The sequence below is a fragment of the Pantherophis guttatus genome, chromosome 8 (genome assembly GCF_059756535.1).
Source record: "Pantherophis guttatus breed Tessera chromosome 8, ASM5975653v1, whole genome shotgun sequence".
In the NCBI taxonomy this organism is placed as follows: Eukaryota; Metazoa; Chordata; class Lepidosauria; order Squamata; family Colubridae; genus Pantherophis; species Pantherophis guttatus.
In genome coordinates this window covers 19,315,215-19,387,303 of record NC_142070.1, presented here as the reverse complement: position 1 = coordinate 19,387,303, position 72,089 = coordinate 19,315,215, and the positions used below count along the sequence as shown (strand labels likewise).

The window sequence follows — 72,089 nt, the reverse complement described above, 5'->3', positions numbered from 1 at the left end:
AGCTTAGCTAGGGGAAGGCTCACGTGCCCACAAATATGGCTCCTCGTGCCACCTGTGGCACGCGTGCCATAGGTTCGCCATCACGGCCCTAGATGATAGGCTCAAGATCCAGATGGATCTCGACAGACTTGAGCACTGGGCCCTATCTAACAAAATGAAATTCAATGTAGACAAAAGTAAAGTCTTACACTTAGTAAAAAAAAACCTCCAGAAGTACAATGTAGACGGGGTGAAACCAGGCTTAATAACAGTAACTGTGAGAGGGATCTTGGAGTTTTAGTGGACAAGCAGTTAAATATGAGCTAGTAATGTGCTGCGGCAGCCAAAAAAGCCAATGCAATCCTAAACTGCATTAACAGAGGGATACAATCAAGATCAAGTGAGGTACTAATACCACTCTATAAAGCCTTAGTAGGATCACACCTAGAATATTGCATCCAATTTTGGTCACCACACTATAAAAAAGATGTCGAGATTCTAGGAAAAGCAACTAAAATGATTAGGGGATTAGAGACTAAATCATATGAAGAATGGTTATAAGAATTGGGCTAGTCTTGTGAAGAGAAGCAGGGTTCCAATATTTGAGGGGCTGCCAGAGAGTGGAGGGGGTCAAGCTATTTTCCAAGGCACCTGAAGGCCAGACAAGGAATAATGGATGGAAACTGATCAAGGAAAGATTCAACCTAGAAATAAGGAGGAACTTTCTGACAGTGAGAACAGTCAACCAATGGAACAGCTTTGCCTTTGGAAGTTGTGGGAGCTTCACCACTCGAGGCTTTCAGGAAGAGATTGGACTGCCATTTGTCAGAAATGGTGTAGGATCTCCTGCTTGGGAGGGGAGGTTGGACTAGATGACCTACAAGGTCCCTTCCAACTCTGTTAATCTGTTAATATGACTTTGCAGGATTTATTTTATTTATTTATTAATTCAATTTGTATGCTGCCCCTCTCTGAAGACACAGGGTGGCTCACAATGCATTTAAAATCATTATAAAAAACATTTAAGAATTAAAAACATTAAAAACATTAAAACTCATTCACACCATTCATGGCCAGATCTCGCCGGATCGCAAGAGCAAGATCAACGGCCCCAGGCCTGCTGGAAAAGCCAGGTCTTCACCGCTTTTCGGAAGGCCAATAGGGTGGGGATGGTCCGGACCTCAGGAAGTTACTGGTTCTAGAGAGCTGGGGCAGCCCGCGAGGGAGGGCCTTCTCTGGGGCAGCCACAGAGAAGGCCCTCCCTCACGGGCCCGCCAGCTGGCATTGTTTAGCTGACAGGACCCGGAGGAGACCAACTCTGTGGGATCTTACCGGTCGTTGGGCGTTATGCAGTAGAAGGCGGTCTCGGTGATACCGGGATACTCTATGACATTGCAAGATACAAGATATATCCTTCACTGGGTCTTATCAGTTTGAAGGATCTTCACATGGCAGCTTTGCTATGAAAATAAGTCATTGATTAGTCAAAAACATTTTGTTTGTTTATTTACCATATCATATAGTTATCCATTTCCTTGAATGGAAACAGAGTAGAAAGTGGAAACAGAGTGTTAACCTTCCTTCCTGCTTCCAAAACAGAGGCAAAATGCATGGAAAATACATAAAAAGGGATAGCAAATCTGTTGATGGGAACATCAATTCTGCTCATTTTTTTTCTTTTTTTTTTAATTGTTGAGAGTAAGACTTACTGAAGAACGTAACAACTACATACCTTTTATGTAGAAGCTGAGATGATTTAAAAATGCTTACCTGATATTTCAGAATAGAATAGAATAGAATAGAATAGAATAGAATAGAATAGAATAGAACAGAACAGAACAGAACAGAACAGAACAGAACAGAACAGAACAGAACAGAATAGAATAGAATTCTTTATTGGCCAAGTGTGATTGGACACACAAGGAATTTGTCTTTGGTGCATATGCTTTCAGTGTACATAAAAGAAAAGATACATTCGTCAAGAATGTATTAGTAGCCATTATTTCTTAACACAGGAAAGCCTAAATATAAACATTTTTTCTTCTATAAGAAAATATAGAAAATAAAAAAGCAGTCCATCATTTTACAGAAGAAAATCTGGGAAGAGATGGCATCAAGTTTGAATTTTCAGAAAACATGAGTTTGGAAAATGGTCTTAATGGTCAGATACAATGAAATATTCATAATGACTGACATTTGTAAGTTATGATAAACATTTCATCCAAGCCATGTTGCATTCAATCCCCCAAATAAGTGCGGAAATTTTCTGCACTTATACACTGATGGCACACAGAAGGATGAGTTAATTATCTCAGAGAGCCTCTAACTCAGTTAATTATAGCTAAACAAAGCCTGTGAGAGAAGTAGAAAACTAATTTGACTGGGAGACTGAACTCATCCAGAGGCTAAAAATAGAGAGAGACCTGAATGATTTTATAAAGGAATAGAGGACAAAGACTCAAAATTCAGGGGGCCTAAGGGAAACTGAAAGACTGATAAAAAAATTGAATGGAAGATAAGTCTGAAAATTAGAAAAAAATAAAATCTGGATATCCTAGAACAGGGTTGGCAACCTTAAACACTCAAAAGAGTCACAAAGGTCCTAACAGGAAGCCCCCCCCCCGTTCAATTCTGGAGCCGACCGGAAGTCCGGTTCACCTACCATAGAGTCTCCTCCTAGCGCAGCATCCTTTTTCCTCTACCTGTCCTAACTGAAAGCCCTATCAATTGTGGAGCTGACTGGAAAACCCACCCCTTGAAATAAAGTCTCTTCCTGGTCCGCCATGCTTTTCCTCCCCATAACCGGAAGCTCCTCTCAAAATTGTGATGGCGACAGGGAGCCGCAGCAGAGGGATGAAAGAGCCACATGCGACTCCAGAGCCGCAGGTTGCTGACCCCTGTCCTAGATGTAGAATTAATTCAGAAAGGGGGCAAGATACTAAACAGCAAGACTTAAAGGGGAAAGGTTGAAGATTGGAAACAGTTTAATAATATATAAGTCAATACAAGATACATAGAGGTTAGATTTGGGAGAGAAAATGTAGAAGAAGAGCAGGCAGAACTGATGGCAGAGTTAAGTGCATCATTAGCTTATTGTTGTTACATTGCTACAAACTGTCCAAGCACAACCCCTCTTGAATTACGTTGACCCTTAGCTTTTACCAATTTAGTACTGAACTTTAGTTGATTAGATTATAGACTTTGAACAATAAATGTTTGAACTACAGCTTAATGCATGTACCTGATTCCAACCGTAACCTTGACAGAAAACCTGGTCAGTAAGACTTGGATTTTTGGGCTGTAATTCTGTTTCTAGGAAATCAACGTTTCTATTATATAAAAGGCAGAACTATATTACTTTCTGTACTGCTGTAGAAAATGTTTTCATTTTTTAAATAATTCTCATTTGATTTCATGGAAGAGAATGGGCCTTCAAAATCACTTTCAAAGAAGATGTAAATTTCAGTGATTTTTTTCCCCTCTGATTGGAGTCTGGTATTCTTGCACTGATTTAAATATGAAGTGCCCAGGAGAGTTGGGTGAGTTTTCTGCCTTTCATTAGACCTTAGACAACCATCTCTCACCATTCTGCAACCTTGTTGGCTTCCAATGCTTTAATTAAATCTATAAGGAAAGCATCATAAGGGAATTCCTCTCATTGGACTTTTCCGGCAAGGTTGGGCAATCAAGGATGCTTCAACCAATGGAAAAATGCATAGCTGAAAAAATACTATCAACATTGGTATCCTAGCAATAAAGGAACATCAGAAACATCATCAAGAAAACTCTGAAGTTCTCAATCAACCTGAGCACAGAAAAAGCACATTTCACACAGCATAAATTCACAGCCTTCTTTTCTACTGTGGAATGTGGGGGGGGGGGGAACTTGGAGAAAGCTTAGCAGAACACTTGCAAGTTTCATCTTCTGACCTATTTTATTATTCTTTATATCTATTTTTAAAATGTTTTTAATACTTACGACAGTCTTTTCCCTTGATGCAGTGCTTTCAGTTCTATATTCTTTACATAGTTATATTCCAGCAAAACAGCACTCCTGGCAACTGTACAAAAGCTAACTAATATTTTATGTTTGTTTATAGGTAAAAAAAAAAAAGGTGATAAAACAAAGAAACAAATATACTTATTTTTAAGGGAAAAAATGTGAGTTGAACCTCAATACATTTAAAACTAGGGAAGATAACTGAGACCAAAAAAACCCCCAGCTCGGTCCATGTCTAAATATACTGGGTTGCACATTTCAGCACTACCCAAACTTTTTTATTGGCTCTATTTTATTTATGGGTATGCATGAAAAAGAAAATTTATTTTGATTTGAATCTAAACAAATACACGATGAGTCAGAGTTTTTAGCCAAGCCATTCTGGACGGATTGTGATTCAGACAAACTGAAAGTCAAAATATTTGGATGGTTCTAGATTTTGAATGAGACAAAGGTTGGAGGAGGACTTATGGACAAGTAAGACAAGATTAATGTCCCTTATCCCTCCCTCTTCAACTTTTCCACCTGGCATTATTTATGGCATCAGCTGGCAGCTAAGGACAGATCCTTCTTTTAGCCATTGTCATTGAATTCCAGCAAGGAATATCCAACTAGTTTGCCTCTCTCTGCCCCATCAATCTTCTCAGTTTTTTTCATGCACTATCTTCCCTTGCCTGCTTCCAGATGCCATCTGAAATTTCCTTTCCTGCTTTTCCTGTCCCCTCCTGAAATAGTTCTGCTAAAACCATGTGTTTCAGTTCTGTATCCAGCCCACTTTTGTGTTTTTGTTTCAGCGTGGATAAGTAACACTCAAAAATAGTTGTTCCATTCACAGAAGAGATCACACATAGAATGTTTTGTACATTGACCATTTTATTCCACAGCAGTTATTGTCTGCTCTTCCTTTTCAGAACTTCCAAGAATTTAAAAAAACTGAGATTCTTTCAGTGGATATACCCCAGACAGATAAAGCAGGAGTGCTATTCAGCAGGTTCTGACAGGTTCTGGAGAACCAGTAGCAGAAATTTTGAGTAGTTTGGAGAACCAGCAAATACCAGCTCTGGCTGGCCCCAGAGTGGGGTGGGAATGGAGATTTCACAATATCCTTCCGCTAGGAGTGCGGAGGGAATGGGGATTTTGCAGTATCCTTCCCCTGGAGTGGGATGGAAATGGAGATTTGGCAGTATCCTTCCCCTGGAGTGGGGTGGAAATGGAGATTTTGCTGTATCCTTCCCCTGCCACGCCCACAAAGCCACACCACGCCCACAAAGGCACGCCCACACAACCGGTAAAAAAACCGGTTAAAAAAAATTGAATTCCACCACTGGGATAAAGTCTATTGAATTCTATTTCTAGTAACTATCACGTACAGTATTGGTTGAAAGACAATATGGTAACCTTTTTGTAACTCTCAGATGTAATCTAATGGAATGTGTTTGAGATTCCATGAAAAGTCAACAAGGAAGTACATGTGAGAAAGCCAGAAATTAGTTCTTCCCTGAACAAGAAAAAAAAAAAATACATTTTTCTTCATCGTTGTTGCTGACTTCCCCCATCCCCATTCAGATCTGTTCTTTTCATCTATCCTTTAAAATAGTAACTTATTTTCCAAAGCGCCAGAAGGCAGGACAAGAAACAATGGATGCAAACTAATCAAGGAGAAAAGCAACCTAGAATTAAGGAGAAACTTCCTAACAGTGAGGACAATTAACCAGTGGAACAGTTTGCCTTCAGAAGTTGTTGGTGCTTCATCATTGGAGGTCTTTAAAAAAAGACTGAATAGCCACTTGAAATGGTATAGAATCTCCTGCTTGAACAGGGGGGTGGACTAGAAGATCTCTTAGGTCCCTTCCAAATCTATTCTGATTGATTGTTTAATGTTAACATATTGAATATTGGGGTCATTTAGGGAGTGTTCTTTATTTAAAATAATATTTGAATAAAAATATTTATGTAACCATTAATTAGCAGCCACAGTTGAGGATGTTCTTATAGACTGGTCTTTTCTTTGGTTCTTTGTCATTTAAGAACCATTCTAGACATACTTTTGTTTGTAATTAGTTTTTGTTTGCTAATTAGCAACTGTAAAGCCTTTAGGTTAGGTTCCCCAAGAATGCTATTTTCCCCTAGAGGAAAACTACCATTAGAAGCTGTGTAGATATTTTTTTCTGAGACAAAAAAACAAACATAGAGGCTTAATTAATTGGAGGTAAGGGGTTAAATCTTGCCTATATTGAATGCTGAATAGGAACGAAGCAAATAATAGGATTTGTCTCATACTGAGAGAAGCATCCAAATATCTTCTACTTTTCTGCCCTTCAAAAATAGATTCAATTGCCTTAAATTAATATTTAACATAATTAGTGCTCAAAGATGAACCTTCTTAATGACAACTTAATGATTTGCTGCATTAAGTTCTCTGGCTCACACTTAGCTAAAACCGAAACAATGATGTTAGAAATTCTGCAAATTGATATTGTGGGCTTAATAAAAGTATTAGCTTACAGCTCTGTCTAATGAACAGAACTAAAATGTCCAGAAATCACAAGTATATTTATTACGCTTCATGTATATATTTATTTGTAAGATTTTCTTGCAAGACATATATGGTTAATCTTTAAATATTTTCTGAACTGCACACAATAAAACTAATGCCTGCAAATGTTTATTTTGTTGTTATTGTTATTATTATAGAGCTGTGGTGACACAGTGGTCAGAATGCAGTACTCTGGCTATCTCTGCTGATTCGATTCTCACTGGCTCAAGGTTGATTCAGCCTTCGATCCCTCTGATAAAATGACGATGCAGATTGTTGGGGGTAATATGTTGACTCTGTAAACCACAAACCACAAATTCAGGGGTGGGCTGCTGGGGGTTTGCAGGGATTCAGGAGAACCTCTAAGATTCTGTGCAGTTTGGAGAACCCCCAAATCCCACTCCTGGATGGCCCTGCCCACCCTGTCCTGCCCCTCCCAGGAGTCCCCACACGGCTTGTTTTGGATGCAGGTAAGTGCAGGGCAAGCATGGAGGCTAGGGGAGGACGAAAAATGGGCCTACCGGAAGTTTGGGAAGGCCAGAAATGGGGCCTCTGAAGCCTGGGGAGGCCATTTCCCCCCTCCCGGAGGCTCAAGGAAAGCCTCCAGAGCCCGAGGGGGGGCAAAAAGTCCCCCACCACCACCACCACGGTGCAGGAAGCTGACTAGTCCACACCCACCATGGCCATGCCCACCCAGCAACCAGGCAGAGAACCCTTTGCTAAAATTTTTGAATCCCACCCCTGCCTAAATTAAATAATATTTTTCTTCCAATGGGCATGATCTCACAAGATTTGGGCAAGCATGCTGCAATGCTGTAAAACTTGGGAGCAAGAAGACTGAAATGTTAAAAGATTTGAATGAGAAGACTGAAATGTTGTGAAATTTCAGATTTGGCTGTATCAGATCTCATCGTTGTCATTGGTTCTTTTCACATGAAGTGCATAGGACGGCAAGCTTTTTCCCATGAATCCTATTCATGACAGCATCTTTGGTATCTTCTCATTTGATGTCCATTGTCTCTAAGTCATCTTTTAACATCTGACACCAAGTTCTGTGTGGTCTGCCTCGCCTCCACTTTCCCTCTGGTGGCTCCCATCATACAGCGTTTTTCAGACATCAGTATTCTGACAAGGAAAGAATATGGCCATCTAGGTGCATTCAATGTTCTGTCACAATGGCCTGCAATTTCCTGCATTCACTACGTTGCAAAATGTTCTCTTGGTTACACAGTCGCACCAAGTGACACTCAAAAATCTTCATAGGCAATGTTGATGGAACACTGAGCTTTTGTGTTGTGTGTTGTTATTACCCATGTTTTACTGGTATAGATTGCTGTTGGTTCAACAATTGTCTTATAAAGCTGTAACTTGGCCTTCTTATCTATTGTTGGAGCTGACCAAATAGGTCGTAAGCGCTGTAATACTGCTGAGGCTTTACTAATTCTATGTTTGACATTTGCATCTATGCTGCCATCTTCTAATAAGGTGCTACCAAGGTATGCAAACTGTTGGACATGTTCTATTGGCTGTTGGCTGGTTCTAATTAATGTGTTAGGAGGGTGACTTCCAATCAAAACAACTTTGGTCTTATCTACATTAATGCATAGTCAAAACAACTAGACACAAAGATAGTTTCTTCTGCCATGCTATCACTTTGCTAAACATCTACCTCCCACAGCACTGTCTTATACCTAAAGATATTTACCCATGTAGTAGGCTGCATTGCTATTATTCTGGTCATCTCTATCTTTCTCATCTTCTTGTCTTTCTCACCTCTCATCTTTCTTACTACCTTCTCCTATTCTCCTATTGATATATTATGATTTATTAATTGTTGTTTGTATCTTATGATATATGATTGTATCTTATGAGTTATGAATATGATTTAACATTCTGTTGTTTGTATGTACACTGAGAGCTTATGCACCAGAGACAAATGAGTGCCCAATCATACTTGACCAATAAATATTTCATTTCATTTCACTTCATTTCTGTTCTGTTCTGTTCTGTTCTGTTCTGTTCTGTTCTGTTCTTGTCTTGTCTTGTCTAGTCTAGTCTAGTCTAGTCTAGTCTAGTCTAGTCTAGTCTAGTCTAGTCTAGTCCAGTCCAGTCCAGTCCAGTCCAGTCCAGTCCAGTCTTATTTTTCTAGCCTCAGTGTCCAAGTTGGTAGTTATGTTCTGCAAGGAGGCACTAGTTTCTGACAAAAATGTATCAAATTTGGGTTGCAAAAATTTGGAGTACTAATAGCACTTAGCAATAGCACTTAGACTTATATACCACTTCCCAGTGTTTTTTAGCCCTCTCTAAGTAGTTTACAGCGGTTTAATAAAAATATAGAAGATTTTTTTGTTGTCATTTAATGGTTACTCAGATATCTGAAAATAAATGTTGTTAAATATTGTTAACAAATGGTTAACAATACCCATTTAAGAACACTCCCTAGAATGGCCTTCACTGTTTTCTGCAGAAGTACAACTTTCAGTGAGGGAAAAAAACGAGCAGTGCTCTCCCCTTCTCCTGTTTTTTTTTTTTGGGGGGGGGTGGATCCTCCCCTGTCACCCTGTCTGGATTACTTAGATCTTATTTCACGCCAGCAGCCTTCTTTTCTACCTTCTGGGATTTCTAAAATTAGCTGTGGAGATGATGCATAATAGGCACACTTTTCAATTGACTTCTTTCTGCGTTTTAGTTTGCATTTGCTAAACTTAGATGTCACCAGTAGGTATTATTCTATACAGGTACAGCAACTACATCTTCTTGGGCTGGGAAGGAAAGCGTGGCTGCAGTTGCTTTTATTCTTCAAAGCATTCCAGAATAGATCTGTATAAAGAATTGTTCCCATGGAGAGGCATCAGCGACAGGATCCTTAACAAAAGGAAGTGAATGTCTGGCTACCCCAGTAAATAGTACCCTTATTTTCAGAGACAATGCATGAAAAACAAAGAGGAAAAAAACAGCCCCATAGGCCCAAGTAATCAATTGTATTCTGTCCACTTTTCTTCTGTTACAATACCCCTGGAAATTATTATTATAATCAAGTGCTGTTGCTATTGTTCCTAGCAGAGCTTTTTCCTTGTTTCCCTTCCTGCCCCATTCTATTCCTTCAAAAGGCAGCATCAGACAAAACTGCTGGCATCCGGACTACTATTTTGTATTCTCTGCGTGCCCTATGATGTATCCTCCAGCTAGGACATTATATATGGAGACAGGTGGCCGAGGAGAGAAGACTAAATATTTACTGCCACAAAAGAAGGACAAAATATCTGCAAAAGGTTTTTTTTTTTTAAAAAAAAAATAAAATAAAATAAAGAAACAACTCCACAAGTGTGTGAGGAATAATAAGTATTCGGGAAAACTTTACATTGAAGAAGGCGATGCAGTTAGCTTGTAGGAGCCGTGGTGGCGCAATGGTTAGAGTGCAGTATTGCAGGCTAACTCTGCCCACTGCCAGGAGTTCAATCCTGACTGGCTCAAGGTTGACTGAGCCTTCCATACTTCCGACATTGGTAAAATGAGGACCCAGATTGTTGGGGTCAATAGGCTGACTCTGTAAACTGCTTAGAGAGGGCTGTAAAGCACTATGAGGTGGCAGATAAGTGCTATTGCTATTGTAGCAAAAATCATAGAAATCTTCATTCCATATATTCAGGCGGAAGTTCTCAGGGAAGGTGGGGATGAAGAGGGCAAAGATTGTTTTTGTCTCAGCCATATTTTAAATATTCCTTTGGGGCCATTAATTTTTTCTTTTACAAAATATCAAACTAACACTATAATAAATATCAGGGTATTTTAGGGTATAAATCAGTGGTGAAATCCAAATTTTTTTTACTATTGGTTCTGTGGGCGTGGCTTGCTGGGCATGGCAGGGGAAGGATATTGCAAAATCTCCATTCCCACCCCATTTGGGGGCCAGCCAGAGGTGGTATTTGCCGGTTCTCCAAACTACTCAAAATTTCTGCTGCCGGTTCTCCGAACTGCTCAAAATTTCCCCTACTGGTTCTCCAGAACCTGTCAGAACCTACTGGATTTCATCCCTGGTATAAATACAGGGAATATTAAAAAGGACTCATGGCAGCCCCAGTCATGCAATGGGCACAAAAGAGGATGGGACTTCAATCATGTGGCAATGACCATCATTTTAATATTTTCGAAACCGACCCACATCACCACTCAAATGTTCCTCTTAAATATTTTATTTTTCCAAAATGTTAAGTGGAAGAGGAAGGGATTGATTGTGTTAGATTAACTAAATCATGATCATGTATATTAATATATTAATTATATATGCGTAAAAATGAAAAACATTCACAACACACATGCACCAAAACACATCATCTGATATGGTTTTATAATATGAAAATAACCTACATGAGTTTGAGAACCGAATAAGCTACAAATTAGAAGAAAGACTAGAAGTAGCAGGTTAGCAAGAAGGGGAGAAATCGATTGATCCTTTTCTGCTGATTTAAGATGAGATTACGTTTCTTCAAGAGTTGTTAAAAAAATAAGCAGGTTGCTTAAGTGGCACAAAGGAATAAATTCTTCCTAGATAATGTTACTTTCCATTAACACATTTATGTTAATTTTAAACTTCAATCCCTAGAAAATGCCTTTAATCATCCACTTACATCCCTGTGTAAGTAGTTGTAAAATAACTAGGCAACCCTGTGCTCAGTTGGGGTTATCATTTCAGAGATGTTTCCTTATCTAAACAAAGAAACAGAATGACCATAGGCAGCCAAAAAAGCAGTGGCAGCTTCTCCATTCAGTTTCCTACTGAAAAGTTTTTTGTTTTTTTTTTAATTTGATTTATATGCCGCCCTTCTCCGGAGACTCAGGGCGGCTTACAGTGCGTTAAGCAATAGCCTTCATACTTTTGTATATTTATACAAAGTCAGCTTATTGCCCCCACAAACTGGGTCCTCATTTAACCTACCTTAGAAAGGATGGAAGGCTGAGTCAACCTTGAGCCTTGGAGAGATTCGAACCAGCAGTAAATTGCAGGCAGCTGTGTTAATAACAGGGTGCTTTAAACCACTGTAGTACCAAGGCTCTTGGTTGGCAGGGAGCATCTGAAATCTCCCTTCCCTTCCTTCCCTTCCCTTCCCTTCCCTTCCCTTCCCTTCCCTTCCCTTCCCTTCCCTTCCTATCCCAGCAGGCAAATAGTTGGCTGATGCATGGAGGGTGAGGAAAAAAGAGATTATTAGAGTGGCTGAGAAACTGTCATGGAATGTTCAAAATCAGGATCACATGACCACAACATCAGCTTGACTGCAGCAGCAGCAGCCTAAGGCAATCACAATTGTCCCAACATATTATTCCCTCAAGAGTCATGGGTCTTAGATTTTGAACTCATGCTGTAACCCATTTGAAGTAACTTTGTTCAAAAAGAATTACCCTATGATGCACAGTTTCACCCAGTTAAAGGTTACAGAATGAAAGTTTTAGTAGTATGTAGATTTACATGGCCAGCTTTTTCCGTGACTGTACTGCCCCTCTTCAAATATAGTGCCATCTTAATGCACTTTGCCCTTGTTTTTCCTTTGAATTGCCACAATTTTAAAAGAGTTTCTGCATGTGCTGGAGATTTTGTGGTACAATTGTTGCCTAACTCACATTATTACTCACAAACTGCCATTCGGACCAAGTCAAAAACAATACCACAATTACCATGATTATTTGCTAGGGAAACAACAATATTCTTCTGTCAGCCAGAAACCTCTCTATTTATTTCTTTATTTCTTTAATCTGTTTCTGTGGTGTTTTCCTGGGTTGAAACATGCCGATGAAACACAATTAAAATAAAGGGGGGAATTCATTAAAAATGCAAGCAAATGAAATTACAATATATTTAAGCATTTTAATATGAAGCATATGTAAAAGAAGCGAAAGAAGGCGAAATCATATAAAATATTTAACAGTTCTTAAAATTAGGACAGCATTTGTTCCTTAGGATAACAAAAAAAAGATATGTACAATATGTATATAATACGTTGCATTTCCATAAAGCCTTCTTAACTATATTAACAAAAAGGTAAAATCAGTGGAAGACAATGTATTACAAAATATTTACTATACAGCTATCTCCATACAAGTGTTTTACTCATGAGGTATGAGACCTCCAATGTAGACTGCAGTTTAGAGTACTTGTTAGGGAAACATACATTTACTGTAACTTCATTTCATTTCCTCTTTGTAAGATTTTCCATTTCTCCTCTCCATCAATAATCAAGCAGCATTGTACTTTGGTAATATTTTTTCTTCCTAAACCATGTGATTCTGTTTTTTTCTGCCTCTCAGGGAGCTCCAGTATGTACTTAAGAATGAAACATTAGAACTTGCTGTTGACTATCCTAAGTAGTGACCATATCTCTGCAGTTTCTCCATGAAAGGTTTTCAGAAATGTGTTGTGGCCCGCCAGCAGCCTGCAGAGCTGGCAGCAGAGTTGGGCAGTGAGGAGGTTCGGGAGGAACATGGCCCAGTCCTGAAGTCTGGGGAAGGCTGGGACGAGGGCTCTACGTCGGAGGCAGAGAAAGGGCCATCTGGGAGGTACGTGCTGCCTCTGGAGCCTCCAGAGTCGGACCTCAGCGAGACAGAGGAACAGGGGGAGCTTGTTCCCAGTGCACGCATGCGCAGAGCTGCCAGAAGGCAAAAACAATTAAAACAAAAGGATGACTCAGGAGTAGGGCTTAGAGATGATTTGCCCCTCCCATAAGACTTAAAAGAGGAGCAAAGGCATGTGGGCCTTTGCAGGAAAGAAGGTTGCTAATTCTGTGCAGTTTAAAGTCTGAAGCTCTGTTTGATTCTGGACTCCGTGTGGCTTTGCCAATTAGGTCTTTGGCAGCATGTCAAGGGAGATAAAGGTGCGTGATTATCAGCCTTATCTCGAAGGACTCTTTACAACTATTTGGGACTCATCTGTGAATGAACAGAATTCACAGCTGTTAAAATAAAACAGATTTTTGGGACTACTCATGTGTTTTACTGACTCAGGAAGCCTAGGTCAGAACAAAATGATTCTGCCCAGATTGACCACCGAGTCCTCTAGGCAGGAAGTAGCCCCAAGAAAATAACAAACAAACAAACAAACAAACAAACAAACAAACAAACAAACAAACAAATAAATAAATTAGAACTGCTGTCTTTCAGTTTGTTTGAACCAGAGAGTTTCCAGAGCAAAGGAAATGTATATGGAGAAAACAGCACTGGCGAAAGTATACTCCAATAGTAAAAGTAGTTCAAAATATTACCAAGAAATATTCAAAGAAATTCTGAGATAGCTTGAAAATAGGGTAGGATATGAGAGACCTCCTTCACCATTGAATGACATTTTTGAGAACATGTAAGACAGATTTTTGCTTGCTTGGACTGTAGCTTGACATGTTATAAGGCCTTGAGTACCTTGGCAATGGTGTTATGATATCCACTGCCACAATCTATCAAGGCAGGCATGTCACTGCGTTATTTTATTTACCAGCTGAGCTCATTATTTCTGGACTGTCAGACTCTCCGTAGCTTTGCCAACTTCTTATCAGTAAGCTACGTGTTTCCGCATCCACCCACATTCCTTCACTTGCTTCTTCACACTCTTTCCTTTGTTCTCTTTCCAGAAAGGTCCGGCTAAGAGATAGCCGGCCCGAATTACCTTCAAAAATGTAACAATTAACTTTTCTTAGTTAGTGAGGTGTTTTATTTTCTTTATAACAAATAAATGAGTTTTATTAGAAACCTTCCTCGCGTTTCTTTTCGGAATATTGCAAACAAGGATAAGCCTCGATTCATCTCCTCCTTTAAACCAGGGTAATTAGTCCCAGAGCCAAACATGGGATTAATAAATGCCCTGACATTCTGGTAGCTCGGACGGTTTGATTTATGGTTTTTTTCCTTGTTTTGTTATTTCTGATAAGAGCGCATAGGCAATTAGTTTTTAGCTACTGAGGTACGCTAATTATATTGCTGAGATGCCGAAACAGAAGTAAAACAAATACAAAATGTATTTTGCTGAGAAGGTGGCAGAAAGGAGGTTTCCAGATTTCCAGCCCCTTACTACAACCACACGCCTGGAACAAAAAAAAGCCGTGGGAATAGAAATGGAGACAGATAAGACAGAAGCTGTTTTTGAAGATGATGATTTACGACTGAGGTCAGTAACATTTTCTTCTGATCTTCCAAGCTCTGAAAAAGTCTTCCCAGAACCTTCTGAATTTGTAACGCTCGATGCAAGGCCAAAGCACACTGCTGAGCAAAATTCCTCCCACGCAGAGAGAGAAACAATTCATTATTCTCCTCGAAGCTCTAAGCTCACCCTGGATGAGCTGACTATGAAAGCCTTTCGTGACCGTATAAAACTCTATGAACAGCAGCTATCCCAGGCAAAAATGGCTATATCTATGCTTGAGCAAGATATGGGAGATAACTTAAATTTTTCAAAAAGCGCCATATTGACTTCTTGCTCAGAGCCAAAGACACTCCCCCTGGTGGATCCTGTGTCAGGCCAATTAAGGCAAAGAGCACTGCATACGTCACATGAAAGTCTCCCTGATCAAGTTACACATGTCTTACATAACCACTCCTACTCTAAAGCATACAATGCCACGTATGCAAAGCTGCCCAAAGGTGCAGCACCATCTGCTGGCAAAAGTAATTTACTACAGGAAGCTGAAATGCCACAAGTGTTTCCACAGGCCCAAACTCAAACACCCCCTGGCGGTGTTGGTGTCCTTTTAGATGAAACACAGCAAAGGCAAATGACTGCATCTCCAGCAGGTCATGCCAATATTGCAGCTCAAGCACAAATGGCAACTGGAATACAGCAGATTCCAGTGCATCAGCCACAGCAGCTACAAATGCCTGCATATGTGCCCCAGCCACAAGTGCAAATAGGGCCACCTCCTGGCCCACCTCCAATGGCACAACCAAGACCATTTTTAGGTCCACAACAGGCACAGCAAATACCACAGGCATTTCTGCCAGCACAGCCAGTATACCAAGTGCAGGCTCCTCACCAGGCATTTTCTGTCTCTCCACTAACTGGTGAGTCAAAACTAAAAATGTCAGGACACAATTACAAAGCCTGGGTCAGTGAGATTACACTATTGCTTCTTAGAGAAGGCAGTCATTGTATGGTATTTAACCCACCTGCTCAACCATGGGACTTTGCAATAAGAGATTTAGAGATAAGGGCTCGCACAACATTATTGATGTCCATGGATACTGAACTGCAGGTCACTTTTCCACCAAATACAACAGCCCGTCAAATTTGGGCTGAATTGGAAAATTGCTACAGGCCTATCTCAATTGAATCTTCATGTTTACTCATGTCTGAACTCCACGGTTCGAGATTGAAACCTGGTGAACAAATTGGAGGACATTTGACCAAACTGAAAGGACTGAGAACAGAATTGAGAGAAAGAGGCCATAACATTGAAGATATTCAAATGATCAGCATCATTATTAACTCTTTGAATTATGAATGGAAAGATGCTGTTACAAAAATTAACCAAGTCCCAATTGCTCAACGCACAGTGAACAATGTCTGTAGACTTTTAATTGAAGAAGAGGCATTCATGCTAGCTACTCCACACTTGAGAGGACCACCCGCATCAAGAGCTCCAGCTAGGCGCCCCTTCCGAGGAAGGACCTACGCTCCAAGGACGCCAAGATGCTACACCTGCAATCGTGTGGGACATGCCACCCGGGATTGTCCCCAACGAGTTCCAGCTCCCGTCACATACCAGCCCAGAGGAACAGACTCCAGAGGCAGAGGCAGAGGCGGTAGACAAGGTCGTCGTGGTCCCCAGCGTGATCCACAAACTCCACTCGCCACACTGGCTTTAACCAATGATCCACAACCTCAACCAGAGTACGACAGACGACTCCTGTGGACTTTGGACAGTGGTGCAGCATTGCATGTTACCTACAGAAAGGAACTTTTCACAGAAATGCACGAGCCTGAACCTGAACTACGTGAACTTTATTCTTTTTCAAATCATCCTTGTCAGATCAAAGGAAAAGGAACTGTTTATGTTGAAGAGCTCGATGCATTCATTCCTGATGTTTATTACATACCAACAGCAACCAGTAATTTGCTTAGTCAGTGTCACTTGTCTAGAATGTTAAAGTTCCAGGTTCACCACCTTGAAAAAGCAAGTTACATAGTTAAAGATGGAGATATTGTTGCTGAAACCATATTAATTGGTGGTGTTTATTACTTAAAGCCAAAGCCTAAAACACAAACACAGGCAAGTATGCAAACTCCAAAAAGGCAGAGCACAGGCCCAGAGAGAGATGCTCCAGTGAGAGATCCTGTTGCTACCCCTAAGGCTCCTAAAGCCAACAAAAATAGAATTGGTAAACAGGTTGCTCAGAGCAAGCCTGAGGTTCCGCATAAAAATGTTAATGTTGAGAATTCACTAACAGATAAACCTTTGCATTCCAGGTGTATCCACAAATGGCATAGAAGATTGGGGCATGCCAGTTTCCGTGTTCTTAGGAAGATGCCAGAATTCACAAAAGGTTTGGATCTAAAGGGGTGTAAGGTGTTTTTGGATTGTGCTGTATGCAAGAAGGCCAAATCCAAAGCAGCAGCCATTCCCAAACACGCTACACGCCTGTCAACACGCATTTTTGATTTGGTTCCCATTGACATAGTTGGTCCTTTCCCGCCATCATTTGGTGGTAGAAAATATTTTCTAACAATTGTTGATAATTACTCTAGATACGGATATGTATATCCTATGAAAGAAAAATCAGAGACCTTTCAGATCTTTAAAGACTTTGCAACCCTTGTTTCTACCCAACACCAAGTTCGCATCGCCAGAATCCAGAGTGATCGTGGTGCCGAGTTCATGTCTCAGCATTTCCAGGACTGGATGCGTAAGAATGGAATTATTCATCAGACGTCGGCCCCTTACACACCGGCTCATAATGGAGTCGCAGAATGAAGACAAGGGGTACTGCAAACCATGATGCGTTGTCTCCTAGAAGACGCCAACCTTGGTAAGATATACTGGGGTGAAGCTATCAAGTATGCAAATTACATTGTCAACCGTACTTGGAACAGTGTAACAAATCAGACTCCTTTCTTCATGTTGTATGGCTACAAGCCTGATCTTAAAAACATCCATATTTTTGGTTCATATGCTATGGTGAACATTCCCTTAGCTCAAAGAAGAAAAGGAGGTCCAGCAACCTCGAACCGTGGAGTTCAGACATGAGTATCTGCGAAAGAAGATGTGCCTTATAAAGAAAAGAGAATCCCAATTCTCTTTTGAGGTGGCAGACTAAGGTGAGATGCCAGACTAAGACAAAATATCCATCTGGACCTCAACAACATGATAGTGTTAGCAATGGAGAATCACATTTCTATGACAACCGCACCACAGTATGCAAGAGGAAGTTCCATATTTTGCTGTGAAAACTAACAGATAGTTACAATACCACGAACTTCAATATAGTATTTTAAGAAGAGATCCTTAGGTTGAAAGGCATTCAAGCAGGATACCAGATAAGACATGAAAAGTCTTCACAGTAGAGTTGGCATACAATTGGAACAAAGCTTTCTGTTGCCTAATTGTGAATGTAGCCACACAGGAAGCTATAAAGAGCTTTCTATTGGAACATGGAATGTACAACTTATGAAATAAGGAAAACCAGAAGTGATTAAGTTTGAAATGGAACCTACCCAAGTTGATTTAATAGATGTTAGTGAACTCAAATGAATTGACATTTAGCCACTTTGAATCTGACAATCACATAATATACTCTGCTGTAAATGAAAGGCAAAGATAAAATCAAGAAGCATCCCAGACCCATAATGAAATACAGTGCGGTCAATGAACACTTAATTTCTATTTGGCTTTCATGAATGTCCATCAATATTGTTAAAGGATTTAACAAGCTGCTGTACTATCTCAGGGGCTTTCAGAAGCTGGAAGTTCAGCTGGTCCATTGTTTAAAAATGTTGTAACTCTAAATTTTGCCATTGGGTTACACCTGAGAGATGATATTCCTTAACACAGTGTATATTAAACATTCAAATTTTATATTGATCAAGAAGCAATTGGTCCAAATCGAACAAGAAGAAACAGAATGATGAAAATAAGTTGTATGGCAAGGGTGCCTACTTTTGCTATGCCTTTTCCATTTGTATTTTGAAAAAAGCTATCAAAGAAGCTTCATAACATGAAGCAAACATAAGCATGAAAATTGGCAGAAGTTTCATCAATAACCTGATCACCATTGATATCACATTGCTAGCTCAAAGTGTAGATGATCTGAAACATCCAATTATCAAGATCAAGGAACTTAGTCTCAACATGGGCCTGTACATTAACTTTGGTGATATAAAAAAAAATTCTTAACGACTGGTAGCATCAATGATTTCCCCCTTGGGAGAAGAAAAAATAGAAATAGTACACAACTTCAGTTTGCTTGGATCAATAATCAATAACGAAACTACAAGCAGCCAAGAAATCAAATGATGAATCGTCCTGTTGGAAAACAGGAATGAGAGACTCAGACCCAGCATTTTCAATACCATCATATGGATGTGAAAGTTGGACACTGAAGAAACAAGACAGGAAGAAAATAGATGTTTTTAAATTATGCCTCTGTGAAACATGCTGCAAGTCCGATGGACTGCCTGAAGAACAAATCGATCAGTATTGGAGGAAATCTAAGCTTTTCTTAGAAACTCCAAATGGTAATACTACAACTTTCATATTTTGAAACATCGCATGGAGGGGAAGTTTATTAGAGAAAGATAATGCTTGGCAAGGCTGAAGGAAAATGCAAAGCAGGAAAAGTGGCAATCTGATGGATTGACATAACCACAACAGATGTGGATGCCACTGTAGCTTATGATTACAACACTCATGATCTGCATTCACGTTTATGACCATTATCCCATTCCCACAGTCACATGATCACAATTCAGGCACTTGGCAAATTTATGAGTTTATGATTTTTTTTGTTTATGAGTTTATGAGTGATTGCAGCATCCTCCAGTCATCTGATTGTGATTTCTGACCTTTTTGGCCAATTTCTGGCAATAAATAAATAAATAAACCCACCCTTTGGGAAAACTGGATTTGTGACTTTATGACTGCATGACTTGCTTAGCAACCATATGATTTGCTTAACGACCACCATAAAAATCAGGTCTGACTTGACTTAAGACCACAACAACTTATGGTAGAAATTCTAGTCCAAACTATAGTTGTAAATCAACCACTACTTGTAACTGCCTGATCTACACATTTTGATCATAAGTTGACCATAAGTCAACATTACTTTAATAGCAACTAGCAACAATGTAGATTGTTTGACAACTATCAGCCTGCAGAATTTGGAAGGTCCTTTGCTGGTTAAGCAACTGTTATATTACAAACATCTCAGACCTAATGTAAACTATTGACTACATATAAGACATGTATAAATGCAGGCTTCAACAATAGCTTCAGCTTCTGTTATTCATTGGAAAGATTCTTTGGTGCCTTTCATACTGAGGCCATCTCCTTATTGTCATCACCATTACCTTAGAATCTTCTTCTTTCTTTGGGCTCTGGATAAATAGACCGAGGAATAATGTAAGGTACTGTATTTTTCTATGATGGGAGGAGCTGGCAAAGTCAGAAGCAAGGGATCTCCATCAAGCAATCTAAAAATTAATTATTCAAAAGTCAATTATCTCAGTGGATTAATACAGATTCTAATAATCTATATGGACTTCAGGATCTTTTTTTAAAAGGTGCTAGTACAGAATTTATTCCCCTATTTGAAAGCAATTTAGCTCCTAATTGCTATCCTATTTTGAAAAGGGACTTGAGTTATGATATATATTTCTATATATATATATCATATATTTTCATCTTCAATTGATTTTGTGTCATTCTGGGCCACGGTGTCATCCGTTATTCTTCTCCTAATCCTACCTGTTGTTTTGACATCTTAATTATTCTCCTTCTCCCCAACCAAAAATAAAAATGGTCAAAAGAAAAGATATTTGATGTATTTAAATGGTTAATTGTAACTTTCATTCAACATATGGATGACCTTGGGGACAAAGAAAAGAGATCTTTCTAAGAAACAATCAGACAAAGTGGGGAGCCCCTAATGGATTAATGGTCAAAGAAAGAAATTTAGGAAGGAGCCGCCTAATCGGTCAGGTAGTTGAAAGTGCAAGGTTTTGTTAACCTTTATCATAAAGTAGAATTAGTTCATTGGATGTGGTGGCTCAGTGGCTAAGAAGCTGAGCTTGTCAATTGGAAGATTGGCAATTCAGTGGTTCGAATCCCTAGTGCCGCATAACAGGGTAAGCTCCCATTATTTGTCCCAGCTTCTGCCAACCTAGCAGTTGCACGTAAAACATGCAAGTAGTAAGATAGGGACCATCTTTGGTGGGAAGGTAACAGCATTCCATGTGCCTTTGTCATTTAGTATGCTGGCCACATGACCATGGAGACATCTTCGGACAGCGCAGGCTCTTCAGCTTTGAAACGGAGATGAGCACTGCCCCCTAGAGTTGTGAACATCTAGCACAGTGATGGCTAACCTTTTTGCCATCACATGCCAAAAGCAAGGGGAGTGCGGGGCGGGTATAACCCATAATTCAATGTGCCCCCTGTGCATGCATGAGCAACCCCTGCGCTCCCCCTGCTTTTGGCACGCGTGGGCCCGGTAGGCCCATTTTTCATCTTCCCTAGGCTCCAGAGGCTTTCTAGGAGCCTGGGGAGGGCAAAAATGGCCTCTCACCCCGGAGGCCCTCCAGAGGCTGGAAACAGCCCATTTCCTGACTTCTGGTGGGACCGGAAGGCCCGTTTTTCATCCTTCCCAGGCTCCAGAGGCTTTCTGGGAGTCTGAGGAGGGCGAAAAATGGGCCTTCCAGTCCCACCAGAAGTTGGGAAATGGTCTGTTTCCGGCCTCTGGGGGGCCTCCAGGTGGGGAAGGCCTGAAAATCAGGTGGCTGGCGCATGCATGCATGCTGAAGCTGAGCTAGGGTAATGCTCGTGTGCCCACAGATATGGCTCCACGTGCCATCTGTGGCATGCATGCCATATGTTCGCCATCATGGGACTAGCACATATGTACGAGGGGAACCTTTACCGTTACCATTACCTTTTACCTAGAATTAGTTCCTGAATTGTGTTTCTGGATTGGTTTGCCTGGGTGAGCTGATAGGAACCATTTTCTACAAATACCAAGAAACACAGGAAGTTATTGTCCCTTGGACAATAGCAGCAGCATTGACCTTGTCACTGGTTGTCCGCTTGGGTTTCAGAAGAACTTTTCAAATATACCTGGGGATGCTAAGATTTAACCTGGAACTTTTTGCTTGTTCTGGGTTTACATTAAATTACATTTCAGTTTTTCTATTACCAGTTCTAGTGGTGGTAAGAATTTTAAAAGCCAATCTTTAAAAATATTCAGGCTGCTAAGTTCTTGGAGAAAAAGGTCATTTGATGCTTCTAGGCAAGCTCCAGTAATCAGCTGTAATAAGGCTTAGTAAAGAATGAAAAATAATTAAAGAAGTCTGCACATCATTTGATATTAATTTACTTGGCACCCTGCAGGTTCACACAGACAAAAGCCCTTTAGACAAGAACGTGTCTGAAAATATCCAATATAGTTCTGTGTTTCATACTTTGATAGGGAGTTGCAAGTAAAGGGGCCTTGTAGGACCTATGTGTTTGAGTAATGTATACATTTCAGTTTTTCTACTTATTTACAATGATATGTAGACTTTGATATTTAAACTGTGCTCAGAGTCAACAAAGAACTCATGTCAGTGTGGCACATTATTGTGTAATAATAAGAACAATACCATGGTTCCCCTACTATTCCTCCTTGTAATATAAAACAGTGGAAGTCTAATGGTTAATCAGTTGAAGGTCAAATATGTGTATAAACTGATTCCCTGATTGGTGAGTATGTAAGCTTCTTGGTGATGTAAGAAAGCATGGAAATTCTGTTTGCAGTGGAATATATGTGTAACGAGTCACTGATATATAAAAGTCTTATCTAATACCGATGTTTTTCCCTTCCAGAAGATTATATAACATGGCATTTCATTTTTATTTTTTCAGAAATACTTTGAAATTTTTCAGTTTAGCAAAGGTATTTTGCAGAATCTTGTCTGAATAGTCTGCGCTGCTGTTTGTGAGAACTCTGCATACTTCATAATGTCCTCGAAGGATAATGTATATTGAATGTTGTGCTGTATAAACCAATGTGATGTAGCAATTAAGGTGATGGTCTAGGGCAGGGGTTTCAAGCTAATGGCCCACGGGCCGGATGCGTCACGTGCTGGCCATTCCCACCCCCGTTTTAGCAAAGGGGAAAAAAAGTTGTGTTACGTCACATGACCATAATGTGACAATGCGAGTTTGAAACCCCTGGTCTAGGAGTTGGGAGAGCCAGGCTCTAGTCTAAACTTAACCATGTAGATTGGGTTAATTTTAGTCCCAGCACATTCTTGTAGCCAAAAGATTGTTGTTTTAGGGGTAAATAGGAAGATAGTAACAGGAAGAACATTATACATTCATGAGTTTCTGAATGAGAGATGGAAGATAAATCTAATAAATACAATTTAAGGTTGAAAGGAGTGCTGGAAGAATCTAAATATCTTTTCATACTTTATGTATAGGGTCTCTAGCAGTACCTATAAGCACTTGGCTGGTCTCAGATAATGTTCTGGTAAATTCCAGAACAATGGAATACAGCATTAAGAGTTGTCAATCTTATTTAGCGAAGTTTTCTCTCTGGTAACGCTATACTCCAAACTACGCCATCTACATTCTGACCTATGCTTAGTTCATAAGATTATTTACCAAAACGTTCTACCTGTAAATGAGTACTTTAATTTCAACCGTAATTACACAAGGGCTATCAATAGATTCAAACTCAATGTAAATCGCTCTAATCTTGATTGTAGGAAATATGACGTCTGCAATAGAGTAGTAAATGTCTGGAACACTCTACCTGATCCATAACTTCAGAAGCCATCCTGTTCCACTGCTTAATAGATCTCATTAGTAGGGAAATTTTTCTCTGTTAAGTTTCCACCCACTAGTTCTTGTCTTGCCCTAGGATGCAATGGAGAATTCATTAATAGTCTTTGCTCTGTGACTTCCGTTCATACATTGGAAGACTACAACCATGTGTCTCCTTAGCCTTCTTTTCCTTAGACTAAACATATCAAGTTCCTTCAATTGCTCTTAATCGGAATGAGCTTCCAAGCGCTTACACCATCTTTGGGGCTTTCTTTTGCACTCTTTCCAGCTCCTCAGGATCCTTTCTGATAGCAGTCATCATCGGATTTACTTGAGCTAAACCTTCTCACTTATGTATATGACCTTCATCCAAAAACACTTCTTTCCGAAAGGAAAGTAGTTCTAAGACAAAACCAGCAGCCTGGTCATTTTTCTGCTTGAAGAAAAACATGATTATGGGGTCTCTTCCGTTTTCTCAACAAAACTTTTGCAGCAGGAGCTTCCACAAAAACTAACAAATAAACTAAATAAATATATAAATAAATGCAATTAGAGAAGCATTTAAAGATAATTGAATTGTGCCTGCTACAATTACCCCTGCAAATGCACTCTGAGTCTTTCTATGACCTGATAGATCTAATTGGTAAAAATTCTAAAAGGATAATGCGCCCATAAATACAGGATCTACACTTAAGCAGTGCTCTAATGGGTGCTTATTAATAATAACTTTAACTCTCCTTTCTGTGTTTTCACTGCCAGAGGAGTCAGGAAGAGGCTGCAGCTGCTTACTTCTTTGAGATGTATATGTATAAGAAAATAATTCAACCTTTTTGCAGCTGAATCACAAATTGAGCTAATTAGAGTCCGCTGAATTAGAACATTCATCCTCAACCAGTGGCTTGTCTCTGGAAATTTCAGTGTTTTTCATTAGATCTAAGTGAAACCATTTGGATGGTTTACTGCTGTGCTCTGTTTTCCATTAGGAGGCTGAATGCACTTAAAGAAGCCAGAAGATACAAGTTTCAAACAGATTCAGTGGGATTCTCTAAAGGCAAGAAGAGCAGGATGGCTTAAAGCTGTTGTTCCATTCACAGAAGAAGATACTGCATGAATGGACCATGATTCTATCAAAGCTTCAGTGAGTAATAGAAGATCCAAAGGTAGGCTTCCATTCATAGGACATACAGTAGACATTTATTGACTGAAGGCCTCTTCCAAATCTGAGAATGAAAGTATGGCCCTTTGATTTCTCTTTTCTTCTACAGTTCTTTTCAACATCCTTGAATTCTTTCCAGAAATTCTTTCAACTTTGCATAGAACCTTTGAAGGAATCCCAAAGTGTTGAGAAGAAAGTAGGAACTAAGATTTGGAAGCTCGTGATACCCTACTCACAGGGGATTACATTCAACCTTCTAGCTTTAATCCTGGGATTTGTGACTATGTTGCTAATTTTATTTTTCATTGCGAAAATTGCCAGCTCCTCATGCTTCAGATGAAGCTGCTAACCTCTACTGTCTAAAAAAGAGATAAGAGTTTTTTTTAAAAAAATCCCAAGAATATCTAAATTGGGAAGCAGGGAGAAGGACACTTGCAAAAGACTGCTTTAACAATTGATACAAATACTTTGGTAACTAAAAATTAGACTTTGGTCATCATTGTAAAGATACTTAAATTTGTGGTCAATGTGATATTGTGTGTCTTTCTGCAAGTACTGTATGCATAACACAAAATAGTTTTATAGTTTCCTATATCTGGGATAGGCAGACTGTTGAGCAGAGAACATATTGCCTCACAATGTTTTTTTTTTTTTATTTGTATCCCGTCTTTATTATTTTTATCAATAACTCAAGGTGGCGAACATATTGAAAACACCTTCCTCTTCCTATTTGCTTCACAATATCATCTCTGTGAGATGGGTTCAGCTGAGAAAGAATGACTAGCCCAAAGTCACCCAGCTGGCTTTCATACCTAAGGCAGGACTAGACATCCAGTCTCCCACTTTTTAGCCTGGTACCTCAACTACTAGACCAACTACTAGACCAACTACCAACTACTAACCTCTCAAACATCACTACTCATTCATGAAATACTTCCAATGTTAGGGGAGCCAATCAGAAGTCACCTGACGCAATGGTTTGTGAGAATGACCTTAGGAGAGAAGAAGAGAAGAAGGGTTAACCTCATTGCCTTCTCCCCTCTTTGGAAGAGCTTTATAGCTCCCGCTGCCTTGAGAAAGTTCAAAACATTCTTAAGGATCCATCTCATCCTGGGCACCCTTTTTTTTGTACTATTACTGGTACAGGATAATAAAAACAAGGTCAAATAGGCTGAAAAACAGCTTCTATCCCAGAGCAGTAACTATATTGAATTCTACTGTATAGTGCAATATTAATGCAATATCAGGGGTTTTCAATTCAGTTGCATAGAATGTGAAGGAATGTGTGTTTTTGTTTTATTTTTATAGCTTTCTTACGTATAATGTACACTGAAGATGGCATTTAATTTCGTTGTACGGCTGCAAACCTTCACTTTGTGTCGAAGATTGTTGAGAGTGTGGTTGCACGACAACTTCCCCAGCACCTGGATGATGCTGTCTATCTAGACCCGTTCCAGTCTGGTTTCAGGCCTGGGTACAGCACAGAAACGGCATTGGTCGCATTGGTTGATGATCTCTGGAGGGCTTGGGACAGGGGCTGTTCCTCTGTCCTGGTCCTATTAGACCTCTCAGCGGCTTTTGATACCATCAACCATGGTATCATGCTGCACCGGCTGGAGGGGCTGGGGGTTGGGGGCACCGTATTATGGTGGTTCTCTTTTCTCTCTGACCGGTCGCAGTCTGTGTTGGCAGGGGGGCAGAGATCATCCTTGAGACGCCTTATGTGTGGGGTGCTGCAAGGGTCGGTCCTCTTGCCCCTTCTGTTCAACATTTATGTGAAGCCACTGGGTGAGATCATCCGTGGTTTTGGGGTGCAGCTCCATCAGTATGCTGACGACACTCAGCTGTACATCTCCACCCCAGACCACCCCAATGATGCCCTTGAAGTGATGTCCCGGTGCCTGGAGGCTGTGCGGGTCTGGATGGGGAGAAACAAGCTCAGACTCAGCCCCTCCAAGACTGAGTGGCTGTGGTTGCCGACGTCCCGGTATAGCCAGCTGGTTCCATCACTGACTATTGGGGGTGAGATTTTGGCCCCCTCAGAGAGGGCTCGCAACTTAGGTGTCCTCCTGGATACATGGCTGTCCCTCAAAGATCATGTGATGGCTGTGGCCAGGGGGGCTTTTTATCAGGTTCGCCTGATTTATCAGTTGCGTCCCTTTCTGGACCGGGCTCCTTGCGCACGGTCACTCATGCCCTCATCACTTCCTGACTGGACTACTGCAATGCTCTCTACATGGGGCTCCCCTTGAAGAGCATCTGGAGGCTCCAGCTGGTCCAAAATGCAGCCGCGCGGCAGATTATGGGAGCAGCAGGGCGCTCCCATGTAACTCCTCTCCTGCGTGAGCTGCATTGGCTCCCAGTGGTCTTCCGGATGTGATTCAAGGTGTTGATTAACATCTTTAAAGCACTCCATGGCTTAGGACCTGGATACTTATGGGACCGCCTTCTGCTACCAACAGCCTCCCACCGGCCAGTACGCTCCCACAGGGCGGGGCTCCTTGGGGTGCCATCGGTCAGACAATGTCGACTGGTGACCCCCCCGGGGGAGAACCTTCTCAGTGGGGGCTCCTGCCCTTTGGAACAAGCTGCCCCCGGAAGTACAGAGGATCCCAGGCTTGCGCACCTTCCGCCGTGCCCTGAAGACTTTGTTATTCCAGCAAGCCGGGCTAATCCAATTTAAATTTTAAATTGGATTTTAATGGGATGTTTTAATTATGGGCCAAAGTATTTAATCTGGTTTTAAATTGTTTTTAATTTTTATATTTATGTATTTGATCTTGGCTGTTCACCGCCCTGAGTCCTTTGGGAGAAGGGCGGTATATAAATAAATAAAATAAATAAATAAATAAAAAAATAAATAAATAGTAAGCAAAATAAAGTAAAAAAAGAAGACTAGACAGTCCTTGTGCAAAAGATATCTCACCCCACAGAAGCAAAACGGGCATGGGAAGTGTTTCAGAAGGAAGTCACAGTTTTCTGAAAAAGAGGGGGGAGATACTTTCAAATTGGCAAGATCTTGTTACTGCAACTTTACATTAAAGTAATATTAGAAGTCATGGTTTGTGCTGCTTGTATGAAGGATTGATACCCATTTATCAGGAGGCAAATGGATAAAAAGTTGCTGTTTACCACCTTCTTTATCCATGGTTCTGTACTCTGTACTTCTTTATGAGGGGGTCAAACTATTTTCCAAAGGTCCAAAAGGCAAGACAAGAAACAATGGATGGAAATTAACCAAGGAGAGAAGCAACCTAGAATTAAAGAAAAATTTCCTAGTAGTGAAAGCAATCAAAGCATGGAACAGCTTGTCTTCAGAAAAATCATGAGTGCTCCATCACTGGAAGTTTTCAAAAAGAGACTGGACAACCATTTATCTGCAATGGTATAGGGTCTTCTTCTTGAGCTGGGGGTTGGATTAGAAGACCTCCAAAGTCCCTTCCAACTGTGTTATTTTATGTTCTACTCCTGCAGCTGGTTTTTCACTTCTAACTCTCCTGTCCAGGGTTATGAGGCCTAAGTTCAATAAAGTGCTAAGCTTCAGCCATTCATTATTTTATTATCCAAGACTATCTTTTAGAGCCTATATAAGTCCAGAACTATTTTGACAATAAAGATGGTGATGGAAGCAGCTGTTTTTTTTACATTCATTAACTCTTTTCTTTTTTAAAAAAATAAAGGAAAAGAAAGAGACTGATGGGTGCTAAAGAAGATACTGTCTTCCTTTAATGCAGATACTCCAGCTGGTTTTTCCCAGTTGCCACTGGTTCCTGGGATGGTCTTAATACCGGTAGTCCTCAATGTATGACCACCATTTAGCCCAAAACTTATGTTGCTAAGTGGGAAATTTGTTAAGTGAGCTTTGCCCCCATTTTACGATTTTTCTTGCCACATGTGTTAAGTGAATCACTGCAGTTCTTAAATTAGTAACACGGTTGTTAAGTGAATCTGGTTTCCCCATTGACTTTGCTTGTCAGAAGGTCGCAAAAGGAGATGATATGATTCTGGGACACTGCAACTGTCATAAATCAGTTGTAAAGTATCCAAATGTAAATCGCGTGACTGTGGAGATGCTGCAATGGTTGTAAGTATGAAAACACTTCCCGATGTAACTTCTAACCTTACTGTAAATTGAGGACTACCTGCATAAAGCCCTTGCTCCACCAGTGAACTATTACTCTGTCTTCTCTGTCCAGTTTTCCCTATAAGTAAGCAGGGGTGGGCTCCTGGGGTTTCAGCATGGTTCGGGAAATCCTCTAGCCAAGGATTGCCGGGGTTCAGCGAGCCCCCAAATGCCACCCCTGGCTGGCCATGTCCACCCCGCCCTCCCAGGAGTCTCCATGTGGCCCGTTCAACATTCCAGGTAAGTGCAGGGGCCGCGCAGAGGGTCTGGGAGGGCAAAAAATGGGCCTACCAGAGGTTCCAGAAGTCCAGAAATGGGCCTGTTTCCGGCCTCTGGAGGGCCTCCGGATCCTGGGGGAAGCAGTTTTCGCCCTCCCAGAGGCTGGAGAAAAACCTCCGTAACCTGGGGAGGGCAAAAAATGCCCCCCCATGGTACAGGCCACGCCCACCATGGCCACGCCCACCCAGCAACAGGCCAGTGAACCCGTTGTTAAAGGATCTGAAGCCCACCCCTGCTTGAAGGTTCCACTTTCAAGAAATCAAAATAAAACTAGATGCCATTAGCACCATAAGCACATAGCCAACAAAGAGATCGGGATTTGCAATGCATCTTTTTTTTTTTTTAACCCCAAAGGCACTGATTCAAATAAGAACCATTTGTATTATGTTCTTAATAGAAATCATTTTCTCTGACTTGGGGACGGAAGGGTCTGTGCTTATGCCTCCATTTGCTTTCTAATTTTGCTTTAGAATAATGCTGACTTCTTATAAAATATGTAATTGAATTATATATGAACCAGGGTAATGTAGTGATGGAAGATGCTGGATTATGCCTAGAAAGTTGCAAGTGCATCTGTAGCTTGAGAAGCTAACAGGGCGACTTTAAGCCAAATAGTATTTCGTGATCCAACTGACTTCAAAGGCTGGTTGTTGTGAGTGTAAAATCAGAAGTGATGGCATTATGTTACACCCACTTGAGTAGGGTGTAAGAGAAGTAGAGCAGGATATAAATCCAATACATAATGCATCTTCACTGAACCACATAAAAGAAATGTAAAGATGTTATTTTCAGATAATGAAGGTCTTGTTTCAATTATTAATTCTGTATCATGAAATGGAATTCTCCAGTTTAAAAAGGACCCGGAACTAGCCAAACTTTACCCAACATTATTTAAAATAACAAAGTAATATCTTAAAAGCCAGTTTAGTGTTTAAAGGCTAGAAACTAGGAGACCATGAGTTCTTGTCTTACCCTAGACATGAAGTGAACTGGATGAGTTTGACACACTCTCAGCCCAGTGATGGGTTGCCCCCAGTTTGGACCGGTTCTATAGAACCAGTAGTAAAACCGGTGGGAGGCTCCGCCCACTGATGCTGATGTCATTAGAAGCGAACTGCGCATGCGCAGAAGCAAGGTGCATGTGTGTGCGATCCCATTGCGAACCAGTAAGTAGAACCCACCCCTGTTTCAGCCCTAGAAAGCAGAAGTGGGTTCCACTTACCTTTGCTACCGGTTTGGAACTTTGAGTGTGCACATGCACGCGCTCGCTTCACACATGCGCAGAGCATCCGTGATAATGTCTGGGCGGGTGGGCGGAGCCTCCCACCGCCGCCACTACGGGTTCACCCAAACCGGGGCGAACCGATAGAAACCCACCACTGCTAGAAAGGTGACAATAGCAAAACCAGTTACAAAAATATCCCTCTCCCAAATTGTATGGCGTCACCAGGAGCCAAATCTGACCTGAAGGCAATAGTACTAATATCTTGGTTCTATATTAAAAAAGAAGTAAAGCTCAGCCGATCACCGTAATAAGTTTGGATATATCATCTGTCACAAAGTTATGGAAGACTGGGCAAAAATGACATGTTCCAGGTAAATCTCTTGAAACAGATTGCGTTATGCGGAAATGTGAAGAGAAAAATGCATGGTATTCGTGAAACCTATTGCCTTTTTTAATGGAAGTTTCTAATAAAATAATTTTATCTGAGAAACAGTAACAATTTCATGCATCAATTATTCATAATTTTAGGGAGCTCCAAAGACTGTATAAACTTTGAAAAATGCTATTCATCCACTTGAACAAAGCCGTAAAAAGTATACCACTTTTTTGTTCTTTAAATTATGTAGTGAATTGGTTACAATTCACTGCATAATTTGACCTTATGGCCAATTATTTTAGAGACATAAATGATTTCTTCCCATTAATGCTCAGTTTATACTACTTAGCTTTTAAAATATATAAGGAAGGCAAATGGTTTAATTCTTGATCAGAGATGACTCCCTTAGGTTAGCTATAGTGACTTTAGTAGAAGTGGGATACTAATGCCCAACTGCACTTATATATATTCAGAGAAAATAAGTTATTACAATGATAGAAGCAGAATGATAAGATTCGTATTACCTTAAAAGTCTTTTTAAGACTTTAAAAGAGGCATTTTGGGTAATTGGAATGTTTGCTACTGTTAATAAAGATAAAATAAAATAAAGATTTTAGCACTTTACCCATGAAAATTAATATAGAATATGTTTGGATATCTTGTTGTTATGCAAATTTGCCCAAAAGGTTATGGAGGAAAAAACAAATATACATAGATACATAGATACATACAATTTGTGTGTGTATGTGTACATGTACATGTACATGTACGTATCAGAGATGGGTTTCAGCAAGTTATGACCAGTTCTGGAGAACCGGTAGCATAAATTTTGAGTAGTTTGGAGAACCAGTAAATACCACCTCTGACTGGCCCTGCCCCCATCTATTCTCTGCCTCCCGAGTCCCAGCTGATCGGGAGGAAATGGGGATTTTGCAGTAACTTTCCTCTGGATTGGGGAGGGAATGGAAATTTTACAGTATCCTTCTTCTGCCACGCCCACCATGCCACGCCCACCATGCCATGCCACATCCACCAAGCCACACCCATATAACTGGTAGTAAAAAAAATTGAAACTCACCACTGGTACATATACATATACATATAAACATACACACACACACATACACATATGTATGAGGAGTGGTAAGGTGACCTAGAGGTGGAGCTCTCATCTCACAATCAGGAGGCTGCAAGTTCGATCCTAGGTAGAGGCAGATATTTCTCTTTCTGGGCACAATGAGAATATAACTGCTGAACAAATCTCCATATTGGTGTCAGGAAGGGCATCCGGCCAATAAACACTCTGCTAGCTCCATTCTCTTTTCCGGACTCCACCCTGCAAAGGATTATGGGGTCATTAAATGATGTTGATGATATACCTATATATGTGTATATATGTACATGTATATTTGTTTGTTCCTTCATAACCTTTTGGGCAAGTTTGCATGACAACAAGCTATCCAAACATATTCTATATGAATTTTCATGGGTAAAGAAGTAAAATCTTTATTTTCAAGCAGTGGTATCAGTATGGCCATGACTCTTCAAATCACTTTGATTTGACTTTCTTCTTTCTGAGATCAAGTTTTACGGAAGGGGAATGAATTATTACACTCAGAATTCTTTTACCTTTATCTCCTACCACAGGCCTGATGCAATGCATACAAACTCATGCACCTTTTTTGTGAGTCCCCACAACTGTGGGGCATATGATTTCAGTTCATCATCATCTGCTGAATAAAAGTAATATAATTACTGTCCACTTTTTTTTTTTTTGGTGAAGTAAGAAATAAAATAGACGCATTGGCCCTCCAATAGGTAATCATCACTTTTTACTTAACCAAATAAATAAATGTTGTGCTGTGGTCCGCCAGCAGCCTGTGGAGTTGGCAGTGGAGTTGGACAGTGAGGAAGCTGGGGAGGAACATGGGTCAGTCCTGGAGTCTGGGGAAGGCCCGGACGAGGGTACTGCATCAGAGGCAGAGATGGGGCCAGGGCCATCTGGGTGTGATGCGTGGGCTCCGGAGCCTCCAGAGTCAGACAGCAGAGAGGCAGAAGAACAGGAGGAGCCTGTTCCTAGTGCGCGCATGCGCAGAGCTGCCAGAAGGCACAAACAGTTAAAACAAAAGGGATGACTCGGGAGTAAGTCCTGGAGATGATTGGCCCCTCCCATAAGGCTTAAAAGAGGAGCAAAGGCACGTGGGCACTTTGCAGGAAAGCAATGTTGTTAATTCTGTTCCCAGTCGGCATCTCTGTTTGATTCTGGAATCCATGTGGCTTTGCCAAGAAAGTCTTTGCAAGAGTGTCAAGGGAGATAAAGGTTGGTGATTATCCTGAAGAACTTCTCTCGAAGGACTTTTTGCAACTATTTGGGACTCAGCTGTGAATGAACATAATTCACAGCTGTTGCAATAAAAGAGGTTTTTGGGACTACTCGTGTTTTAATGACTCAGGAAGTCTAGGTCACAACACATTGAAGACATGAGGGATGAGCCCAAAGTTTCAAGGTAGGTTTTTCCCTCCCCCCTCAAATTGACCTTCCCTACTGGTGACTACATGGAAACGTCTATTTATTTTATTTTATTTATTAAAGTTTTATGCCACCCATCTTCCCTATAAGGTGATTCTGGGCAGCTATATTATTTTCATAGCTATGTTTTATTGCTCTTCTGGCGTTTTGTTTTTCTTTTGATTTACCAGTCTACTCCTGTAGCTCTGGTATCTTTCAATCATTTTACTCAAAGATTAATAAGGTCTGTCCCTAATAACCTTTTTCAAAAGCAGCCAAACTCAACCACCTGCTGTGAAGCAACTTATTTACAAAACTGCAGTTTGGTGATTTATCGAGAAAAAAAATAATCAGGATTAGCACACATCTACTGTATCAATATTTATCTCTCCTGAGCAGTTTCGTCTATAAAGTATTTCTCTATACTGAAGATTGGTGGTCAGGCCTTACAAACGGTTATGTACTTTTATTGTAACCTGCATTGCTCAATAGTCACAAATCAACTGTGCATGACCACCGAATTTTCCTCACCCTTAATTTGGAATGGTGCGTTCCTGAACAATAAAAGCACCTGTCAAAGGCAATTCACAAAGAGGTTAATAATAACAAAGATGTGTAAGAAATCCCAGTCTCAATATGCATTTACCAACACAGATTATTAGGAATTACTTCGTTAAAGGAAGAAAAAGAGACACCTGCTGGCTGAGAAGGTAATATAAAAACCATCATATCAACAGTTACTGAGCAGACAGTTTCTGGGGTTCGCAAGACCAGGTCAAGCTATCTTCTAGAGGCTAAATCATAGTTATCAAAATCTGAGGCTCTGGCATTGTGATTAAGACAGCTGAATAAACCTTTTTAAAGAGTGGGAGAAAAGCCAGTACTGGTTCTAAATCCCAGATATTGGCTAAAACAAGGTAAAATACTCTGGCATTGATAATAAATATCAGCACAATTCTCTCACCTTTTACATAATATTTTAGGATTGCTATGACGGCCTTTTTTAAAAAGATGATACCTCCTGTTAATTTTATTAATTTTCACATTGGTTATTTTGTGATATGTAGAACTACAAGCTGTTCTCCAAGCGATTACATAACACATGGAATACAAATATAAAAATAAAGAATTTATTTCTGGCAATTCATAATTGCCATTGATTTTTTTTACTCTTGGTATAGGATGCTGTTTCATAAGTACTCTCTTCTGTCCCAACCATAATATGTTTTGTCCTTGTTTCACACACACACACACACGTTTAATACTAGAGTAAAACCTCTGAAAAAGTGTACCTTAAATTAAACATCCTTATTTTTCTTATACCTCAATTGCAGGATTCTCTCACTGAATTTACTTATGGTTTTACTATTCTGTTCAAACACAATGGGCTAGCCACTGAGGACAAAAGGAAAATATGAATCTTCCTGCAATGAAAATGAAATGAAGTGTGAAACTTCCTGGAAATGAAAATACGAACATTGTCCAATTAGTACCAAGTATCAATTGTTCTGATGTCAGTTTTAGTTTGCCTATGCAGAAAGAGTTGACCTAGTTAGTACACAAATATTTATCTCTTGAATTCTCAGCATCAGCAAAGAGTAATGTAATATGTGAATATGGAATATGGAATATATTCAGCATGTGAATAAGATAAGGCAAAATGACAGTTCTGTTTGTGATTTTTCAGCGGCAACTAATCCTTTAGACTACTGGTAGGGGAGTTTTAGATAACTTTTGAAGATTAGTCACCCTTAATATTCCTTGGGAGGTAAAATAATCAAAGCCTGTTTTTTCAATGTTTTCCTTTAAAAGGAGGGGGAAAATATCATTTTACTCTTGTTTTTTAAGTTAAGTTTATGTTAGGGTTACAACTTTTTTTGATGCATTTCCTGTCTTAAAAATAGCAGGAAACCATGTTGCTTATTTTCAACAATTGCAGTTGGATAGACCCTGGAGACCACAACAAAGCATCCAATTCAGAGGGCTCAATTTATTAATTCTTTTACACATGTTGCAGATTATCATGTTTCAGATTCGTCCTTAAGGATAAGAACTTTTGAGTGTGTTCAAACTTTGTCTGAATAGGATGCCCAACCTGTAACTCCAGACTCTACCATCACTGAGCCTCGGAGCAGACTCCAAAGTGCCTCTGAGTTCCATTAGTTTTTATTGCATGACATATGAATGTTAAATTAAACTCTATCCAGGTCTCACTCCATCTTTCTCTTGTTAAATGTTGCACATCTTGATCTGAACAATAGTTTTTTAAATAGGTTTTAATTTTTGCACATCTATATTTCTGAAGTGGGGGGGGAGTTTCCTTTGTAGGATTCTGAATATATGAACTGTAAATGCTTTACATACCGTATTTTTCGGAATATAAGACGCACCTACCTTTTTTGTTTTGTTTTGTTTTTATAAAAAGTTTTTTTTTATTTTTTAGACAAACACAAACATACAGTGTATTTTCTTTGAACAAAGTATTTGGCTGATTCACAAATTTAAACAGTGTTTAGTCATTTCAATTAAATTTACAATTTCTATATTTCCTTTTTGCCATATTTATTCCTCATCTATTTTTTTTTAAAAAAACCCAATATTACTCTTCATTCTCATTTCTAATCTTAATCAAATTCAATTTTTCCCTTCTATTCTATATTATACTCCTTCCCATTGTCATCTATTTTTATATCCATCCTCACATTGGTTAATTATTTAATATTACAATTGTTTAATACAAATTCAACATTTTAATATAAATTAATTAGTTATATAACTATCTTTTTTGTATATTAATCAATATGAACATGAATATTCCAATTATTTCCATGCAATCCAATTTCTTACAAATCAATTAATTATGTTTAAATAAACCAAATAATTTCCCCCATATATTCCTCCAAACCACAACTTAACCATTTCTGCTTTCAACACAATATACAATTAATAGTATCTCAATAATTACAATTCCCTAGTTAAATAGAGCTTTCCCCTTATGTTACTCATTTTCACATCTTAAACTCTCCCAATAACCCAAATAGTTTTGCCCATATAATCCTCCAAATCACAACTTAATCATTTCTACTTTCATCACAATATATAATTAAAAATATTTCAATCGTTACAATTTCCCTAATTAAATTTAAAAATGTTCTAGCTGTTATCCAAGCTACAACTTAATCCTTTTTACTTTCACCACCATATACCATTAAAGGTATTTTAATTGTTACAGTTTATACTTATTCATATTTCTAAAAAAAAAATAAAAAAAATAAAAACTTATCATTGTCTAGATTTCAAAAATACAAAGACAAATATTCCAATTATTATTCATTTCATTTTTACAATCATGATTTCCCATTTATTTCTTACCACTATTCATATTTCAATTCTAAAAATGTATAACATCTTTCTCTTTCATTTCTTTTTCTTTTTCTCCCTTCCCATTTTTATTTTTGCCTTTTCCTTTCTCCTTTTTTTCTTTTGTGTTTTAAAATCTTGAACTCTCCTCTTTTGCCGTAAATTTCCCATTGTTTGGAGCTACCTTTTTTGATGAGGAAAAAGAAGAAAAAGAAACCTGCCTCTGCCTAATTTTGGGATGTTGCAGCAAACAGCAAACAGCAAACAGCCTGCTTTACTTTCATTTTTGTTTTCAGCATAGCTTGATTAGCACAAGGAAAAAAAAAAATCTGCTCCAGCAATTTACCTCTTTGCAGCAAGCTGCAGAGCTCTGCGCAAAACAGCTGAGAGCAAATCAGCTGAGAGCCGGGAGGCGATCCAATCAACCTGTGCTAATTAGGCTGTGCTGAAGCTGAAAGGAGCTGTTGTTTCTTGCTGTTTGCTTGCAAGGAGGTAACTGCTGCGAGGCAGAGGCCAAAGGGTGGGGGCCAGTGGGTGGGCGGAGCTACATTTTGTGTACAAGACCATTAACCATTAACCATGGTTAATCAAAAATAACTATTAGAAATGAATTGGCTGGATGCAGTTTACAACAGCTGCAAGGCTCAGCATCTGTATATTTAAAATATCTGGGTGTACTTTTTTTGAAGGAATAGAATAGAATAGAATAGAATAGAATAGAATAGAATAGAATAGAATAGAATAGAATAGAATAGAATAGGACAATGCAATAACTTTATTGGCCAAGCGTGATTAGATACACAAGGAATTTGTCTCTTAGTATACATACAAAAACTAAGTGATAAATCATAGATCATAAATCATAAGATACAATCATAAATCAACAATTGATAAATCATAATATATCAATAGGCGAAGGCAGTAGGAAAGATGAGAGGTGAGAAAGATGGAAGATGAGAAAGATGAAAAAATGAGAAGGATAACAATAGCAATACAGCCTACTACATGGGTAAATATCTTTAGGCATAAGACAGTACTGTGGGAGTTACGTGTTTAGCAGAGTGATGGCGTGGGGGAAAGCACTATGTTTGTGTCTAGTTGTTTTGGCATGCAATGCACTATAGCCATGATGGCGAGCCTATGGCGCGCGTGCCAGAGGTGGCACACAGTGCCCTCTCTGATGGCACGTGAGCTGTCACCCCAGTTCAGTTCTGCTGCAAATGCACATGCACCTCCTGCCGGCCAGCTGCTCTTCAGGTCTCTGCCATGCATGTGCAGGGATGGGGCGCATGCAGGGGCTGCGTGCGCATTGCATTTTGGGGGTTCGGGCACACATACGCACTTGCGTGCACACATTCTTTGGGCACTCGGTCCAGAAAAGGTTAGCCATCACTGCACTATAGCAATAGCAATAGCATTTAGACTTACATACCACTTCACAGAGCTTTAGAGCCCTCTCTAAATGGTTTACACTGTAGCAGCATCTTGAAGGGAAAAGTTGAAACAGTTTACGACCAGGATGTGACGGATCTGTATAATACTTCATAAAGTTAAACCTTCCACATTGCTACTATATATATGAAAATGACTCCCACTGAGATTAAAGGAGGTTTAAAAAATACATTCGTTTTATCTAGGAATTAAGATGCACTACATTAAGGATGAAATATGAGACCCAAAAGGAATAAAATCTGGACAGTATTACTACTGATACTAGTCTAGCCTAAGAAAGAATGATTCTGAGAAAACTCCATACTGCAATTGAGTTACTAATTATGAGTGAAATGCTTCAACCCATATAGGCAGTTCCACTTTTCAATTCCCATTTTAGACTAGCCACTATTTACAAATTTCCTTCTCCAACTACAAACAGAATCTAATCAACATGAGAAAATCAAGCCAGCCCTTTTAGGATGTTCAAATCAATCTGGTCTGGAAGTTCAGTGCCAAACATGTCACTTCTGTTTAGCATGGAGTCTGAAGCTGAAAAGACAAGGTGTTTTAGGAAAGTTTGAAGTGCTTTTCTAGAGTTTTGTTTCATATGTTTTTTTTTCTCCACCTCTGGTACTTTTAGGAGTTTAAGATTGTTAAGAATTCAAGGTCCTAAGAATTGTTGGAGAGTCTTTCCAGTAGATTTCATTCCACCCACCCAATAATTTTATCCTGATCCTCATTGTTTAAGCATATTAAATTAGAATTTTGACTACATAAAAAGGTAAAGGTTCCCCTCGCACATGTGTGCTAGTCATTGCCGACTCTAGGGGGTGGTGCTCATTTCCGTTTCAAAGCCGAAGAGCCAGCGCTGTCCAAAGGCGTCTCTGTGGTCATGTGGCCGGCATGACTAAATGCCAAAGGCACATGGAACGCTGTTACCTTCCCACCAAAGGTGGTCCCTATTTTTCTACTTGCATTTTTTACGTGCTTTTGAACTGCTAGGTTGGCAGAAACTGGGACAAGTAATGGGAGCTCACCCCATTACGCGGCACTAGGGATTCAAACTGCTGAACTGCCGACCATTTGCTCGACAAGATCAGCATCTTAGACACTGAGCCACCGCATCTCTTCTTTCAACTACATATTGCATTCAAAAACTAGGTGCATATTACATTTTGAAACTTTGAAATACCAGATTTAAAAATAAAGGCAAAATTAAATAACATGTTTCTAGTTTTTGCAGGATTATTTTTTTTAAAAGAGAACCTTTCTCCCCTCCCCCTTGGAAGTTTCACAAGGATTCCATTTTGATCAGCAATTCTCTTTTTCATGAGAATATTTATGAGATTTGATCTTTGTGAACTCTAACTCATACAATCTATTTTACATTTGAACATGCCAGTTACAATTTATTCCCTATTCTCTCACTTCTCCCTATTTTTTTTTTAAAGACCTCATGTTAAAAGAAAAAAAAAGAGGAAAGGGCATCAATACATTATCAGCGGATTTTTTGTGAGAGGAAGTGGGCTCCAAGCAAACTCCAGGGTTTTTCTGCACTGCTAATCGGAAGTGCTCTCTATCCAGTGGTGGGATTCAGCTGGTTCGGGCCAGTTCAGGTGAACTGGTAGTTAAATTGCTGGATGGCCCCTCCCCTTCCCACCCCTTCCAGGAGTCCCCCCCGCACCAGTGGTGGGTTGCCCCCGGTTCAGATTGGTTCCCAAGAACTGATAGTAAAACCGGCAGGAGGCCCCGTCTATCACCCCAAATGTTGTCATCAGTGATCTGCACATGCGCAGAAGGCATGCACATGCGTGAAGCAAGCATGCACATGTGATCCCATTGCGAACCGGTAGTAAAGGTAAGTAGAACCCACCCCTGCCCCGCACCCCATTTTGGCTCCCAGGTAAGTGCAGGGAGGACATCAAGGCCCAAAATAGGCCACTGGAGGGGGTGCGGTGCCCCCTCCCCCGCAGCCCATTTTCACTACCAGGAGGCTTCAAGTAGGCCTCCTAGGCCCAAAACAGGGTGTGGGTGTGGCGTGTCTCCCCCATGGCCCATTTTTGCTGCCAGCGGGGTGCAGGAGGCCGAGTGCTACCTGTCACACTCCCTGGCCGTGCCCACCCTGGCCATGCCCACCCAGCTGGTCATTAGGGCAGAGAACCGGTTGTTAACATTATTTGAATCCCACCACTGCCTCTACCCACATTGAGTCAGATGAAAACATTGAATCAGATGAAAGGCTCACTGATTTCTGTCTCTATTGTCTGTTTCAAGCACTACAGTTATCTGACTTCTGTCCAGGTTAATGGATAATAAAATCCATTGTACATCTTGAGGCTGGCTTTAAGCAGCCTTGGAAGAAGAAGGAAAATGTTTCTTTAATAATAGTGCAGAACAATATCATTATTCTCACAGGTAGGACCGACAAAACAATGCAATTTCATGGAGACTTGCAGGTTTCCTAAGGCATATTTATACCATGGTTAGGTACAAGCAGAGGTGGTATTCAGCCGGTTCAGACTGGTTGCCTGAACCGGTAGTGGAAATCGTGGGTGGGTGGGGATCCCAATAAATAATAAGTCATGTGTAGGGTTTTTCAAGGGATCTGTGCACTGAGTCAGTGTTGTCTCCTGACAATTGCCTGCACAAGTCACTGTAGTTTTCTTGGCAAAATTTTCAGAAGTGGCTTGCCATTGGGTCCCCCTTCTTAGGGCTGAGAGAAAGCATCTGGCCTCTGGTTTCTTGTGCCTAGTGCTTAACTACTACCCCAAACTCATATATGGTCTACATCTGAATAAAATGATTTTTTTAAAAAAAAATTAATGGGTATATTTTTGTTATGCTTTTGAATTTTATCGTGGGATTCTGTGATTACTCTTGTGAATCTAGCAATATATAAATAAAGCAATCAAATAAACCTCAAGATGATCGTGATTAAAGTCTCATTGATTTCACTGTCTTTATTTTATGCATAACTAGCCTAGATCCAAAGTTTGTGTGTACACATACATAACACGTGGGATTAAATATAAACTATATACATTACAATTTGTATCATCATCATCGTCATCATCTTAAATGTCAGTTTTTACGATGAAGGCATTTAAAAGTGGCACAAAAATGACATTTCTGACTGTTTTCAAATAGCTTTACTTTGAACGAAGAATTACTCCTTGACCTCATGCTCCAACATAACTCTTGTATTTTCTTTTTAAGGAGAATACCCTTTAGCTTCTCTCCCCAAAATCAAGGCGATCAGTCTGATTTTCTACTTCCTGATATTCCTTTGTTGTTTCCTCCTTCTCGTATTGCACCGCTTTCCTGAAGGATACAGGGGATTCCTACTAAAACAACATGCACTTTGCATTATTGGGGATGAGAAATCATCAATATGTTCAGGCAGCATACTGTATATATTATGAAATGGACATTTATTCTGTTAAGTGTTCCAAAAGGTGGATCGACAGTCCTTAAGAGGTTCTGTCCTGTCTTTATTTAGGCTTTGCTTCTCGATGTTTGCTAATTAGTGTTACACGATAGAGCTCTAGAATCCTCATCAGTGGTCCTGATGGAAAAGAAAGGGGGAAATGCAATAAACACCACAGTGACAGAGTAACAGAATTGTTGCTGGCTTGTGTTCTTTGTTTCCCTCTGCCACAGAGATCCAAGTAGAGGTGCTAGTTTTGTGCCTTAAATGTGACTGACACATCTGTGAATGCAATGCGTCGCCCGCTGGTTCAGGATCTGTTGCCTCTTTCGGAAGGCTTTGGAAAATGAATGGCTTCATGTTGACTTACTGTGAGCGAGAAAAATGAGAAAAATAGCAACAGAAACAACACCACTAAAAGTGCTCTAAATATTATGGCACAGTTTGATGTGCAAGTGATTTTGTAAATATAATCAGACATCCACGCTCTCCTCTAAGTCTATTAATTATGGCAAACATACCATTTAGTGGAGAATTTGCTTCTTTGAGTCATTAATATTCACTGTCAGTAACAAGAACAACCCTGCATAAGTTCTGCCATTGTTGTCTTTTATTTCATCTCAACTTGAAACTCTCTTAGCAAGGTGGAGTAGCAGGACTGGACATTTATAAAGGTCTGTTCTGACTTGTGAAATTAATCAGTTATTTCCTCATCTTTGTTCAGTTTCTGACAGTGTTCAGCCTGTTTTCTGCATATATTTGCTATAGTATTATTTCCTTAATTGTCTAAGGAAATACATCAAGATAACTGAATTTATCACAATTCCTACACATACTTGCTACAGTTTTTTTAACATTTGAAAACAATATATTATATACAAAATTTGTAAAAAGGACTGGAGATATATTAGGTAACACTTTGACTGTGTTTATAATGTCATATGAATTTTTCCAGTCCAATCCAGTCTTTGTTTATTAAAATGCTTATAATTCAGGTTTAAAACATGACTCATTGACCTTTCTCCAATAGACTTTAAAAGTACTTATTTCTCTCTTCTCCATAATACTTCTATTTCATTTACACCATGCAATCCTTATCATTACATTCTGGTTGCCAAACTTGATTACTGCAAATTCTCTGATCAATCAAAGCACTTTATGCAATAATAAAGTTTGGAAACCAGAATGTAAAGAAGAATTATGATTGATTGGGCAATGTGGTATCATACTGTTACTCCTTAAAAAAAAAAAAAAACTTTAAAAAAAGACGTTGAGACTCTAAAAAAAGTGCAGAGGAAAGCAACCAGGATGACTAGGGGACTGGAGACTAAAACATATGAAGAACGGTTATAGGAACTAAGCATAGCTAGTCTAGTGAAGAGAAGGACAAGGGGAGACATGATAGCAGTGTTCCAGTATTTGAGGGACTGCCACAGAGAGGAGAGCGTCAAGCTATTTTCTAAAGCACCTGAGGACCAGACAAGGAATAATGGATGGAAACTGATCAAGGAAAGATTCAATCTAGAAATAAGGAGGAACTTTCTGACAGTGAGAACAGTCAACCAATGGAACAGCTTGCCTTCAGAAGTTGTGGGAGCTTCATCACTTGAGACTTTCAAGAAAAGATTGGACTGCCATTTGTCAGAAATGGTGTAGGGTCTCCTGCTTAGGCAGCGGGTTGGACTAGATGACCTATAAGGTCCCTTCCAACTCTGTTAATCTGTTTATCAATCCTGAACCCCACCAAAATATTCACCAAGACTGCATTCTCATCCCTTCACTGTTTAACTTTTACATCAGTGACATTATTCAAACTTATGGAAGCAGAAATGACATCAAATTGTGGCACTATATCTTTGCTTCCCTATGCTGTTGATACGGAACTTGATTCTCTCTTTATCCCAAATAACCCTTCGATGCAGGCTGCATGATTAACTGAATACTGAATATTGCTTTACTGAAGTATTGATAAAGATGTTGCTTTTTTTCTTAGGGGAAACTGGCAGCATAAATTGACTCTCTGAGACTTGTCAGTTGAAGAGGTTCAGACCTTTAAATATCTAGGTATCCACTTTCAGTCCTCAACTTCTTGGATATGTCATTCATAACATGGGACCAAGCAATCATTAGACACCCTAGCTATGGTGGAAATATCAAAGTCCCAGTTGATAGAATACAATGTTGAAGGATTAAATATTTTGTTGTTTGTTCCTAGTTCTTTTATTCACCTATTGAATTCTTCCCAAGGATAAGATAGGATAGGATAGGATAGGATAGGATAGGATAGGATAGGTAGGGTAGGGTAGGGTAGGGTAGAATAACAGAGTTGGAAGGGACCTTGGAGGTCTTCTAGTCCAACCCCCTGCTTAGGCAGGAAACCCTACACCACTTCAGACAAATGGTTATCCAATATCTTCTTAACAATTTCCAGTATTGGAGCATTCATAACTTCTGCAGGCAAGTTGTTCTACTGATTAATTGTTCTAACTGTCAGGAAATTTCTCCTTAGTTCTAAGTTGCTTCTCTCCTTAATTAGTCTTCATCCATTGTTTCTTGTCTTGCTTTCAGGTGCTTTGCAGAATAGCTTGAATCTCTCTTCTTTGTGGCAGCCCCTGAGATATTGGAACACTGCTATTATGTTTCCCCTAGTCCTTCTTTTCATTAAAGTAGACATACCCAGTTTCTGCAACTGTTCTTCATATGTTTTAGCCTCCAGGATGTGGGATGGGCAGATGTTGTAGTTTCATGGTGTTAAATGGTCACAGGATCTAAGCTGTTCCAAATAAAGCTGCCTTTTGCTATTGACCGATAGTGATGTTGTCATTGCCAATGTTTTTTGAGTAGTGTTCCAGTGTTCCAAGCGTTCTATTACTATTGATACTATCTTTGCTTTTTTTTTTTTTTTGCCACAGATGTTCTACTTCTATCTGCAGATCTTTGTTTTTTGTGATTTTGTCCATCTTTTCCTCTTCTCTCCTGTTGTCTTTAAATGCTCAGAATGATTGGACCAAATTCTCTCCTTATTGGTTCAAGGACCTCTTTCACAGTCTTTTTTGGTTCTTTCCATAACTTCATTTCTGTCGTATGCAGAATAGCATTCATGCTAGCAAGATTTAATTACTTTTCATCTATGCCAACAGACAGGGAGTTTAATCCTATCCCCTACTAGGAGAACTTTTGCATTTGCTCAGGATATGCAACTAAAATATTTGCTCATGTTTTACTCCAGTGCTTCCTTTATGGTAATTCATATTTATTTATTCAAGATTTGTGTATCCACCTTTAATGGAACAAGAAGAAGAAGGGCAAGCAGAGAATATGTTGGCTTGATAACATCAACTTTTTAACATCCAACAATTGAAAGAAGTTGTTTTTGACAGGATAGCATGGAGAGCACTTGCCTATAAAAGTCGCCAAAAGTCGGAGACAATTAAGCGGTTAAAACAGGGGTCTCCAGTCTTGGCAACTTTAAAATTTGTGGACTTCAAATCCTGGGAGTTGAAGTCCACAAATCTTAAAGTTGCCAAGATTGGAGACCCCTGGGTTAAAACAACAACATATCCACCTATTTTAATAATAATAATAATTTAATAATAATAATTTTATTTCTATACCGCCCTTCTCCCGAAGGACTCAGGGCGGTGTTTAATTTAAAAACACAAGACACAACAATGATTAAAAATTAAAATAATTAAATAGATTTGGCCGATTTAAAACCCCAAAAATTTAAAATACCCCAATTTAAAATTATTATGTTGATAGCCCGGCCTGGCGGAACAACAGGGTCTTCAATGTGCAACGAAACACCCGGAGGTCGGAGATCTTACGTATTTCCGGGGGCAGTTCATTCCACAGGGCTGGGGCTCCCACAGAGAAGGCCCTCCCCCTGGGTGTCGCCAGCTGACATAACTTGGCCGATGGCACCCTGAGGAGACCCACTCTGTGGGAGCGGACTGGTCGGTGGGAGGCTATTGGTGGCAGAAGACGGTCTTGAAGGTACCTGGGTCCTATGCCATGGAGCGCTTTAAAGGTGGTAACCAACACCTTGAATCGCACCCGAAAGACCACTGGGAGCCAGTGCAGCTCACGCAGGAGGGGTGTCACGCGGGCACAACGAGTTGCGCCCATAACCACCCGCGCGGCCGCATTCTGGACCAGTTGGAGCCTCCGAGTGCTCTTTAAGGGGAGCCCCATGTAGAGAGCATTACAATAGTCCAGCCGGGAGGTGACAAGGGCATGAGTGACCGTGTGCAAGGTGTCCCGGTCCAGAAAGGGCTGCAACTGGAGGATCAGGCGAACCTGATAAAAGGCCCCCCTGGCCACGGCCGTCATATGCTCTTCTAAAGACAGCCGTGCATCCAGGAGGACACCCAGATTGCAAGCCCTCTCTGTGGGGGGGCAAAGATTCACCCCCAATAGTCAGCGATGGCACCTGCTGACTATATCGGGACGCCGGTAGCCACAGCCACTCGGTCTTGGATGGGTTGAGCCTGAGCCTGTTCCTCCCCATCCAGACCCGCACAGCCTCCAGGCAGCGAGACATCACATCAAGGGCATCATTGAGGTGATCTGGGGTGGAGATGTACAGCTGAGTATCATCAGCGTACAGATGACACTTCACCCCAAAACCACGGATGATCTCACCCAGCGGCTTCACATAAATGTTGAACAGAAGGGGAGAGAGGACCGACCCTTTTGGCACTCCCCATGCGAGACGCTCGAGGTCGACTTCTGCCCCCCTGCCAACACGAACTGCGAGCGGTCGGAGAGGAAGGAGGAGAACCACCGCAGAACGGTGCCCCCTATTCCTAACCCTCTCAACCGCCGCAGCATGATACCATGGTCAATGGTATCAAAAGCCGCTGAGAGATCTAATAGGACTAGGATAGAGGAGCAACCCCTGTCCCGAGCCCTCCAGAGATCATCCACCAACACGACCAATGCCGTTTCTGTGCTGTGTCCCTGCCTGAAGCCCGACTGGCACGGGTCTAGATAGATAGCTTCATCCAGGTGCCCGGGCAGTTGTCGTGCCACCGCACTCTCAACAACCTTCGCCACAAAACAAAGGTTGGAGACCAGACGGTAGTTAGCTAATTCAGCCGGGTCCAGGGAAGGCTTCTTGAGGAGGGGCCTCACCACCGCCTCTTTCAAGGCGGCGGGAAAGGCACCCTCACTCAGAGAAGCAGTTATAATCCCCTGGAGCCAGCCTCGTGTAACCTCCCGGGAGGCCAGTACCAACCAGGAGGGACACGGGTCCAATAAACATGTGGCGGCACTAATCCTACCCAGAACCCTGTCCACATCCTCGGGAGCCACAGGATCAAACTCCTCCCAGATAATATTCTCAAGACCTGCCCCTGTCTCTTCCCCTGGACTCATCCAATCGGAGTCCAAGCCATCCCAAATCCGAGCGACTTTATCATGCAGAAATTGCACAAAATCCTCAGCGCGGCCCTGCAAGGGATCTTCCCGCACTCCCCCCCGAAGAAGGGAGTGGGTCACCCTAAACAGGGCGGCTGGGCGGTTCTCTGCAGATGCGATAAGAGCGGAGAAATGTTTAGATTTCGCCGCTTTTATCGCCACTAGGTAGGTCTTGATATAAGACCTCACCTGTGTCCGGTCGGAATCGGATTGACTAGTCCTCCAAATGCTCTCTAGGCGTCTTTTCCGATGCTTCATCTCTCTCAGCTCCTCGGAGAACCAAGGAGCCAATTGAGATCGGCATCGGGTCAGAGGCCGCAAAGGCACGACGCGGTCCAAAGCTCTGGCGGCCGCACTCTCCCAGGCGGCCACCAGCTCTTCAGTCGAGTCGTGTGCCAGAGTCTCAGGAAACGGCCCAAGCTCCGTCAGGAACCTTTCGGGGTCCATCAGGCGCCTGGGATGGAACCATTTGGTCGGTTCCGTCTCCCTGCGGTGGGGGAAAGCGGTAGGAAAGTCTAAGTGAAGGAGCAAATGATCTGTCCATGACAAGGGTTTGATATCTAGGTCCCCTCTACCAAGATCATTCAACCACTGACCAGAGACAAAAATCAGGTCCAGAGTGTGTCCCCCTATGTGAGTGGGGCCTTGAACTAACTGGGTCAGGTCCAAGGCCATCATGGAAGCCATGAACTCCTGAGCCACCTCTGACGCCTCACCCGCAGACGGAAGGTTGAAATCCCCCATGACAATAAGTTTGGGGGTGTCAACCGCCACCCCGGCAATGACATCGAGTAGCTCGGGCAGGGTCGCTGCCACGTGGCAGGGAGCCAGGTACACAGTCAGCAAACCCATCTGCACCCCACGGCCCCACTTCACAAAGAGGGATTCACATCCGGCTATCTGAGGAACAGTGGTCTCCCTCGGACAAAGACTCTCCCTAATAATCACCGCCACTCCCCCACCCCTCCCCTGGGCCCTTGGCTGATGAAATGCACGGAAACCTGGTGGGCACATTTCAACGAGGGGAACCCCCCCTCTTGGCCCAACCAGGTCTCTGTAATACCTGCCAGGTCCGCACCCCCCTCTAAAATAAGATCACAAATGAGGGGGGCTTTATTAACGACCGACCTGGCATTACACAACATCAGCAACGGACCCTGGGCCTGAGACTCTGCACAACCCAGGACACGAGTTGCGCATTGGGGGCCGGGGTGCGTAATTGCTCATAAACAGCATGTGCGCATCCCCAGCACATGATATGGCCCCCTGCGCCCGTCATACCTGCCCCTCCCACTCATTGTTTCAATTACACAGCCCTTCCTATTGTCCCCCTGCTCCCCGGTTAAATTTCTTTTCACGACCCCTCTGTTGCAGCCAATCGACCCATCACCCCGCTCAGTTGCTATCTGAAACCCCCCCGGGTCCACTTTTACACCCCCTCCCTTCCTCCCGGGTCTCCTTAAAATTTTGGTTAAAAATTTAGCTAAAAAACCTCTCAACCCCCTTTTTGCACCATGCCACCTCTCGGGGTTCCAAAGCCCGTCATTAAGGTAGGCCCTCAATAGAGTGGAGGGCCAAACCTGTGAGAGGGGGGAGTCTCGCAGTGCACATAGCTCCGCCGCCGAGTACATCAAGTAAGATCAGAATGGGAAAGCAGTTTGGTAGGGTCCACAGAGTCCTAGGACAGAAGGTCTTTATATAAGCAGCAACCCGGAATCCCCTGCTCTCTCACAGCAGCGGAAGGAGTTGGTTTATACAGTCAGCGGGAGAAAAGTTTTTCCCAGCCACCCTCTCACAGTGGCCGGCCAGATGTCCAAAGGCAAGGAATTTGATGATATCATCCCTTTTGATAAAAGATGGTTCAAACAGCCAACTTCCCTCAGGGTCCACAAAATACTGTCCAAGTCCCCATCTGCCAGGAGTTTCGATAGAAATGATTCAATTAGATTTAATATGATTTGATTTAAAGCGGGGTACAAATAAAGCTGCCCAGTAGTTGCCCAGTAATTCCGTAGGAGGATAGATGTATACACCAGGGAGAGGAGAGGGGGAGGGGGGAGGAAGGCTGACTCCCAGGCCGATAACAGGGCGAGAAAGGGGGGAGGAGGGGGAGGCGAGGCCACCCATGGAGGCCCCATCCCAGAGCCATCCACCAGACTCTCCAACCCCAGATCTTTCCATCCCCTCTCGTCATTTCAGCCATATCATGCCTCCGTTGGCGACCTCCACTTCGCCTCTCCGCCAGCATCGAACGTCCAACAACTTCCACCTCACCCTTTTTCGCAGCCATCTTTATCCAGCTAAACATCCCCTCCCAATCGCTGCGCAGCGGCTGCCATTGCCGCCGCAACTCCGCAACTCCACCGCCAGTGCCAGAACGCCTTCAGTCCACCGTTGGCACCATTGGTCCTGCCACATCGTCACCGCTGTTCTGACAGCCGCTGATCAGCGAGCGGGGAAGAAGCCGGCATCGCTGCAGCCAATTTCCCTAATCCTCCTCACGGGGCGCCTCGCGGCGTCCTGCAGCCTCCCGCGGCATTCTTCTTTGCCTTCCCCTCACCCAAGCATTCCGGAGGGCGAAAAAGCCCTCAACGGGTTGAGGGGAAACTCTCCTAGGTGGGGGTGGGGCTGCCGATGGTCCTGACAGCCCCAGGAGACCCCGAAACCCCAAAAATGCTGCCCGTCCTGACAGCGACTCAGGCCGGCATCACCATGTTGGGGCATGCGCAGAAGAATCACAGTGCTGGATGGCTCTCAACAGTAAAACTCAATAAGTTATAGAAGCATAATTCATAAAATAAAAACAAAAACAAGCAAAGAAATATAAAGATATATAGATTTTTAAATGTTGCAGAAAAATTGCATGGTTTGTTTCCTGTCATAAATTCTCAATTGGAAGTCTGGGACCTATCTTTTTTTTTTTTTTAAAAAAAGGGATAATTTCAGATGAAGTAGATCAGAAGTGTCAAATTCGATTTCATTGAGAGCCGCCTCAGGGTTGTGTTTGACCTCGGGGGACTGGGGGGCATGGCCAGGATGGGTTTGGCCAGCTTGATATCACTCATGTTGGGGGCGCCTGTGGTGGCCTGAGTGGTCTGCCAGAGAAAATGGGCTCCCAAGCTCTGTTTTCGACTACAACGGCCTCCTGCAACCCTCTGTCAGTGAAAATGGAGCTTGGGAGGGCTGCATGCGGTCCTTCCAAGTTCTGTTTTCACTGGAAGAGGCACTGTGGGCCAATCCTTCATTGTTTCTTGGGTGGCCCTGTGAGCCAGATCTAAGCACCCATGGGCCCGATCCGGCCCCCAGGCCTTGAGTTTGACACCTCTGTAGTAGATCATTTTCTCCAAACTGTTTTCATTACATTGCTTCTTTTAGTGATTTATTTATTTATTACTACTATTGCTTTTTTGGGGAGAGGGGAGAGACTAGTGATTTTAAATCAGTAAAACAATCTTAGAATATTTTCTAACAGCTTTCTCTGACTATATTACTGAATTTCATTTGATCACTGAACAGTCATTTTGAGACTTGTGTTGTAGTCTCCAAAGTGTGCTCGTATTGTTTAAGAAACCAAAAAACCTGAGAATTCACTCATACTTATGATATAGGTAAAAATGGCATTATCTAGGCCAGCCCTGTCAAACTCGTGACCCACGGGCCAGATAAGTCACGTGCAGTCCACTCCCACCCAGCTCCGTAAATGCAAAAAATGTCATGATACGACACGATCTGGCCAGTGATGTGATCACGTTTGATACCAGTTATCTAGGCTATGCTAATCGCAAACATATACATACTCAAACATTTACAGAGCAGTCATCAAATTGCTAAGAACACTCATAAAATTGCATGGGAAGCAAAGGGTGAGAAAGGGGATATTTTGAAGCAGAAGAAACTCTGGGAAGCAAGGCTGAAGAGACGTAACACAGAGGAAGAAATAAACCATAGCTTTATTTGAACAAGTAACCTTTATCGTAAGACATAGTTCTTTGTACTCTCATCATTTTTGTAATACTATTACTTTACCTCACTACCTTTGATCTCTTAAATTACATGCATATTTTAAGGGTCTATCCAGGGGTTTCATTCTCTACTTAGTACACTGATTGGCTCTGGTCTTTTGTATAGCATAATAAAATTGCAATTTGTGCCCTGTTGATTGATAATTGGATAATTTGCTCTCTATTCTGAAATAAAGTTATTCGGGTATCTCCTACAAGCAAATTAAAATAAATAAAAAACTCTGAGAAAAACACAAACCCTCAGAGGTGCCTACTCTTTTGCAATGTCATTGTGCTCACCATAATCTTTAATTTATCCCCCTTCCCCCGCCCATAATATATGTTGGTTAAGTACGTCTCCTAGTAACTGAAAGGTCAACCGCTACATAAGATTTTGACAGGACTCAAGAATGAAAATTTTGGGTAACCAAAGGCTTCCAATCTCTGCCCGCTGAGTTATTTGATTTAACATTTAATAAATAAAAAAGATCATACAACAAGGTGTATATGACTAGATTCATATTTCGGTGCTAGAAAAATCCACCGGAAGGTCATAAGGCACAGCTTCTTTTCACAGCTTGATGTCAGAGATAAGATGGTGAAGTGGGAGCAGCCTGTGCATGCAAGAAAACATGGGATGCAAAGAAATGAGATCAAGCACTTATTCAGAAATAAAACCACACAGTGAAAATGGTAGGCTCTTTATATCAACTCTGTTGGAATTTAGCCCATACTATTAGCCTATAATTTCATAGTGGAAATATCTTAAAACTTAACCTTGGTGAGTGTGTGATGTCTCCAGCTTCAGGTTCACATTGTGAACTGGAATAAAGAGAATAGCACTAGCGCTCAGACTTATATACTGCTTCATAGTGCTTTACAGCATGCTGTAAGCAATTTACAGAGTTGGCATATTGCCCTCAGCAATATGGGTCCTCATTTTAATGATCTCAGAAGGATGGAAGTTCACCTTGAGCTAGTCGGGATCGAACTCCTGGCTGTGGGGAGAATTAGCCTGCAATACTGCATTCTAACCACTGCACCACCAGGGCTCCCCAAAACCCAGAATTGATCAGTAAACAATTTTTTTCCCATTGGGAATCACATAGCAATATGTAGCTCTATGTAGCGGTGTATTTAGCACTTTTGGCTGTAATAAACATTACATATCTACCATACAACCATCTTTTGAACAGAATGTGATCAAATTTGAATAATAAACATGACAAAAACTGACAATTCAATAGTATATATGTATGTGTGTGTGTGTGTGTATCTATCTATCTATCTATCTATCTATATCGTGCTTCTAGGACGTGCTTCTAGGATGCGATCACACATTGCTCCTAGAAGCACGAAGCCGAAAACACCAGCCTGAAGATGACGAATGAGACTTCATCAAAACGTCGCCAAGACACTTCCAATTTATATATATATATATAAACACTCTGTGTGTGTGTATGATGTGGTGGCTCAGTGGCTAAGATGCTGAGCTTGTCAATCAGAAGGTCGGCAGTTCAGTGGTTTGAATCCCTAGTGCCGTGTAACAGAGAGAGCTCCCGTTACTTGTCCCAGCTTCTGCCAACCTAGCAGTTTGAAAGCATGTAAAAAATGCAAGTAGAAAAATAGGGGCCACCTTTAGTGGGAAGGTAACAGCATTCCGTGTGCCTTTGGTGTTTAGTCATGCCGGCCACATGACCACGGAGATATCTTCGGACAGCGCTGGCTCTTCAGCTTAGAAACAGAGATGAGCACTGCCCCCTAGAGTCGGGAATGACTAGCATGCATGTGCAGGGGAACCTTTACACACACACACACACACACACACACACACACACACACACACTCACTCATTCACTCATTCATTCATGTTCTCTTTCCACTATCAAAATCTCTCACTTCTTCCCAAGAAAAATGTGAATGCAGAACCTCATAATTGTGACTGAAGAGTTCAATAACAGCTTGATTCATAGGACTATCTTTGAAGGGCAGGGCTGTTAGCTGTTAACTCAATATTAAAATAATTTTCCAACCCTAACATTTTTTTATATAAGTTATAATAGCTCTGTCTTTTCCTTTTTTTGTGTGTATTGCCATTTGCAAGTAAACTGATATTCTAAAGAAATCATTTACAGTGAGAATGTCATGGAATCCCAGTCCTGAAGCAAAGAAAGTTCAACTGTACTTTTCAAGCTTGAAAAATCTGTTTCAAAGAATCCTGTTCAAGCTTGGAATCAAGCTTTGACTGCATCCAATGCACACTCTTAGTATCCATTATTAGCTTGACATGAACAATTTACAGCTAACATTTGAAGATTGCCTTTATATTTTAAAAGAAGGATTTTGGAGTGTTCACTGCTGTACAATTTGAGTAATTTCTGTATTAAGAATTATAGGAAGTATGTTTTTCTTTAACTGTGCAATTCAAGTAGAAAATTTCATTGTAGGGCAGAGAAAGCTCTTTGCAGGATGTTCAAATGCAAAGTGCTCAGCTTTATTTCAAAGAATATTTGAAAGAATTTGTAAGAATATTTCAGGAGAATTGAAATATGTCATCTATGATTCTAAATATACTGTGCATCCTTTTAAAAAACTTCAAGAGAATCTAACATGTAATTTGGAAAAATAATGTGAACACGCTTAGAGAGACTTGATTGATTGATTATGTGACATCAAATTGGTGTCAACAGATCATTATCAGTGTGAGCCACTCAGAGCTGTGCTTTAAGGCGGATGGCCTTATAAATCTTTTCAATAAATAAATAAAATAAACTATTTAGCAACTACATATATAAACTTCTCCAGGTTTACCTGTTTCTACAGATCTCTCAACAATGCATCCATCACCACTGTAATCTAGTTTACCCACCTTGCCCCTTTGTTGTCTACTTCTTCTTTTCTTTCCATCTTTCTCAGCATTATGGATTTTTCAAGGGACATGGATCTTCACATAATATAAATATTATGAAATAAGTTGATCCTCTAGTCATTTGTGCTCTGAGTGAGAATTCCGGATTGATTTGGATGGACTCAGTTACAGTGGTGATGGATGCACTGTTAGAAAACCTGAAACAAAGGTTAGTGACAGGTTGACTCTAACAGTTAGCTGTTAGCAGTCAAAAATGAGCTGATAGCACATAATCAATCAATCAATCAATCAATCAATCAGTCAGTCAGTCAATCAATCAATCACATATGACCTTCAAGGTCTGGTGATAACAATAAGTCTTTCCTAGATAAAAAAAAATAGAGGATAAGCAGAAATAAAGAGTGAGAGAGATATAGATTTTTTAAAAAATGTTGGCCCTTCTGCCTTTTATTATGGCTTAATCACCATTATTTTCAGGTCTAAACTAGAGAGCGGGGAAAGAGAGGGAGAGAGGGAGGGAGGGAGGGGGGAGAGAGGGAGATCCACTTTTTAAGGTGTTAAGAAACTGAAGTCATATTTGATACAGTTAACTGTATCATATTGCAAAATTTTGATAACTGAAACAAATGCTTGCTAAATATGTCTTTCTATGATCTTGCCACTTGTAAGTGTGATTAGCATGTACCATAATGTTAGTGGGAGGCACAGCTTTGTTTCTTCACTTGGATGTTTTCTGTATTCTTAACAAACAGACTAATACTTGAGTTGTTGTACTTCAACATTATTTTCAGGCTCACCAATTCTATGGAAAAATGGAAGACAAAAGCAGCTGAGCCTTATAATCTCTCCAATAACTTAAATGGCCACCTCAAAGTTTTCTCAAGACCAACAGATTCAAATTCTTCAATGATAACCTTGCCAGGCCATATCAGTCAACTCTTGTTTATGTGGTAGGCACTTGCGTGTCTGAATTCTAGGATTCTGTTTGAATCCCAGAAGCAGATTACTTTTTTCATTTTCTATTAGTGTTATTCAGTGGTGAAATCCAATTTTTTTTTACTACCGGTTCTGTGGGAATGGCTTGGTGGGAGTGGTGTGGCTTGGTGGGCATGGCTGGTGGGTGTGGCAGGGGAAGGATACTGCTAAATCCCCATTCCGTCCCCGCTCCTGGGGGAAGGATACTACAAAATCCCCATTCCCTCCTCACTCCTGGGGGAAGGATATTGCAAAATCTCCATTCCCACCCCACTCTGGGACCAGCCAGAGGTGGTATTTGCTGGTTCTCCGAACTGCTCAAAATTTTCACTACCGGTTCTCCGAACTGCTCAAAATTTCCACTACCGGTTCTCCAAAACCTGTCAGAACATGCTGGATTTCACCCCTGGTGTTACTACTCTGTTGTTGTGAAAACAATCCAAATTCAGTTTATTGTCTAATTTTGTTATTTATTTTTATATTTTTAAAAGTAAGTTGCTCATCTAGAATATATTTTGAATCTCTGCTTTTCAATTTAGGGGCAAATCTAATTTCATGGATCTATTAATTAGTACCTGTAACTTTTCTGTGAAATTGAATAGGAGGAAATGTTCAGCATTAGTCATACCAAAAAGAATTTCTTGTTAGTCATTTTCATGATTAGCCATATATGGGAGTAGAGTATGGCATACCTGGGGCCTATATTGGAAAGTTTTTTTGTGATTTGGAATCTTCATTTTTTAAAGAGCTTTTTTAATGAATTAGAAAAAAAAAATCAGGAAAAATGAATTCTACAAAGAGCATTCAAGTGTGTCAGTTTCATATTAATAGATTCTGAGGTTTAGTATTAATATTTGTATCCTGCCACCTCCCAAAAGAAGTGAGATTAAATTTATTGCCCAAAATTGTTCTGAAAATAACATATAGATGTATGAAAAAGGACATATTTTAGATGTTATTTTAAAGGATCTCCCGAGCAAATCAACAAAACAGAGGCAATTTTCAGAAATGGGAAGGTCAAGTAAATATGAATGAGATGAATAGTGAAATATTGGGGAAAAAAAACCAAAAATCTGCAAATCTTCCAGAAAGCTGCCACTGTACAAAATGTAATATATGGAAAATTTCCAAGAAATGTTGTGAAGTCTAGTAATTATTGCCATACCAGCTGCTGGATTGTGCAGACACAGGGTGGGTTGAATATGCTGTCACATTAGACATACTTGCCAAAAAAACAGACTGTGCCTACGATCTGTACATCTTTTTCTCACTTCCTCTCTGGGGCGTTTTTAAGCATTGCTTAATTAGCTTTTGTTTACTCGGTGTAATGTTTAATATCTCTTGGAGGCCCGAATGTAGGATGAATAAATTGTATATATAAAGCATTGCACGTGACCAGAAGATTGGCTTATGGTGTTGCCACAAATGGTAATGCTAGATCATATCATGTAAATTATATTTCTTCATCACATTGTTCCAAACAGACTTGTAAAAATAGAACTGGACTGAAAATAAATAAATAAAAGTGCAACATTTGCCTATGTCTCTTCCATTTATAGACATACAGGTAGTCCTTGACTTACAACCATAATTGAGTCCATAATTGTGGACACAAGTTCTGATGGCTGTTAAGCAGGTCACCATATGACCGAATCTGTTTTTATGATATTTTTTGTGTCGGTGGTTAAATGAACACCTTGGTTGTTAACTGAATATGATGATCATTAAGGAAATTCTGTGGTTGTTAGCTGAGCTCCCCGGTTGCTAAATGAACATGTTTTCTTTAGTGGGCTTTTTTTTTCTTGCCAAAACCCAGCAAAAAGCATCACAAATCACAGCCATGGTACTGTGGGATGCTGCAAATGGCCATAAACACAAGCCAATTGCCAAATGATCAAAATGGGATTGTGTAACTGTGGGTGGCTAGGATCACTGGAACTGCAGGACCAGGTCATAAGTAGTTTTGGGGAAATCTTCAATAACTTTGCTAAGTGCTAAGTGAATAGTGGCTAAATGAATAGTCACTAAGCTAGGACTGTATAGAGAAGGGGTGTCAACCCGGTGGCCGGTGGGCCGGATGCATCGAGTGCAGGCCATGCCCATCCCAGCTCTGCGAATGGGAAAAACATCGCAAAATGTTGTGTGATGGCAACATGACACTCTGAGTTTGACACCCGTGGTATAGAGGGACATCTGCTCCAAACCACAAACGATGCCAAATGTATGATACATATAGTGGTGATGTAGGGATGCGATGGCTCAGTGATTAAAGATGCAGCTTGTCAACTAGAAAGCTGACAGCATGGATTCAGAATTCCAGCACCACACAATGGTGTAAACTCTTATTACCTGTCCCAGCTCCGGCCAACCTAACAGTTTGAAAGCATGTAAATATGAGTAGATAAATAAGTACCACTCTGGTGGGAAGGTAACAACACTCTGTGTACCTCAGCATAGAGTCATGCGGGCCACTTGAGCATGAACATGTCTTCAGACAAAGATGGCTCCCTTGGCTAAGAAATGGAGATGAGCCTCTAGAACCTGAAATGACTGGACAGAGGTTTCCCTCTACCTTTACTTTTACCTCACAAATGCCCTTATGCTGTATATTTGTATTTCAGTGTCTGATGGAAGTGCATGTCACGGCATCTAGATGATGATATTGTCACCAATGTGATGTTGTATGCCCCTCCAGTCAATGAAGCCTATACACACAAACAATGAATGGAAGAAGAAACTATTTTGAGTTACAGTTTTCTTCAAGCTATCTGTAATAATTCGAAGGTATAGTATTTAAAAATCAGTAATGAACAAGGGGAATACATGATCTTCTTTTTCCTGGGCATGAATTGCCCTATCCTTAAAAGGCACTTTTGAAACACATCATGGATCTTTGAATTCTAAAAAGAAAATATCATAATACAGATGATCTTACTTACTTACTTATTTACTTACTTATTTATTTTGTCAACAAGTACAAGGAAACAAGTAACAGTATAGACATAGACATGGACACATGAAAAAAATTGGCACAAATAAAAGGATATAAATAGGCAAAACATAGCCATAAACACATAGAATGATTACATATCAATAGGGACAGTAGGACAGGGATGGTAGGCACGCTGGTGCGCTTATGCATGCCCCCTTAGGGACGTCTTAAGAAACATGAAAGATCCACGGTAGACAGTTTAAGGTAAAAGGTATGGGGATTAGCGAGACTAACAACAGGATCAGGTAGAGTATTCCAGACATTTACTACTCTATTGCAGAAGTCATATTTTCGACAATCAAGATTAGAGCGAATTACATTGAGTTTGAATCTATTGATAGCCCTTGTGTTATTACGGTTGAAATTAATGTACTCATTTACAGGTAGGACTTTTTGGTAAATAATCTTATAAACTAAGCATAGGTCGGAACGTAGACTGCATTGTTTGAGGCTATCCAGACCTAAAATTTCAAGCTTGGTGGTATAGGGAATTTCATTTCGAGCAGAAGATTTGAGTACTCTTCTAATAAAATATCTCTGGACCCTCTCTAATGTATTGATGTCTGAAATACATTGAGGATTCCAGGCAGGTGAACAGTATTCAAGTATAGGTCTCGCAAAGGTTTTATATGCCCTAAAGTATAGTAAGTATCTTGGCATTATGAGAATCAAAAAATATAGCCTATTGATGTATTAGATTCAATAAGTCCTATGGATGATAGCAGGCCCCAGAAGAAAGAGATATGAACCAAACTTTTCAGTTAGGATGGTTTCAAAATTTACTAGAACCATTTGTAATCCTGCTGAGCCGTTGCTAACTGTGAAACATGTTTTTGCAAAGTATGCATTTGTATGGATACGTTTAAAACAGGAAGAATGAAACTGTGGGAAATGAGGAACTGAAAGTAATGTACACAGGTGTTTACGGAAAGTGACAGTTAGTGAAATTGTGAAGCATTTATGTGGTTAGAAGAAAAGTATAAAGGGTAGGGTTTGAGATCAGCTCGGGGGCCTTTGATTTATAGCAATCCTTGTAGGACTTGCTATATGTCATTGGACCCCATTGCAATGGCTTGTTACTGCAAGTGTATTACTGCTATCATATCTTTTATATCTATTCATTTCTTATGTTCCAAATTATTAGAAACAATAAACCTCTGATCTTAAAGTAAGAATTATTGCTTGTGTTGTTGTCTTTGTTTCCTATTGGAATTTTCTTATGACAGCATCTTATTTGATTCACAATCTTTTGCAGTTTGGGGATTCTCCAAATTGTCATATGATCATTAGAGAACAATTTTATAATCCAACAATGACTGTGTGATAGACAATTAAATCAACAGCCTGGCAAAAGAAACTGGGAGAGCTACATTGGCAGAGTAAGTATATTCCTCCCCACCCCAATTTGGAGTTCCTTCATCACATAAACAAAAGTGGCTGTGTTTTCTATTTTTTTCCTAAAATACCAATATTGTTCCCACGGCTAATTTAGCAATATTATTAGACTATTTGGCTGCTACACCAGGTATGTATTTATTGAACTCCCAAACTGGTATATGCCAACATTTGGAGCACTGTTCCACTTCATTTACTTTGGACTGATAGCCAATGGTGGTGTTAATAATTCCCTTCCCTTTTGTGGAAACAAAACGTGAAGAGGGCGATTTCATTTCTGCAGGATTCTCTGACTTCAAGATAACCTTTCCTAAGAAGAGATATAAAGACTAACTTCATCATGAAAAAAAAAATCAATAAATACACTTTTCATGGATTATATAACAAGGTTCCTTTTTCCACCAAGTGTGTTAACTTGCTACTTAATGCAAGTATGTTTGTGTTACACCTAGCTGCTGTTTTATAATTGATCATTTCTGAAGCAATTTTGTCTCTGTCACCATTACACCTTTCTCTCCCTCTCCTCAAAACAACAATAGCTATGTGTCTATATCAGGGGCGGGTTTCAAAACCCATTGCTATCGGTTCGCTTGTGGGCGCTCACTCGCTCGTGCACGCAACACTTCTGCATCTGGGTGGGTGGGCGGAGCCTCCTGCCACCACCGCTACCGTTTCACCAGATCCGGGGTGAACTGGTACCAACCCACCACTGGTCTATATACAATATTATTGAAGACTGATATGCCAAGCACTGGTGAAGTAAACTGTGATCCTTAAAAACGTTTGCTATAATACATTATACCACATATAAAATTCACAGAAAGAATCAACACCTATGAATATTTGGGACCACACTCTCCTGTATAATGAATTTTCTACTATTTTGTTAAAGCAAGGTGATCCCTCTCATTATTTTTTTTTAAATGTAGGCCTTAATAAAATATTAAGTCTAGATTAATACTGAGAAGTATAATCTAAGAATTATATTTTCCCTTTCTTTTGAGAATTAGTGGGCTGGATTAAGGAAGTTCTGTGTTCTGGTAATCACTGATAACACAGGCTCATGCAACACATTGAACTCTATAAATCTTGAATTATTTATTTTTTTGTTTATGTAAAACATTTATATAGTTAACACAATATAATTCTTGCATTCACATAAAATAATTTGCTAACAGAGGTCTGGGGAAAAAAAATCATTATAGACTTATGCAAAGTGATTTAAATTTGCTCCAATAAAGAGATTCATAGCATGGAGGCCATTTTTGAACAGAATAATACATCAGAAAGGGTTTAGCCCATTGGGAGAGTATATCTTTTTGATATAAACATCCTTACAAATTCCAGGTAAAACTGAGAAAGGTTCTAGTCTGGTATCTTTAGCAAGTACTGGCAGTTAAGATTATATTCAATAACCTACAATTTGGTCTAAAACGTCTTACATATTCCTGATATAATTAATATTCAGCTATATGAATCAATGAAATGTCTCCTGTACCTATTCTCTTAAGACTTATTGCTCTGTAGAAATTTGCCAAGCAACCAGCATCAAAATATCAAAAGAAATGATACCAAAACATCAGAGACCAATTTGACCCTTTCCAAATATTCTGATTCAGTGGTTTTCAACATTTTCTTCACCATGGATCCCCTTTTGTGGCCACAGACCACCAAGACGTAACTCAAGATTTAAATAATAACATTGCTTCAAGCCTTTGCAGACCCCTTGTGATGACATTGTGTCCCCTCCCCAAGGGTTCCACGGACCACAGGTTGAGAACCACTGCTCTAACTAGATGGTTCTACATTTCTCCTAGGTACAAGAAGAAAGACCAAATGTTAGTGCACCAATCAAGGGATGACAAATACATATAGCAGTTAAAGACTGAAAAGACTAGTAACTCCACTGATATTTTTAGAAATCTCTTGAGCATCTGATGATACTAACTATTCTGACCTAGGCTTCCCCAAAAAGCACGAACCAGAATCCTGGTCCCGACAAAACCCCTTTTATTAAACAAACAGTGAATTCCTCTCATTCACCTTCAGTAAAGGCCTGGCAAACAGTCTTTCAAAGATGAACTTATGACCACAGACCTTATCTATCTTGGAAAACTGCCATGTAAATATTTTCTAAATGCAGTGCTGTGCAAGGAAAGACTTGGTACAAAGTCTCTGAAATTCATGGACAGATCTTCACACTCCTGAAACGATGGAACAAATGATTTTTTTTTTTTTGATTTATATGCCGCCCTTCTCCGAAGACTCAGGGCGGCTTACAATGTGCTCAGCAATAGCCTTCATCCTTTTGTATATTTATACAAAGTCAGCTTATTGCCCCCACAAACTGGGTCCTCATTTCACCTACCTTAGAAAGGATGGAAGGCTGAGTCAACCTTGAGCCTGGTGAGATTCGAACCTGCAGTAATTGCAGGCAGCTGGTCTTAATAACCAGCTTAATAACAGGGTGCCTTAAACCCCTGTACTACCAAGGCTCCTGCAAAAACCCACTCCCCTTTCTCTCCTCTTTTATTCCCTCTGAGTGGGGCCATTCATCGTCCACCTGTGGCCTTACTCCCAAGTCAATCCTTGTTCTTTAGCTGTTCCCTTCATCTGGCAACTCTGCACATGCACACACTGGGAACAGGCTCCAGCTGTTTGTCTGCCTCACTGATGTCTGACTCCGAAAGCAGCTGATAGCTGGAATACGGCCCTGGCCCCCTATCTGCCTCCAGAGCCCTCATCAGAGCCTTCCCCAGACTCCAGGACTGGCCCATGTTCCTCCCCAAACTCCTCACTGTCCAAATCTGCTGCCAGCTCCACTGGCCGCTGGTGGGCCACAACACTAACAGAGAAGATAAAATACACTTCATGAAATGAGTCTCAGTATCATTGACTGTAATTGTATTTGCCCTTATGGTGATGCAGCAGACATTCACCTCAACTATACAAATATAAAATTTAGGAATGCTAGGATAAATATTATCAATCAGACCTTTCCACATGCCCGGGTGTTTTTCCTTGCCAACCAATTTCTATTTACCCAAAGGAAGACTTTTTCCAAGAAGACTGACATTCTTCCTTGGAGGTTATTTGATCCAGATTTCTGGCAAAGGCCTATCAAGAAAGCAGAATGCTGAATAAGTAACAGCCTTCGTTCTCTTTTTCCATTTTTCCCCCTCCTGTTCCTTGCTCTTTAAAGGGAAGATGCTGTTTACTAATGCTGTCTCATTGCTCTGCACAGCAGGGCTGCTCATCTGATTCGGGTTTAATGATGGAGTCAGCTTCAGTTTTTAAGAATATATATTATCATTATTCATTATAGGGCTGCACCAAAGCTTCATTCAGCAGCCATAAAGAAGAAAATGTATATTTTAAGGACTCTCATTTCCCCCCTAAATGTTTGAATTAAGCCGCAGTCGGTGCCGTTGAGAGAATTGAGTTATGTTCCAAAGCAACGATGCTGCAGGAGTACATCATGCCCAGAGATTGGGCACTGATTAGCTTTTGAGTTTTCTAATGCTGCCAATTGATTTTGTGTTACAGTAGCTGCCACTGGATTTTGTATCCTGGGATCTTGAGGACAGGATGGGGAGGTTCTCTCTTTTGCATGCGGCTATGATGAATGACTGCCGGAGTGTCTCCCAGCACATATTTATTTCCTCTTCAATAAGAACAACAGTCAATATCATTCAGGCAATGAAAAATCATCTCAGCAGCTCAATAAATCTTAGGGAGGTTTTCTATTCTCTCTCTGTGTGTCTGTGTGTTTGTGTGTGTGTGTGTACAGTTGCTTTGGGGCTTTTCTCCTGACATCAGCTGAAAACAGAAGCTGCTTTCCTTAGGCTGGAGACCTGGCAGTTTTGACTTCTGGCTGTTTCTTGGAGCTAAGGGGGTATTGAACAAATGGCAAACAAAGGTACTAATGAGAGCTGTGGAGACAAAACAAACGCCTCTATAATTATCGCTCATGTATCTGTTTATAAATTTTAGGAATAGTTATGAAATTCTCATAGCAGGTGACTTTCGATTTGGAGAACGCATTTTGAATTATTGCTTTTATTTCTTTGGCAGATTGTTCCTGATGTTTTCCAGATCTGCTGTTGTTTTATTTTTATGACTGTTTGCAGATCTGCCACAGACTGTTGGGTTGATGGGGAAAAAGCAAAGGACCTCCTGCAATGTCGTATAATGGACACCGTAAGAAGACATGGATGACCGTTTTTTCCTCCTCAGAGTCACAAGGACAAAGTCTCTGAGAATAAAAAGTGTGATGAAATCTGTCTAGCAAGAGTAGATGGAGAAGGAAGCATATTAAAACAAGTTTTAGAAAATGCCCATCCAACCTGGTTGGTAGGTTTGAAGATATGGATCAGTGGTGGGTTTCAAAAATTTTTTACTACCAGTTCTGTGAGTGTGGCTTGGTGGGTATGGCATGGCTTGGTGGGCGTGGCTTGGTGGGCGTGTCAGCGGAAGGATACTGTAAAATCTCCATTCCCACCCCATTCCAGGGGAAGGTTACTGCAAAATCCCCATTTCCTCCCGATCAGCTGGGACTCAGGAGGCAGAGAATAGATGAGGGCAGGGCCAGTCAGAATTTTTGCTACCAGTTCTTTGAACTACTCAAAATTTCTGCTACCGGTTCTCCAGAACTGGTCAGAACCTGCTGAAACCCACCTCTGATATGGATATCTGAGAAACCCAAATGATTTGAAATGACTGCAGAATTACACTTTTGCTTCCCATAGCAAAATAAAACAAAAAACCAAGCCAACATATCTTGCATGATTTTTCAATTATCCTACTTCTCTCCCTATACTCCAACAGTTTGCCTTTGCCCAGAAAGTAACCCCACTGCCTCTTAACTTAATCCGAGCACTGTCTGAAGTTATTTCTGCAGTCATGTGGCCAGCATGATGTCACAGAACACTGTTACTTTCCCACCAAAGTGGTATCTATTTATCTACTCACATTGACATCATAGTACAGACATTAAAATGGACTTATCAGCAGAGGAGAACATTACAATCCATGTGGTTGTTAACACAATGGGAGATGGGACCTGCACCCAAGCAGGACCCCAGGCCTGAACAAATAACCAAGTATTTAAGCCCTTGCAAAAGGAACTGGTGGTGTTGCATATGCCAACTGAATTTTCCACCAGTTTAAGACTCCAAATATTCTTTTTTTAAATGATTTATTATTATTATTTTTCTTTAAAAACAAGAACAAACAAAATTTCCATTTTGCAACAGTTCCATATCGGTATATATTCACAATTTTTATTTTCCTCCCCTACATTTTCACATATTTATATATGTGGTTCCCTTATTCCGTACATATTGTATATACTACTCCTTACCTATTATACATATTATTATATCAATATATTATTTAACATACATTATATATTTAAAACCGTTTTATTAATACATATTTATATTTGTAGTTCCCTTATTCCTTACATATTGTATATACTACTCCTTACTTATTATACATACTATTATATCAATATATTATTTAACATACATTATATATTTAAAACCGTTTTACTAATACATATTTATATTTGTAGTTCCCTTATTCCTTACATATTGTATCTACTACTCCTTACTTATTATGCATACTACTATATCAGTTTGTTACTTTACATACATTGTATATTTAATACCATTTTACTAATAGTCCCTAATATTGGCAAAAATGGGTTACCCGTGGAGCCTTTGTGAGGCCAAAAACAGGGCCTATAAGATGCAACAACATTTCCATCCACTTTTTTTGTGGGAAAAAGTGTGTTTTATAGTCTGAAAAATATGGTATATACCATTTCACAGTGCTTTACAGCCCTTTCTAAGCAATTGACAGAATCAGCATATTGCCCCCAACAATCTGGACCCTCATTTTACTGAACCTGGAAGGATGGAAGGCTGAGTCAACCTTGAGATGGTGAGATTTGAACTGCCAAACTGCTGGCAGCCAGCAGCGAGTAGAAATAGTCTGCATTCTAACCACTGAAACTTGCTTGGTCTAGGATTCTTACATTTTCCCAATTGAAACTATGGTTAAATCTGCCTATATGTTATGAAATTAAAGAATTTTCATCATGTTTTCTGACTTTCTGAGCAGTTTGGTAAAATGGTTGTTGGAAGAAATCATTAGGGCAGAGAACTGGTTGTTAAATTACTTGAATCCCACCATTGCTTACACTGTATATTGTAGATGGCTCCTGTTTTTTCTTTCTGGGGTTGTTGGGTCTTTTGGTCTGCTTAGGATGTTTTGAAGGGCTTTAGTTGGCTTGTATGCTATGTTGATTCCACGTGGTTGTACTAGTCTGTTGGTGGTTTCTGACATATTCTTAATGTATTGCAGTGTTGCTTTTATTTTTTAATGATGTCGGGGCCAAATTATTTAATATGTTTTTAAATTGTTTTTAAATTTTATATATGTGCTTGTTTTATTTTTGGGCTGTGCACCGCCCTGAGTCCTTCGGGAGAAGAGCGGTATAAAAAATTAGATATAAATAAATAAATAAATAAATAAATAAATAAATAAATAAATAAGTAAATAAATAAACTGTAATTCTTTTTAGGATTTGTGTCGGTTGTGCCAACCATTCTCTTTTATTAATCCAGACAAGTCATGTGGATATGAATGACAGCGAGCACGGCCTCCTAGTACAGGAATGGATACAACCGGTGTACAACTCAAACTTTCACAAAGTCCCTTCTAGCCACCTGCTCTTTCAATAGAAGCTGTAAGTCCAAGAAAAGCTTCAGATTGTATAACAGAACGGTCTGAGACAATGCTGCTCCAAAGAAAACCAAAAGTGGAAACTTCTCAGTATCAGAAGGTCCAAACAACCCAAAGCAACTCAGTTTTTGCTTGGGTTGAGCTAAGACCTGTTGTGTCCTATCAAGGTTCCCGTAGCCTCCAGGTTTTTGGATATAATATCCACAGCATCACTCAAGCAGAGTGGAAATATAAAGCTGGATGTCATCAGCACACTGTCCAAATTGTCAGATCACCTCACCCAATGGTTTCATGTAAGTAATAAGACAGGCAAAAGGGCCTACGCAGCCCTACAGCACTTCACAAAGAGATTTAGTAGTAAAAGCAATGTTCCATGAGATGTTCGGATCAGAGAGAATTTGCTGAAATGTATCTAGGGGATTTAAGGCTGAGGCAGAATTTGAAATCAAGTCTCCTGAATCCTTGAACCACAAGATTGAGAAACTGCAATACAGCTGTATATAAGCTGTCAGTAAGATCTGGAGTGTGGTATTAAAGAAAGAGCATTAAAAATAGCATCCTGCAGAGTGAATTGCATTAAAGAGATAACATTGATATTCTGTCTGACAAGGATTTATGGATACAATTTTTTTCTCAAAGTGATACAGTTAAAACACGCTCCTCAATTCCAAAAGATTAAAAAGACATCCTAGGCAAAATGGGCATGAACCATGATACAGCATTTTACCAGGGATGTGCTACCCCTCTTTTAATTTATTGTCAGTTTGCCACTTGCTCTGTTTTTGCCAATAATGCCATTCAGAACTATGAGATTTTATGAATACAGGTAGTCCTCGACTTACGACCAACTGAGTCCAAACTTTCTGTTACTAAACAAGACAGTTGTTAAGTGAGTTTTGCCTCATTTTACAACCTTTCTTGCCACAGTTGTTAGGTGAATCACTGCAGTTGTTAAATTAGTAACGTGATTGTCAATGGAGTTTCTCCGTCATCCAGATCATGGTTGTCCCAAAGTGTTTTTTTCAAGAGGCAGATGATCTTTCTGGTTTTTCTTTGAAGACGTTTCGCTTCTCATCCAAGAAGCTTCTTCAGCTCTGACTGGATGGAGGGGGAATGGAAGGATTTATACTCCCAGGCAGAGCTGAAGAAGCTTCTTGGATGAGAACCGAAATGCCCTCAAAGAAAAACCAGAAAGATCATCTGCCTCTTGAAAAAGCATCTTTGGGATAGTAGCAATAGTACTTAAGACTTATATACCGCTTCACAGTGCTTTACAGCCCACTCTAAGTGGTTTACAGAGTCAGTATGTTGCCCCCAGCAATCTGGGTCCTCATTTTACCCACCTCAGAAGGATGGAAGGTTGAGTCAACTTTGAACCTGGTGAAATTCGATCTGCCAAATTGCAGGCAGTTGACAGTTAGCAGAAGTATCCTGCAGTACTGCATTCTAACCAGTGTACCACTGTGGCTCTAATCTCACAGCTCTAATCATAGTAACATGATTATTAAATGAATCTGGCTTCCCCATTGATTTTTCTGGTCAGAAGTTTTCAAAAGGTGATCACATGACCTCAGGACACTGCAACCTTCATGAATACAAACCAGTTGCCAAGCATCCAAATTTTGATCACAGTACCATGGGGTGCTGCAACGGTCATAAGTCACATTTTCAGTGCCATTGTAACTATGAACGATCGATCACTAAAGAAATGGTTGTAAGTCGAGGCCTAGTTGTATGCTTATATAGACAAGGGAAGCTTTTCAAAAAGAGTCTCAAGATTTATTGGAGATATTTGTCTTGAGGCCATTGCTCAACTTTTGAAATTAAAAATCTAGGGGCAGTTTTGTTGGTTTCATATATGCTACCTTTGCTAATTATGAATGACAAACAGGATAGAAATGGAAAGCAAGTCCTTACTGAGTGATATAAATTTGAGGTCATATTTTCCAAAGATGGAAATAGAAGCTTGTTGAGAAATCACAAAAAACAAATTGTACCTGATCTTAAATAGTTTTGTCTGCCACACTGCCTCCATTTTCCTGTGCCATTTAATCAAAATGGGGCAAAATAACCCAAACATCAACCCCCATATTTAGTTTAAAAAATGGAATTTCTAATTCATGCAGAGCAGTGGTGAAATCCAATTTTTTTTACTACCAGTTCTGTGGGCGTGGCTTGGTGGACATTGTGTGGCTTGGTGGGCGTAGCTTGGTGAGCATGGCAGGGGAAGGATACTGCAAAATCTCCATTCCCATCCCACTCCAGGGAAAGGATACTGCAAAATCTCCATTCCCATCCCACTCCAGGGGAAGGATACTGCAAAATCCCCATTCCCATCCCACTCTGGGGCCAGCCAGAGGTGGTATTTGCTGGTTCTCCGAACTACTCAAAATTTCCACTACCGGTTCTCCGAACTGCTCAAAATTTCCGCTACCAGTTCTCCAGAACCTGTCAGAACCTGCTGGATTTCACCCCTGATGGAGAGATGAAAAAAAGTCTCCTGGGTTATAGTCTCCATCTTTCCTTAAATTACCATGAACAATCCATGAAGCCCCTAGTTATGCTATCCAATTTGGCCGCAGCTTCCTGCCCAAATTGAGCGTGTGATTTGTCCATGGAATGAGGCAGGAAACCAAAGCTTAAACAGTTATGGCTTGTTCTTTTCCATTTTTAATAGCTTAATACAGTTAAGGTGGTTCTTTCACTGCTCTTCCCATTTCATCATCACAGCCAGGCCTACCTTCAGATCAGGTAATCCAGTTTACAATATTGCAATGGGTGAGTTGCAGAGCTGATTATAGCTAGACTTCCATCTTGGAGGAAATGTGGCTTTGATATGATCCAGGATGACAGTAAAAGTCAAAGCCGCTCCTGTAGATCACCAGGAGTTTGTGTATTAGTGTGAAAACATTGAAGTCTGCATTCCCTGAAGTTAGAAATCAAGTTTCACATGAGGACATTTCTCTGTATCCTGTATTAATATGGAATTATTTGGTTGTATCTAGTTATTGTTTTCTACTGGCTTTAGGGCAGATTTGCCTCTTCATGGAGGATTCAGATGGTTAAGTTATATTAGCTGCTGAAGTGGAATATGTGTATTTTTTTAAACTTAAAATATGGGTTTCATTTTCATCCTTACTTTTTTTTTTTTAGAAATGTATTGTTTTATCATAGAAAATAAAGTATAAAACAGTAAAACAAATAAACAAAATGAAACAAAAGAGAAGATGGAATTCAACCCTAACAACTATAACAACAGCAAAAAGAGAATACAAAAAAGAAGAAAAAATGTGATCAATTAAATTTAACATTTAATATGTAGGATCCACCCTGGCTGTGTGCTGAAAGAAAAGAAAAAGCAATAAATTTTCCTGCCCCCTCCCCTCCTAGAAGAATGAAATATTTTGAGGAATATTAAAAAGGCAGACTGGAGAAACATGCTTTCAAAGACAGAATGCAGACTTTCTGTTTTTCAGCCTTTCTTAATAGCCTCCAGCAGAGATTTTGTGTCCATTAAGAAAGATTGGGCCAGCCTATTCAGAACCTAGCCCCAGTTTCCCTGCCCCAAGCAGAAATTGACAAGCACCTAGGATTTGCATTTCCTCTTTTGCCTATAGAGCCAGCTATGACCCCCTACATAACCTCTACATGACCCCATAGGAATCTGACAACAGCCAATAGAATATTAAAGGACATGTTCTTGCACAGGAACAGGAAGCTCAAATACAAATCCCAAAAGAAGGTATAAAAGCCACCCACTCTCAATTTCATTTTGTCAGCTGCCCAGAACCACAAATCCATGTGGTTCTGCTTCATCAAAAAACCATCTTTCCAATCGGCCTCCAGATGGATTTTTCATCCTGCAATATATGTATATATGAAGAAAAGCCAGTCAACAGGTTGAGCTAAACATTACGCTAATCTTCAAATCCATCTGTTAACCATCTGTTATTATATTTAGCATGTAGAAAGTCCACAAATGGTTTCCAGTCTCTTATAAAGCTGTCTAGTCCATTATCTCTAATCAAAGCAGTTAATTCCACCATCTCTGCACCCTTCTTTTTATAAAAGTGTTTTGGTTTGTTTGTTTGCTATACATTTTGGGAGTAAGAAGTTTAAAATCTGCCTATTTCCCCAGAAAGAATAAATAATGACATTAACAATCCTTTTAAAATCTGAGGAAACAAGCTTATAGAAACAACAATAAGATAAATAACTCATTAGCTATTCACTCCTAATTATGACCATTTTGCTTTGCTCTTATTTTTTAAATAGCCATGGTTTTATAGTCTGTCTAGCCTAAAACATCGTTATGAGGTCCGCCTGATACGCCAGTTGCGCCCCTTTCTAGATCGGGACTCCCTACGCACAGTCACTCAGGCACTCGTCACTTCCCGCCTGGACTACTGCAACGCTCTCTACATGGGGCTCCCCCTGGGGTGCACCCGGAGGCTCCAGCTGGTCCAGAACGCGGCCGCGCGGGGGATTTTGGGGGCGACGAGGCGCTCCCACGTGACACCTCTCCTGCGCGAGCTGCACTGGCTCCCGGTGGTCTTCCGGGTGCGCTTCAAGGTGTTGGTGACCACCTTTAAAGCGCTCCATGGCTTAGGGCCGGGGTACTTACGAGACCGCCTTCTGCCACCAATAGCCTCCCACCGGCCAGTACGCTCCCACAGAGTGGGCCTCCTCAGGGTGCCGTCCGCCAGACAATGTCGGCTGGCGACCCCCAGGGGGAGAGCCTTCTCTGTGGCGGCGCCCGCCCTCTGGAACAACCTCCCCCCAGAGCTACGTACAATAACAGACCTCCGGATTTTTCGTCGGGCCCTAAAAACCCATTTATTTCAACTAGCTGGGCTGGCTTGAGTCAAATTTTAAACGGATTTTAAATTGGAATGTTTTAATTACGGCCAAAATTATTTAATTATTTTAAACAGATTTTAGATTTTGTATGTTTTGTATGCATGTCTTGTTTTTACTTTGGCTGTTCACCGCCCTGAGTCCTACATTGGAGAAGGGCGGTATAGAAATTTAAACAAATAAATAAATAAATAATGAATCTTTGCTGGCAGATAATTCTCCAAAATGCTACAAGCTCAGAAAGGACTTTAAGCTTTATAACTGAAGCTTACAGAATCTGAACTACTGCACTCAGATAATAATTAATACATATCATTAGGAACATGCAGAAGATAGACATCTTTAATGGATAACATTAAAGTATGCAGATCCCTCTGTTATTTAACTCTTAAATTGAATATTTCTTTATAAGGTGCCCTTACTATGATGCATGGGGGACATGAAAAGAACTTCTTTGAAGATTGCATTATTTTTTGGCAATCGGGCAAAATGTTACTATCGGTAAATCCTTTCAACCCTTTAGTTACCTTCTGTAGGTGCTTCTGACACAAATAGAGACAATGATGCACAGACCCAGTTGTTATTTTTGAACCTTGTGGATGGCCCATTTCAGCTTCCACCTGAGACATTTATAAATATGCCCCTTCAGGTACAGAAGCTGCAGTTTGCATCAAATTACATAGAGGTTTGAGGAAATTGACTTCTGCACTTCTGTGTGGACGATAAACTATTTTATTTGTCTTCCAGGTCATGAATGCTGAGTTAATAGATTCATAAGGAAGGCAGAAGGAATTTAAGATGAACATACTTGTGAATGTTTAGGGATCTACTTTGTATCCAGAACTGGGAAGCAAGTTCTGGTCTTCAAAATGCTCCTCTTTTCATATACATTTCTATCAGGGGTGAAATCCAGCAGGTTTTGACAGGTTCTGGAGAACCAGTATAAGAAATTTTGAGAAGTTCGGAGAACCGGTAGCAGACATTTTGAGTAGTTCGGAGAACGGAGAAATACCACCTCTGGCTGGCCCCAGAGTGGGAAGGTAATGGGGATTTTGCAATATCCTTCCCCTGGAATGGGGTGGGAATGGAGATTTTTCAGTATACTTCCCCTGCCACGCCCACCCAGCCACGCCCACAGAACTGGTAGTAAAAAAATTTGAAACCCACCACTGATTTGTATTATAAGTGAATTGCTACCAGACTTCTCTCAAATCTAACAAACAGGCCTTATTAAAAATAAAAGTTAAACTATGAGTATAAACATTTTACTAAAATTGATGGCCTGACCTAAGTTTTTTTTTTCCCCTTTTTAAATGGAAATTTTAAATTTGGTTTTAAATTATTGGGGTTTTAAAATTCAGCCAAATTATTTAATTTGTTTTATTCTATTTTAAATTTTGTATTTATATGTTTTATTCTATGGCTGTTCACCGC

At 40.4% G+C, this 72,089-nt stretch overlaps 1 long non-coding RNA gene across 1 annotated transcript; it reads left to right on the top strand.

Annotated features, from left to right (window-relative positions):
* The first annotated feature begins 24,546 nt into the window (after positions 1-24,546).
* LOC148112556 (uncharacterized) lies at positions 24,547-59,013 on the top strand. Its single transcript, XR_015729185.1, has 3 exons — positions 24,547-24,666; positions 57,283-57,445; positions 58,909-59,013. It is a non-coding gene; the product is annotated as an uncharacterized LOC148112556 (long non-coding RNA).
* The last annotated feature ends 13,076 nt before the right edge of the window (positions 59,014-72,089 follow it).